Genomic DNA, 61,375 nt, shown 5'->3' on the forward strand with positions numbered 1-61,375 from the left:
CCCAACTTTCTTGCAGTCGTATACAGCTGATAGCAGAGGGAAAATATGCCCAGATGAGGCAAACGGCCTCGTGAGCCCATTCATAAGAAGTTTTTATCTTCTTCGCTCGTATAGAGTATTTTAATTAATCTCCTTTAGAAGGAAAGTGTTATCTGAACAAGGAAGTAAATGTTTTACAGCCCATCCTAATAGCGCGCAAGTTTAGCGCATGCTTATGCAACCGCACTCAAGTGCATTCTTGTATCAGTGAGAGAAACGGAAACTGGCGTCGGCCTGCACGGATAACCACGATCCCAGCTTTGACTACCAAGCTGCATTTACGCGACCCATGAGTCAACCATTCTTTGCCATCCGCAAACCTGGTGGTTCCATAGATAACCAGAAAAAATGTACTTGCAGACTCGTTCGTTTCCTGCTATAGTGTATGTAGCGAGATAACCTTAAAATCAACAGTTTGGAGTTGCAAAGGGGTTTACGTTACAGATGAATAAAATCAAGGGAAGAACGAGTTGAAAACGAACACTCCATCGGAGGCGTTCCGGCATTAGCGTTTGCTTTCATCTTTATGACTTTGACCCTTGCTTTCTGAATATAGTTAAGTAAAAATGCAGCGAGCTCTTTCAAGCGTTCGCCGCAGCAGCTCTGTCCTTTTACAGTGCCATAGGGACACACTACCCTACACTCGAAAGGAACGCACCGCTTTAACCACACCGAAAAAAAAAAACTGTGAAAACGCCCCGCCGGGGTGGTGCAGTGGTAAGACGCCCGACTACTGTGCCGGAGTTCCCGGGATCGAATCCCGGCCTCGGCGGCTGCGTTTCGATGGAGGCGAAACGAAGTGGCGTCCGTGTGCTGTGCGATGTCAGCGCACGTTAAAGATCCCCAGGTGGTCGAAATTACTCCGTAGCCCTCCACTACGGCTCCTCTTTCTCTCTTTCCACTTTCATTCCCACCTTCCTCCCTTCCCTTCGGCGCGGTTCGGGTGTCCGCAGAGCAAGTGTGACAGTTACTGCGCCTTTCCCTTCCTGTGAACCAATTTAACTTATACTGTGAAAACAGGCAGTAAACAGAACTAGCTGAGTGGGGATGCGAGCAAAAGATCGGAAATCGTGGAAACACGCCGGAGGCTCAGAGAAGCGATTCAGTCCAGCTTATTGACGCGTAATACGGCGAAAATTCGACACTGTATACAATGTTCTGTATCCGTGAAGCATTTAAACCCAGCAGCGAGCCACTGACGACGGCAACCAATTGGACGTAACTAGCCGCCTTTACCACACGGCTGACCAGAAACGCACGAATCTGGGGCTACTATTCTGCCGATATGCCCTTTTGCGACATTTCTAAGACTTCGGCTACGTTGATGACTCCCAGAATTAATATCAACCTGGGTATCACCAATGCAACAAAAGTGGATCATCGCAAAAGACATCGAGAGAATACTAGGATTCTCGCGCGCTGCCACCTCGGATGTCCTAGCTGCCACTGCGGAAGGCTCGGAATGATGGTTGCTATCCCCATTATGTGAAAATCCAACAGGCGTTATTGCTGTCGACACTCGACGGTGCCTCATAATAATTAGAGGGTCTCTTAGATGTCTCTTAAGAGGAGAATGGCGAAAGCCTACCCTTCCTATACTATAATTGGCCTCCCATCATTAGCCTGTTGTCGGCATTCGTTGCAGTGCTACATATAATTATAATTGGTTTACAGGAAAGGAAAGGCGCAGTATCTATCACGCTTTCTCCGGCAAGTGTGAGTTTGGACGGTATACACCATCGCTCGTGTTGCGTGGCGTTCATTGGCGCGCGTTCAAGTGTGGCCTTGCAGATGGCAGGGACGCATCCCGCCTCGGCCAATCAGAACGACGCAAAAGCGGGACACACTTTGTCCACGGCAGCGTGAGCCATTAAAGGCTTTCACCTTAAAAATGGCAGCGAGCGCAGGAATCGCTAACGGACCGCCATGTGGAGCCACATTTCTCGTATTATCAAAATTGTGACGTGAGCATTCTTTGTGCAGCGCTTTACGTGGAGTCACCACCATTTCGCTTCCCATTTAGCGTGCCTCTGCTAGAGCGATTAGAGGCTAGTTAAGGATAGTCATGATTAATAAAGAGGGATGAAGATGAGGACGAAGAACAAGAAGCAGACAGGGAGGGTGCTGTACTGACGCTAAATGACGGGATAGTCATTCGAACCGATGACACGTTACCTAATCACCGCAGCCCACTACATCACCTAGCAATAATAATAATAATATAATAATAATAATAATAATAATAATAATAATAATAATAATAATAATAATAATAATAATAATAATAATAATAATAATTGATTCACAGGAAGGGAAAGGCGCAGTAACTGTCACACTTGCACTGTGGACACCCGAACCGCGCCGTAAGGGAAGGGAGGAAGGTGGCAATGAAAGTGGAAAGAGAGACAGAGGAGCCGTAGTGGAGGGCTACGGACTAATTTCGACCCCCTGGGGATCTTTAACGTGCGCTGACATCGCACAGCACACGGACGCCACTTCGTTTCGCCTCCCTCGAAACGCAGCCGCCGCGGTCGGGTTCAAACCCGGGAACTCCAGCACCGTAGTTGGGCATCTTACCACTGCACCACTCCGGCGGGGCACGACGGGCGCCTTCTGTAAGACACGCTTGCTACGGCAATTACTCTCACATGACGCCCCACAACGTGCAATTTCTCAGTTCTCGTCCCTGGGGAACCAGTCTTTGGGTGTGAAGGTTGATCTGGCGAGTCCTTCAATCTTCCTCTGCACACGGTGATAGCAGTGAGTATCATCAATAAAATATGATCGATGGTTTCATCTCCCTGTAGCCGCAAAGACCAGGACTGCCGATAACGAACGCGGCTGGACTGAAGAATGAGAGTGTGCTCTTTACTACCACACATAATCGCCTTTTGAGGAAAAAAATATATAGTGGAGTGCTCAAAGGGAAAAAGACTTTTTACCAACCTCACAAGCGTCACGAATACTTATGGACGAAACTGGGTGAAAAGACGTCTCATGCTTTCATCAACCTTCGAACAACCCTGTGCCGCTCCACTCTGCTTCTGTTGCTATTCTTCTTTGAAGTTGTCACGTAACTAGACCTTTGTTTCTTCGTATAGTCCTTATATCGGTTTCTTCTGCGCTGTGTCAGTTGTCGCCGCTCATGTGAATGTCTAATGTCTAATAAAACTTTTTCTAAACAGCATTTCAGGTTTTATGAGTTCTACAGCTGTGCCAAGAAACCAAGAAATTACTCTAAGGAAATAAAAAAAAAAGACTAAATAACCCAGTCTGGTAATTCCCCCTTTCAAAAGAACCTTTTCAATAAAAACGAATAAAACAGCTCTCATGTCACCTTTCCTTTTACTTCATTCATATTCTCACGACGTGATCCCTCTGTGCGGAGGAGATACATATACGAAGCTAGTGGCTTAGCTTCTACTTCATTTTGTGACGCCATTTTCGAGCCGGCATACCACTCCAAGTCAACATCGTATCGGCCGCTACGCGAGGCGGAATCTGAAGGCGAAACATTTACGATGCATTCGGAAAGTTTCCATGGAATGTTATCCAGGAGAGAAATACGGCTTCATCGCAATGCCACGAGCCAGCCTCGAGCCTACGCCGCCTAGAACAGGGCAGTTAGCTTTCCCAACACCTGAAATTATTCGACGATCACAACAGCCTCTCGCGCTGTATGTTGTAATTTTTCAAAGCCACCTTTATTGCTTCAGGTCATAAACGATAAATGGCTAAATGAACGAAAAAGTTGCCGAAAGATCAGACATCCGATGCGACAATTGTGCGAAACCAGTTAGATTAACCTCGATGAATTATTACTCTGATCAACCGTTTATTTAGTAATTCTTCAAAAATGCGGGAAATATTAATGGCTGGTGTAGGTAGTGGCAGGCGGGTGGAGGGTGATCTTTGTGTTTGGAGTGGGAGGCGAAGCTCGCCCACGCGAGTCTCTGAGCAGCGGGAGTGGAGGAGGTGGCTGACGGGCAGTGTTTCTAGAAGGCGGCTGGGTTTCGCACTTATACTTGAATTCAATTTCGCCTTCATGTTTAGAGCTTTAGCTACTTTCATTTGCGAGTTTCTCGTTATTCCGTGCTATTCCTGCACCTAGTGATCCATGCGTTCTACAGATGGCGCCATGTACTAGCGCTCAACATCGTATCAGGAGGGTTGAGAATTTGGTGGTTTGGAAGTGGACGGCACATCTTGTACTTGAAGGTGGGCGGGCCTGGAGTAGATTGCAAGAATTGAGCTTAACTAATGTTGATTTCAACATGCAAACACTTCCAGGTCACGGGCTTAGCTGAGCGTGTAGCGGTGGCTGCGTACAACACGCACTCGTGTGATGTAAATGAACGTTATTCGAGAACGCTTTGGTGTCGGCGCGCACGTGGCAAGTTCAGAAAATAATGGTGTTCTCCGGAATATACCCCTTATTATTACCTGATACTGGTCGCCCTCTGTGTGGGACGTCCAGGTGGGTCGTAAATGATTTTTCCTGTCGCTGGAGGCTATGAAATTGAAATTGACGCTGTTGCTTTAAGCTTGTGAAGAGCGAAGTATTTGGGGTTCTTCAAATGGTGCGACGTCTTTCACTTCTGGCAGCTCCTGGCAGGTCAGGCACCCATCTGCAAGTCGTCTGGCTTTTCTGAACGTTGAAACTTCGTGCGTGATGCAAAATGATTAAGACTATTGAGGAGGTGAATGGTAGTTTTATACAGATCGTAACGGTCATTCGTAAAACGAGCCGGAAGCATTATACTTGCCAAGGTGTAAGGATTGTTAAGTTACGAAGGCGAATTGCAAAGATGTCGCATTTCTCGTCTCTGATGGAGGTTTGATATTCAGCTAAAAATAGAATGATATCAATAATAAGATGCAATGTAATGTGACCTATATGTAATTTATCACGTGGACGAGTGGTCATTAAATATGGTACCAAGTGTTGCATCTTCCTAACCGCAAACTTCACCCACACGTGATGCTCACATGCGTGAAGCGTGGCTTTAGGGAAACTAGTCTCAGCTATTCAGGTGGAGGGCGGAGCAGGCAAGGAAAGGTAGTACAGCCGAGCTGCGCTATTTCTGAAATATTTCTGATTTCCTGTTAGCTCACCATAAAAAGTAATGAAACAATTTTCTCGCCACAACAAACCATTTATTTGGTGCTTTCCAGCTTCAACAAAATTTCTGCCAAGCGGAGCTTTGCTTAAAATTTATTTGACAATAAAATAGTCATGCCACCACTCTCTGCATTTCGGCAGGTCCGCGCTGCTTTGTTTAACTAAACCTTTTCGTAGGAATCGATATGTGCTCCTACTGACCCACTCTGTCTAGAATGCATGAAAATAGGTTGAGTGGCCTTGATCCCCCCCCCCCCCCCACACACACACACACGCACACTTCCACCCAGCCGTCGATGCTTTCGAGTGACGGTCCGAGAACGGAAACTTGGTCTGGGGCTCAGCGGTCGAAGTGGATTAGGGAGCGCACAGGTCGCACAGAGCTCCACATGGAGAAAAGGAGGTGACTGGGCGGCATTGTTTTCGACATTGAACGCTTACCGCTTGTGGTTAGTACCGTAAATGTGTAACATGCCGAGGTATCGGCCCCGTTATTGCTTTGCACTAGGCTTTCACACCGGTGCTCCGGTGTTAAGTCATTCAGAAACATTCCTATGTTCAACGCCCTCCGGGACCAAGGCCGCAGAAAGCTTTAGAAGAAAAAAATATTCGGGACGGTGATAAACCACTAGACGACAAGAGCGCTGTTTCTTAACCTCATTTTGAGGACCGCCATATTCTGCGGGTGCATGATGTGCATAGAAAAGAAGTGCGGATTCCGCCGACACGCGGCGCATGCTCCAGAACACATGAGCAAGCCTGTCGAACACGCAAATGGAAAGCGTCTGTACCGCTCCACAACGAAAGGGGGAGAAAAAAAAAGGCCCGCTCCAAAGAAACGCTTTGTAATACCAACTGAATAATGACCATTGCGTTGCGCCAAACATGGGCGTTGACAATTCGCAATGCTTGATGACCAGGTTATTATTTCTCTCAGTACATCGCTTTCAAAGCTTCCCTGCACTCTTGACAGGGCGTTCCTTTTTGGGTTCAGTGAAACTCAGCAGGTCTCCTTTCAGATATGTGCTCACGGTATGTTGAGAAATAAATTCATCTCGCTGGTGGCCGTTTACTGCTCTCCTTATATTCTGTGAAGTAACTGTTCTATTGAAATGAATAAATGTGTTTTGGTGACATTTTCACATAAATATTACGAAATGAGAAGCACACATTCAACCTTGGACCTTTCGAAAACGATACGGTAGGTTAAAGAGGAGGTTAAAAAAGTGGTTAGATTTAATTAGGTACGAATACTTCAATAGATTCGATGTGATCGCAGTGACGTAAGGGATGAACAATTGATTTGTTTGGTTTGGTTTGTGGAGTTTAACGTCCCAAAGCGACTCTGGCAATGCGAGACGCCGTAGTGGAGGACTCCGGAAATTTCGACCACCTGGGGTTCTTTAACGTGCACTGACATCGCACAGCACACGGGCACCTTGCTTTTCGCCTCCATCGAAAAGCTGAGTATTTACTTTATGCACGACACAAGATTTCAATTGAATTGACCTGAAAGTAGCGACAATGCATTCCATTCTGAAATCATAAATAAGACTGCCGTGTAGACTCCGCGTAGGTACTTCCACAATAGTAGCATAAAGCGCACTACGGTATCAATAAAAAAGAAATTGCCTGTTCTTCTACTTTCTGGGCCTGCACACTGTCAATACAAACCTGCATTATCGACAAGACACTAATTTCAATGTATACTAATTTAGATGGCAAGCATGGTTTAACCAATTAGAAATTACAACTGAGCGAGCGTGCACCTTTCGTGCCTTCGTCAGCAGTCCCTCCAACCAAGCAGCTGCCACTACAATAACTACCATTTTCCATTTCTAGCTCTCTAGGTGACAACCGGAAAAGAGTAAAAAATCAAAGCATAGAAAGCACTCATTTTGTATTTAAACGACGCCAATGTAAACTGGCCGCCGGAGTTCGAAAGGTAGCTTTGTGCTGCAGTACATTGTACATTCTTTTTCTAGTACTATCTACCCATTCACACACACACACACACACACACACACACACACACACACACACACACACACACACACACACACACACACACACACACACACACACACACACACACACACACACACACACACACACACACACACACACACACACACACACACACACACACACACACACACACACACACACAAAGAAGGCCCATAAAGGTCATCATTGTCTGATGGCGATGATAATTCGGTTGGCTGCCTTGACACAAGACAGGTGTAAGCTCCCGTTTTCATCGGAAACAGAGACACAATTTGCCTGCATCTTGTCGCAGCACCATGTGCACAAATGTAATCGGAAGCATGTGGTGTGATCCATATCTTTCCGGTAGCATAGGCGCATGACGGGAACTGTTTAGTGCTTCTACAATCGAAATACGCTATGAGCAAAATAGCTCAACTACCTAAAAATGAATGCCACTTGGGATAGATGGCTTAGTTTGGTTTGTCGGGTTTAGCGTCCCAAAGCTACTCGGGCTATGAGAGACGCCGTAGTGAAGAACTCCGGAAATTTCGACCACCTGGGATTCTTTAACGCGCACTGACATCGCACAGCACACGGGCGCCTTGCTTTTCACCTCCACGGAAAAGCGGCCGCCGAGGCCAGGATTCGATCCCGCATCCTTGGGTAGAGCGGTCGAGCTCCTAACCACTACGGCACAGCAGTGAAGTAGCCGCGCAAGATGCTTCTGTATTTCACGGCATAAAAAGTTCTTATCTATTGCGCCACCCTCTTAAACACAGGTTTCAACTGCAAAAATAACTAAGCAATTACCTAAACCTACGCAATCAAGAACACTGCTGCATAAACCTGCTCAGTGCCCACGTGAGCGCAGGAGTAACTGAAAAATAGCGAATCATAGAGACGTTGGCGCTAGGTTATTGAAAAAGGGTGAAGAGAATCCATACTGGCCGTGGACCGATATTTCCTTGGAGGATAAATAGAAACACATCCGTCTACGGAGATTTCAAATTTCTATAGATCCTTAGCGAGGATTTTCTTCCCTCCTCCTCTGCGACCTCTCCAGTGTCTAAGAGTGCCGCTTTTATACGTAAAGGTCAGCTGGAAACTAATCATTAGCCATGCATGTAAGCAGTCAAATAGCACTATGTTTGCTGCATGGCCTTTACCTGCCGTCAGCGACCTTACTCTGGGATGAAGTTACTGGCTGTCGGGGTAAGAAAAGAAAACCTGTCAGGATAACACATACTGGCGATGAGGAAAAACAAAGAAGGACATTTTGTTCGCGTAGTCGTTCCTTTGAGTCCCGCTCGCCGCAAAATCAGCTTGACTCGCGTGTGCGAGCAGAATGAATGAAGGAGTCAGACTCGGCTCGCATTTAAGCCACGGCGGCTTCGAAACGATCAAGCCATCTTTATTATTCCAACTTGAGGGGTGAAAGACACCGTGTGGAATGACGTCGAAGAACAGTGAGGACATGAGCGGCATCCCTTCTGCATCCTAGACATCTGCTGTTTTAGAATTAGGCTAGCAGGAAAACCCGTCTCAAAAGAAGGGGTTCCTGAACAGAAAGACAAAGCGGAACGGTGTTATATTTTGGCCCGTGGTTTCTATTGTGTTTGTCCATTCCGAGCAGGAGTCATTCTGCCGGAGCACGACATATCGCCGTAGCTTGCATATTCCTGTTGTTAGTCACCTCCAGGACACTTCGTTCTTTTTCTTCAATGGCTTGCAGCGAAGGAGATGTGATGTTTACATCAAATGCGGGACAGGGAGACTTACGCGTGCAATGCTTGAGGAGCATTTATCTTGCTATAGCGTTACATGAAGCATCACGCACGTGGCGCAAACCACGCCACCGGGAAGGGGGAGTAGGCTTAATTACCGTCTGCGCCATTTCTGTCCCAGTATTGTTGCACAGCTACCCATAGGCATGGCCATCTACAGCCCTGTCGCCAAGGTCGTGGAATCTGCCGCTTCATCTTGAAAGCCGGTGGCGAACTCATCGTCGCGTTGCATGGCAATGAAGGCGGCCACTTGCTCCGCGATGCAGATCACAGCCGCGAGTTGTCTTGCTCTTTCCTCTGCGCGACCACTGCAGCCATCCCGAAGCATGATGTAGACTCCTGCAGCCCTCGGTGTTGCTGGACGAGATACACCATCGGCCAGTCTCGGCTACAAACTTTCGAGAGAAAGGCGCCGCACACTGTACGGAGGGATGGCTGCTTCACAAAAAGACACTCGTAAGTCTGCGCACTACGTAGACGTACAACGGGAAATCCAAAAATAGCTTGTCGCGTATTTCACGCTTACTCCAGTGCCGGTCTCCCACTAAATTCTACTTAACTGCGTCTTCTGCGACGCAAAATTTTCAAAAGTGGCCTCAAATGGCTTCGGCTATGGCACGGCCTCGTGGAAGGCTCTGAAACCCCTGCCATCATATGCCTCTTGTCTGGTCGCCGTTGGAGTCACTACTCATTCTCAATGTGTGTAGTAAGTAACGAAAAATAAGGCTTAAGTCATCGCTTTTTCATGGACACCCTGTGAAGAAGACTGCCGTGTGGGCGTCTCAGACACTGATTGGAAACGTTTGAAAAAAAAAAAAAAAACTTAAGTGGCTAAAATTGGAAGCGTGCTTATTTTCAGGCTTCCGAGCTTTCGGTGATTCGACGGCTAAGCTTTCTCGCAAGATGTTGCGAAGTGCCATCCACAGTCTGGACAGGCAAAGCTCTGAACATATTAAAGCGCTCAGATGTGCTCAGCCGCTTGCCGCCGCATATACTAATGCCTCCGTGACCAAGTGTCAGGAATATTTGGCCACCAATAACTGAAGTGTTGCTGCTATCCTAATGTCACTGCAATAATTAATTGTTCAATAGAGTGGAGAGTTGGGCCAGTTGGTACATATTGGTGAAGATTGGTGAAGATTGAAACCATCATTTCATCATTTTTGATAAAATGATGGCTTCAATTTCAAACCATCATCATTTCATCGTTTGAGATCAGATGATTGTTCAATATCAACCCATCATCAGCGTCATAAATCTCAAAACATCATCGTTTTATCATATGATTGGAAGCATATCATATCAAAAATTATGAGAATTGTGTCAGTCACAAGTCTGTGGCCTTGTGCGATAAAGAATTTCAGTTCTTATAAGCTCCTTACAGAGCACATAGATAGCGTGCTGTGACAGGCATTTCATTTTCTTCGTGATTAGCATTATATATTTTTCTCTTGCAACGTGCGCATGCGTCGCTTCTTCGCTTAAGGGTATATATTAATGTGAATTTCTTAGAAATAAACTCAGTTGTTAGTCCAGTGCACCTCTCTCTGTCAGCGCGACCTTCAGCTGGTTTCCATCAAATTAATTGTTCACAGACAGCGCGTGCTCGGCAATGCCACACTGAAAACCTGCTTCTCGGTCTTGCTATTCAATCAAAGTCCAATCACTGCCTCGTGAAGGAGGCGTGCATCCTGTATATGCATCCTTAATTTTACCTTGTTCGAGCAAAGAATACGTCCCTCATTACTGCCTATCAAACATGCTTAAGTCGTGATCGAATGATGCAGTGATATCAGCTACTCCTGTGCACTTTGCTATACAACAATCAAGACAAAATTAAACCACAAATATGACGCACATGACAACACCAGACACAGAGCTAGAGCTGGATCATGCTTTTATTGTTTATTATAACTTTGCGAGAATTCCCGTCCGGAAACTGAATGTGAGTACCAACTAAGCGCACGCAAAAATGGTGGGCAAATTTCAACAAAGCGTGTATACAGCTAAATCGTACACGCTCTGTGCTTTTTTAGACACAGTAGCTGATATGCGTCCAGGAGCACGTGGAATAAGTGCTTTGCTGACGCGCTCCAATCTCTCAGCGTTTAGTGCACCATTTGCTGACCATGTTAACGAATTGAGCTGTGAACGGCGTATGCAGTTAAACGTTAACAAATGCAAATCATTGAGGATATCTGGCGCTAACTTATAACAAGCCCCACGTATGTGCTTAATAACTCCTCATTAGAATCTGTAACATCATACCGGTACTTCACTGCAATCACTATCAATAATCTATCTTGGAAATCACATGTCAACTGCATCATTCGTAAATCCAGCCGTACTTTTTGATACATTCGTCATTTCTTCATTGTACTATCATAATTAAAATTAATAATGTATACACCCCACATATGACCGCAACTCTAATATGCATCATCTGTTTCGAATCCCAGCCAAATAATCCTCATAGAGTTCTTTGAGACAATACAAAATTAATTTTAAAGAAGTATTAAAGGTCCGCCAGCGTTGGTGATATGAAAACTTACTTACATCCCCCGCTCTTATCGGCTTGAAAAAGCCATCTCGCTTGTCACTTTTGATAAAATATACTACCATAACTCAACGTTGCGCTCCTTGTGCGTTCAACCACCATCATACATTTCATTTCGCCGTAACCAGAGTAAACAGGTAAACCTTCCACACTCAAACACGGTTGCCTATTCTAACTCGTTTCTTCCTCAGGCCTCTAATGTTTAGAATAACTTGCCTTGCATCACCAACAAGTTTTGATGAAGGCAGTTTTAAACCCGCGTTACGAAGCCTCTTTTTTTTTTTTTTTTGCCTACTGCCCAAACTTCTTGTATTGTTATTTGTTTATCTCTATTGCATAATGTGTTCCTTGTTACATTTTATGTTATCTTTTGACACCAATGCCACATTCAAGAAATTAAATTTTGTACCTCGCTGCTCTGTTTTGTTTTCTTTTTTCTTGATGTGCTGACTTTCTCAGTGGCCTTCTCTTTCGGAGCTCCGTATACAGTTATTCTCCCAACCTTCTGTCTTTACATTGTATATATCCTTATCCGCTCCTCCCCTCTCTAACGTACCTCTAACCTGACCGTGAATGTATAAATAAATAAATAAATAAATAAATAAATAAATAAATAAATAAATAAATAAATAAATAAATAAATAAATAAATAAATAAATAAATAAATAAACAAATAAATAAATAAATGCTTAAAGAACAGTTTGCCCAAGCTGGGAAAGCATCTACGTTTCCTTTTATCCGCAGTCTGTATTTCTACAGTTAAGGTTAGATGATCAAATGTGTTTTCATCAGTATGATCTGACTTTTTACATATAGCCTTCCTTGCTTCTGTCCTTGGCAGCGCAAATATATCCTGCGTAAGCGTCACCTATATGTTTAAGGGCCACACCCGTACCACTGCTGTGAATTCCGATTGACTTTAAGCTGAAATCCCGTTTGTTCGCGAGTTAGGAGCTTATAGCCAGCCTCTTATATCTTGCTTGGCGTCTTTCAAAATTCACACTGGTTCTTTGCGCAACCTGACCCAAATGCCCCACTGCACACGCTCATCTATGGAGATAAACGACATCAGACGCTAAGGTTCATTTCAGCCTACATTCAGTCGATTCATTTGGCAAGGCTTGCTTGATTAGGCACGTCTGAAAGATGTCGTGTTCTTTCCTGTTTTATATCAATGCTGAATAAATCGAGACGGCATCAAAAGGCGCGATATCTGAAGGAAATCTGTACACTGCCTTTATCCGATTGCACATCTCAGATAGTTGTAGTGAAGGCCAGCATCACTATGGCAAATACGAGTTAAACGGGTATTTTTATTGCGTGACAAACATTGGTAGTAGCGAGAAAAACATGTAGAGACAACCCTATCCGTCGACGCAAAGGGATCGCAGCACAAAGTTCAGTATGCGATGAACTCACATAGCAAGGACTCATCAGATTAGCAAAGAACGGGTGATCAAAGGACCGATAAGCACACTGCCGAATATCTTTCGAAAGGGTGCAGCGCCTCTATTTATTACAACTTGTAAGAGTGGCAGCAGTAGTAGTGTTTTAGTTACGAAAAAGAGCAACAAGAAATGACCGCGGGCGTCATGACCACTTCACTGAATTGTGAATACCTGAACTATCCAGTGCCGAAAGAGAATTACTTACCATAGACTTCTACGCACATAATCTGAATTGTGGAAGCTACGGTGCTGCGTCCGCGCTCCACTTGGTGAATTACCAGACTGCATGAGCCATTAATTAACAGAACTGACCCTGGCCACACAGCTTCAGCTTTTTTTGTTTGTTTGTTTCTGAGCTTCGGCCTTAAATATACATCTTACGACGAGGCCAACCGTGCGCCTCCGCCTTCACGTAGCCGTTTACTTTGAATCCACTTATAACCCTGAAGCTCGCCTCGTGCGTGTCTTCACGGTACTCGGGAGAAATTAACTCACTGTTTAAAACGTGTTCTTTTGCTTGCGGACGCTGGCGTCTCGGTGCATCATCTCCGTTCGCTTCGCGCTTTATCGTGCGTAGTCAAGACACGTCCAGTTACTACTTTCACTAGGGACGGCACCCTGTCGCCTAAACCATCGTGATGTGGCCGCGTGCACTGTCTGCAGAACGTCGACGGTATACAGCATAGAGTTCCTTACACTAACTAGAGGGAAAGCTGAGGGCGCTGCACTTTAGCCACCATGGGCGCGCTAAGAATCATGGGCCGGTGTGCTACTTGTTGCGGGACAGTTGGTTTTTCTCGGGTACGTGGAGTGGCGTTACTGCGATGTTTCTTTGTCGTCATCATCATCATTTGAAGGTGCGTACATAGACCGTGAAAGCCATAGTAGCGAAGGCGCAAAAGCAGACGTCGCCAATAAATGGTTTTTGTTTCCCGAAATGCCTCTAAAAACTTCCTTCAGTGATTGTACAACCATAAATATTTTTGTAACGTTTTTTTATTTCAACTTTTGCCAATTAAGTGCGAAATATTGGTATTTTTGCTGCTCAAAACTAAGCCAATAGGAGAAAGAGCCATCGCGCTTATATTGGATAAATCTCACACTGACATGCTGTTTCTCTCTCTTTTTGCAATTTACAGTCGCAATATTCAATCTTAGGGCATTATTTATGGTGGAACAACGTTTATCTTTGCATTAGTTTTGGCCAAAAGTTGTAGTTCTGCACTCGGTAGCTCTCCGGCCCATGATGCTTTGAGCGCCCATGGTGGCTGAACTGGCCGTCTGAAAACTCCATGTAAACTCCCATAGACGGCAGCACAGCTTTCCCTCTAGGTAAGAGTAAGAAACTCTATGGTATACAGTATTCTTTTTCTGAACACTACTTTTTTAGGGCTATGGTTTCGTGCACTGGCCTCAAAATATTTTGCCAGAAAACTAACTTTATACAGTCGCTTTAGCACGGACACTTGCCTTCTATCAGGGCTCATCAATAAGTGTTATACCGCGCTCTTGCCTTAGGCTGTTTCCGCTGGTTGAATACAATCAAAAAGAGTAAAACACGCTTCGGCAGCCATTTATTTTTACGCGGTAGTGTTAAAGGGCACGCTACGCCGAAAATACGGCGCTGACGTTGTGGGCGAAAGAGCATGGCGCTGGCAGGCTGTAGCTGGCAGCCGACATGGCCGGGCACGGATTCTTCGATGGTTGGCCCAACTTAACGCGACCGCACGATATCGGAAAGTTTCAAGGAAATGCTAACTCAGGTTGCTGGAAAAACAATGTAGATCTACCGGGTTCATCTGATGCACCCGGAAAAACAATGTAAATGTACCGGGTTAATCCGATGTACCCGGAAAAACAATATAGGCGTAGCGAGTTCATTCGATGCACCCAGAGGAACAATATAGATGTACCGGATTCATCCGATGTACCCGGAAAAACAATGTAGCGCCCGACATAACATAAAAAAAAATGTGAGAGGCATTTAGTGCATTTAGACCTGAATTCCAGTCAGGTGCTCCAGCGCGTCGAGTTTCACTTCGGTTTCTGCTCCAAGCTCGGTTTTTAAGGTCAAGCAGGCTTCAGACAACGATCGATGAAACCGTTGACTGCGGACATTCGTGGTGGCATACATAAAATTTTCTGGCCCCCAAGACATAGCTGTTCTGGAATCATTGCGCACGGATGAAAGTTGAAGGTGGCGAGAAATGCACAGAGCGAGAGAGTGATGCGTGGAATGATCGGCTCCGGTATACGTGCAGAGGCCAATGAAGTTGTACCTGTTCGCGCCGCCACGGAATCAAAACCCACTTGCAGCCAGAAAGTGCTTTATTTTATTTCAAGGCCAAGGAAAGGCTTCGTTACATAAACACCGGCGAAATCCGAGATTAGGGTTTCGAGTGCACTATAAGAGCCAGCATGCTGGCGAAATCTATCCCTTGTGTTGCCTCAGACGCCGGGCATGAACAGAGGTCGTAAATAATCCTTTGGCAGTGTGTCGCCTTTGTGGCTTAGCATAGGCAGGCAAGGCAAACTAATTGATGACGTAATTTAATTAAATGCAAATTACAACCACACCAGCAACCGGGACGCAATGAATGACGCACGGAAAGTACGTTTTCCTCTCTCTACTTCTCTTCTTCCTATCTCTATTTCGTTTTGTTCCTGTTTCTTGCGGGGTTATATTACGCGTGGTCTCAGATCCCGTCCTGTCTTTTCAGCCGACCACTGAGCCTGTCGCACAGCTGTTTAGCGGGTCACCCTTCAAGAAATTGGTTGCATTGTTGTTGTTGTGGCTGTAGGAAAAAGGAAAAGAAAATGCACGGGCCTGCTACTGGCTCTGTAGCTGGGCCACCTCCGCTACCTTGTGCGGACACAAGAGAAAATAGAGAAGAAAAAGAAGAGGGATAGAAAGACGCGCGCCGCAACAGCCGTCGTCCACCATCTAAGCGGTGTCGGGTGCAATGACGGCCAACAACACAAAAATTTGGTGGCAGGCTAGCCCCACCGCAAGCGGCGGTGACCTACCTGTCCCAACCACGTTGGGCTAGGAGCAGCCACCCCAATTCCCTCGCATAGGTTGCATTGGTTCTCTAGACTGCACACAGCTATCTGAAACGCACATCCCCGGAGAAAAGCAAAAAATGAGAAATAGACATCTCGAGCTTCATGCTATCATCTTTTCTAGAGGGCCACAGAACTTTAGACGACGACCGGCCGCATGGACGCCCCCTGCTCCTCCTTCCCCTCAGGTTGTGCGGACAAGAGCTGCGACTGCCTGGGCATCGCTGGTGTGTATCCCCGTGTCCAGATTTCCGGGCTACAGCGCTGACCCTAAAGGAGCAAACCCGATGAGACTTGGCCTGCAGCGTTCGCTGCCTCTTCTAGACTCCGCCCTCTCTCCCACAGGTCACCTTACGTTCAAGGGAGGAGGCCGCGTTTCCGACAGGATGAGGTCGGCGACGACAAGGAGGACGACGGCGACGAGGAGGTGTCCGTAAGCGCATCGGCGGCGGTCGATGACGTCTGCAGCGCCGGCGTAAGGACAACGTGGCGAAGGGGTGCCCTCCTCGTCCGGCGGCGCTCTTGAAGCCCAGCGGCGTCGTCGTCGGCGAAGGCCAGGGTCAAGGCTGGGAGAGGCGCTGTGCATCCTCCGACTCGCCGCGCCAGTCTGCCCGCTGGCTGCCGCTGATCCACACCTCAACGCTCTCCGTCCCTGCGCTGCCATGAACAGGTGAGCGCCGGCTTCGGCTCTTGCATCCTCCGGCCACGGACGCGCCCCTCCCCCTTCTAGGGGCCCAGAACACAGTGCGCTGGACTTGGAATAACGGGATACTGTATTAAGCGCAAAAACTTTTAGTTCGCCACACGGATTCATCGGTGCCGGCTTTGGGAGTCAGTCCGAGTCGTGTCTACAAATAACGGTCTTACTAGTTACTACCGTGCGGGACTTCGGACGCACGATAGGCTCACCTCATGTCACTTCTCTTAAGGACTCGCATGCAGTTACAGTCATGACTGCTTGATAATGCTCCCGGCATTATTCTGGCGGAAAGGCTTCGCGCACCCATTTAGCGAGGCATTGGAACGTGATTTCATATGCTTTTCACCGTGGCTAAAGGTGGAATGTATGAAATATTGGGGCTGTCATTCCCCACCTTCATCAAGAGCAAGTAAGAGAAAGGAGTTATGAGAGACCCCGTGCCTAGGTTCCCTGTGTCAGGCTGTAAGAAAAAAAACTGGGGGTTATTCCGCAAGCACTTCCCACCGTTCACGTACTTTCATATACTTGATCTTCGTATTGCAAATTCCGTCTTGCTTTTATCCGTGTACTTAGAAAGGGATGAAGGGAAAAGTATATCTTCTGAACATGTCCAACTGCTGGATTCGTCACTTTCCTCAAAGGGGAAAAAGGCAGAACTTCGCATGTCACGTGATCAGTTTTCTTTACGGAAGCAGATTTGGTACGGTTTGATCCCTTGTTGTAGTTACAACAAAAAATTTCAAGTTTCTTGTTGCAGTTGAATCGGCAGGCCACGTTATGTGCGGAAGGTTGGATACAAGCATGGTCCGCACCACCTGCGGCGCTGTGCCAACGGTTTCTTTTTTCGATCCACAGCCGGCCGTTGCGAAGAATCTCCTTTTTCCTCTCGACTTTCTTCTTCGATTTATTGCGTTTTAACGCTGTATGCCGCAGTTACTCCTTATCTCGACACACGACTCAACTCTCGCATTTTATCGACAAACCATAGCATCAAGGAAATTAATGAAACCTGCCGTTGCGCCGGACGCCAAGAATCCTCAGCATATCTGGAAATTCACGCCACTAGTGCACGAATTTGGGCAGCGATCATCCTGCAGGAGACGACTGGGACAGCAGAGACAGTATATACGTGGACAGAAACCGGCGGACTCGTTGGGCACCGCTGTTGAATGGCGCATTCGACATCTCTATGGACGATCTGAGTGCAGGGTTACGGCAGACACATCGGCGAATAATCAATCGATGGCAGGTGCACAGTTGTCGATGCTGAAGGAAGCCGGACGAGCGCTCCATACTAAGGGGTGATGTTGACCGTTCGGCCGCGATCTTCAACAAGCGCTGGAGATGTCTTTCCGACGCGTTGGAGGTCATTGAAACTTAAATCAGCGCATTGCTCGGTGTCCTGTATCTGTTACGCAAGTGGAACAGTCCTCGTGCAGTCTCATCACACAATATCGCCCGCATTTTGGCCCTGCCCGGTGACTAAAGTAGTTAGGGCGAACGACTGCTGAAACCAAGGACGCGGGATGGAATTCTGGCGGCCACTTCGATTGAAGCGAAAAGCAAGGCACCCGTGTACTGTGCGATGTCAGTTCGCTGTAAAGAACCTCAGATAGTCGAAATTTCCGGAGTCCTCCACTATGGCGACTTTCATAGCCGGTTTGAGACGTCAAACCTCATAAACCTAACCAAACCATTTTGTCACTGTAGTATATTCTTCAGGTCAGACTTGTGACAGTATCGTTACTAAGGGAGTGACGCACGTTTTACAGTCTTCCTTTGCATATTTAAAGCCACATCCTCGTCGGAAAAAAAGTACAGAAAATGTTCTGTGAATTTCAGTGCTGTTTTTGAGAGCGAACTTGTTGTGACAACGCAAAATTCGCTAGTAACATCAGAGTTTTGTGTAGAGAACAACAGAAACGTACGACAAAACTAGAGCCTACAGGAAAACTGCAGAACTACAATAACGTCCTACAGAACTTCAGAAAATTTTGTCGTATTTTCGACACGGTTCTGTAGTTTACAGGGATGTGAGAGTATTCTCGAACATGGCCCACTACGTCACTGCAAGGGCAGAAATCCAGCGCATCATCGCATGGGGCATAACGTTGTATACCGCTCCGTCTTCCACGACGGCGGCGGGAATGCGTGCGCTCTCCGTTGCTTAAGACCCAAAGCAGCGTGCCCATCATCACTTGGCACGCACCGGATCTTCCGCCGGCCGGGAAGCCGAGTGATCTGCACGCGTATTTTCCTTTGCGTAACGCGAGAAGCGAGTGCTTTGCAGCGACACATTTTCTCCGCCGGGATAAGACAAGAAAAAAGAAGCTCTTTTTCCCTCTCCGCCATAAATCTCCACCCCTCCAGCGCTTACGCGGATCGTGACCATAAAACCTCCATTCTGCATACCTTCATCTCCGCGTTCCTCTCTTTTTCTTTACTTCTCGTTCCATTTTGTTTCGCTCTCTTTTTTTATTCTCTCTCGATTCCTCTTTAACTTTTCCTTCTCGTCGATCTGCTTCTTGAGGCGGCGGTTGATAACATACCAGATTCAGCGATGCCCACGTCTTTCCACTTTTATTTTCTTTCCAGAACATAGTAATTCCAATGATGGGCCGTGTAAGGAGGTGGGGGTGGAACGAGAGCTAAATGGTCCATGCAGTATTTCCTATCCCTGTGCATGAGCAGCATGGCGAGATGAAAAGAATTCCCATTAAGGAAATCCTTCTCGGCTTCTCATACCGTCACTCGAAAAAAAAAAAGATTAAAAGAGGAAAAAAAGAAAAAAGCCACTAATCCGTCTACAGTAGTGGTCATGCTTACTTTCTCTCGTCGTTTTTTTATTTATTTCTCGCTCTTCACGTTGTTCCGGCAGTCGTCGTTGGATTCGCGGTGCGCAAAATCACCCCTGAGCTCGGACAAGATGTCCACGTCAATTGCGCTGGGGTACAAGGTGATGAGCGTTACATATAACCGCAGGAAAGAACAAAGAAAAAAAAATCCGCCAATGCTAAGAAAGTTCGATCTCCCTGGTATATCGAGTGTACATGGCCGTCCCCGGGAAGAGTCATTGTTGTGCAGTAATTGCTTTTGCAAAATGGTGTGTTAAAGCAGAGCGATCTCGATTGCTATTTACCGCGAGCTGATGGTCCTGTGACTGGGAAAGAAAGCGTCGCTCTATGTCTGTAGCAGAAACTTTTTCTTTTTTTTTTTTTTTTTTTGTCCTTCGGAATGACGAAGTTGCAAAAAGAGGGGAAAAAAGCTTAAGCATCTCCGCTATTGCGCGGACGATAGCGGGTGTACTCAGTGTAGTACGTTCAGAAGAATGTGTTCCAAGAACGGTGAACCTATTAGTGCACAAGCCGCATTATAAGAGCAAACCTATAATAACCACTCTCGATGTTAGCGTAAAAATGCAACTTAGAAAGACGCATTTACAGCGAGGTTGTCTTTGGAGGATTGTACTAAAAAAGAACAATTAGCAGAGGGGTCGCCGATAAATACTGAGTAAATACCTGCAGCGGCTAATCTGTATCCGCTCGATTTTACGGAGCGTCCAGTGGTAGCGTACCTGCCGTGTTTTTTGATAACTACCCTGAGTGGGAAATAGCGCATCATGGATAGTCACAAAATTTAGTCATATAGTTATGGCTGTTACAACGACCTCACCTCTGTTTATGTTTAGGTTTAACGTAGTCACATATAGAAAGGCAGAGAGAGAGAAAAAAAAAAGAAACCTGCGCAAAATTTCCACTTACTCATATTCATACGGTTATGGACGAGGGGAAACGAGACTATTTAATTTAGGTGTTATACTTAGTACGTGCAAATTCTATAATTTGTCGGTTACAAGCTCTTGATTTCGCATTTCAGAGTAACAGCTGCAAAACGGAGTTCGGGTAGAAAAAGAGCCCCATTAGTTTTAACGTTAGGTACTTCCATCAAACTGGTGACCTTTCGCATGTGCAGCTTCCTGCGCACCACCAAGTGGTGCCATCTTTCGGGCACTAATAGCGAACATCGCGTTACTGAAAGGAATATTTTCATTTGCAATTGTGAGAAAACTTAGTCATTCGGTGAGGCCGTACGTTTACTGATTGTGCTCTTCGCTTTCGCCACAGAATCACGTATAAAATACTTCCTGAGTCGCAACAAATTATTTTCGCGGAAAATCGATGGAATACATTGCTTTGCAGCTTTCTATTTCACGAACATGCATTTCAATTGCGGTCGAACTCGCTAAATTTTCTAGTCAATTATTCACGAGTGCCTACGAACGGGATTTCCCAGAGAGCCAAAACTACAGTGTACTGTATTAGTCGGCTGCGCGTCACAGCTTAACAGATACCCAGCCAAGGGAACGCCACTTTTTCACGTCGCACAAATTTTTCTCTCTTTTTATTTCATTATCTGCGTTGCGACACGTAACCAGTTTCTTACGCCCAAGCAGTCTGTCTCCAGAAAGAACTATTGTCCCAGCGGCACTCAGTTAATTTCCAAGAGCAGTAGCGCGTCTCAGGGTGGCGACTGTGCGGCGGATTTCGTCGAGCGGCACCGCCAGCTCTGGCCACATCCACGTGTGCACTGAGTCTGTCGGCGCGGCCGGCATACTGATGGCGTACTTTTCTCTGCACCGGCAAAGCTATATCCGAGCCACACCGTAATCCACGCTCAAGGATAAAGAATAAAAATCTAAGCTAATGATAAAACCAGGAATGTGAAGAGAAAGTGGAGAACATACGAATACAGAACAGGTTACTCTTTCTGCGGTAGCTGCTTTTTTTTTTTTTTTCTCTCTGTTTTCCTCGAATTTGTCTCCGCATTTAGGGCTGTACGCGCGCCGGATTTGCGCAGCTTTTCATTTTCCTAACGTTTCATTTTTCTTTCTTTTTAATTCACACAATTTCTGTCAAAGCAAACAAAATTCCAGGAGCCCCAAATAGAATATTAGGAGCCCCTATTACACCGGCGAGTGCAGCGGGAGCGGAGAGGTAACGGAAAGTCTCCGGTATGTCAGCGAGCGCCCTGAAAGCGTGGAATTAACGTGGTCAGAATGATAGGAGAGAGGGAAAAAATCGAGCAGCAATCTGTCGGCGCTAGGCGATTGCGAGCCTTGCGCCCTGAACGGCCTTTGGCGTAGCACCCCCTTCATTCTCCCTGCCCTACTCTTAAAAGGTTGCAGTTTTTTAAAACGTATCATACAACATCGGAGTCCATACTTCTGATCTGTGTTATCTGTTTTGTTCCTGAGCACCACCCGGCACGCGATTTCGAAATTCGGAAAACTTGCGCATGCGCAGAAGCCGCAAATGTGTGGCCAGTCCATTCCGGAGTGAAATCCGCATTCACTTGTAAACATTTACTACTTTTCTAAAAATGTGTCGCAACCATTTAATGCTGGCGTCGTGTTTTCTAACTGTTACTTGCGCTAAGGCGAAGTCAGATCCTGCCGGATCACTTTATTCGCCTGAAGGACGACTGACCTAAAGCCGGAGAGATGCCATGTTGGACATGTTGACTCCCTACAGCGAGGGCATTTCTGTTTGTTTGTTTGTTTGTTTGTTTGCTTGTTTGTTTGTTTGTTTACGAAGTTATAATGTACACAATTTGCCAGAGATATTTAACACGGGCAGTTGCCAAACTCCCAAACACCCTCTTTCTGGCCTGTAATTCAAACTCTAACGCTTTGACTCCGCAGATCTTGCCACGGTTAGCAATTGCTTGCCGCACTAATTGTAGCAGTTGAAGAAATTAATGTGTGCGACGCGAAGCATTAATTAGGGAGTTATAGGAAGCCACTGACAGTCAGCAGCATCGCTCATAGGTGACGCTTCAGTCTGCCAGTTTTTCTTCGAGGTCGTCGTGCGCGCTCGTTAATAACCCGCATGTACACATAACGCTAAAGAGCTTACGTGCGCAAGTACTTCTTCCCGCGCAGAAACACTTGTTTGGGGAGAAACACTGGTTTCTCGAGTTTAACGCAACTTATCAGTAGTGCTGAAAAGATCTGCATCGACCTTGCAGTTACCGATTTCCTGGTCTCTCAACGCTGCGGCAATAGCTAATGTCGATTTTCTGATTGATCCATTGCGTGACACATGGAAACTGGCCGGAGAGGTTCAGAGTTTCTCCTGGATTGAGTAATATAACCAGTAGTCGTGCTTGAAAAAATACCGCTTAGCCCTGCCTGATTCTGCGCACCCGGCCATTCACTGAGCGAGTCAAGCCAGACTCATTACTTCACATAGACGTTGCTGGTGATCAAACCTTGTAAGCCTCCCCTGTTGCGTGCACATACCTTTCGCAAGTCTAGCTTTTTTGGACATCATTTCCAACCCTAAGGCAATTGAGGAATAATGATAGGTGCTGTTCGAACATATCGACTCAAGTGGTCTAATTCCCCTATGTATGACAAAATATCGCTTTTAAAGTTGGCCCTGCGTTCACACCGAGTAGTCAAGATGCCATATAAACGAATGGAGTGTTTTTGACAATGAATATCAGGAAGCAATAATCTCCAAAAGAACGATCTCCGCAAATATATTGGTTGTTACGGAGCAATCTTACGATACGTGAAAAACTGAGCAGGTCACAAAGTCATTAAGGGGACCAGCCTAGTCAGCGCAGCTTACAATATCAACGTGTTACGCCCAATCAGTCTACTTGTTTTCAATGTGAACTGGTTAAAGAATGTCCGTGCTCGTACGCTAACAGTATAGGAATGCACGGTGACGTGATACTGCAGCCGGATCTTGCTTCGTCCTGCTTTCCGGATGCCCGTTGCTACAGTCCCAGAATGAAAAGTCGAACGATGTCGTTCGACGGCCGTGCGCGCTCTTCTTGCTCCTGTTCGACAGCTGGTAGAGTAGAACAGCGGTGCGCAGCGTTGGGCGACGCAGTGCTCTGTCTTTGCTACTCGTGGCCGCCCGAGCGCTTCATCATGTCCCCGGTTTGAGAGCGCGGAGGAGTCCTCAGCGCGCTGCTTTCGACAGACGACAAGTGGGCCAGGTATTCTGTGCTCGTGCGTCTCCTGTCAAGTCATTGAATCTGGCTATCTACCACCTTGCGCATGCAATGATATACTGCATCTCCTTTCTCGCGCCCAGCGTACTCAGAAAAGAAAGAGAAAAGAAATCTCGTGCTCATGAGGGCGTGCGTTTAAACCATGTCCGCCTTGGGGATCAGTTTCGATGTCAATGTCCTGCGAGCTCTTTGTCACCAAAATACTGGCCATAGAAAGTGCCCCTTATAAGGTTGGTTTGAGTGAAAAGAAGACTACCTGATTATCCACTTTCCCTTCGGCCGAATAAGTCACTAGATATTTTTCCGTGTACATTCCCACCTACGCGTAGCTGGGACCGTACCCGCCTTCAGCCCTTCAAGACAGAAACCATGCCAGTGACATGTCCAGTGTGGCAGGAAGCAACGCTCACTTTGATCCTCCACGTCGTGAGATCGCCTACTCAGAGTCTATGCCCATCTAACCAAAATGGCCACGCAGGACACCCCACGCTCTATATCCTCCGATAACATATTCGCTAAGCCCAGGCCGATCACGCCGGCTTTCGATGACAGCGGGCAACACCTACGTCGTCAATCCCCGGGCATAACTCCCAAGCGGAAATCATTAAAAATCGTAACGCCGGGCACAGCTAGGGTATCGCGCCAACATCACATCGATTCACCGCGGTTGCCCTGGGGCATTGCGGTACCTCCTCACTCCATTGCAGTCACCTTCTGGAATAGCAATGCCAGTGCAGCCAATTCGGAGCCCGACCGAGAAAGCGGTTAGCCGTTAGAATGGCCGCTTTATCGCAGCTCACATCTGTCGCGCCAGGGTGCGGCCTGAAAGGAAAAAGAGAGCGCCAAGAATGGTGAGGCTCATCTCTCTCTCTCTCCCTTGCGTCTGCGAATGTATAATTGTTGCAGTATAAACGAGGCTCTCCTCGCTGCCGCAGTGGCGGAAATGCTCTTTATCTACAGCAGCGGGCAACGAGAAGAATTTAATAGCCTCGTCCACCAAAATTCATTGACATCCACTGTACGCCTCTGCTGCTCATAGACGGAGTGGGGAGAAAAAATATGAACAAAAATAAACAAGAAGCGTCTCAGGAACAGTGAGTCGAATAAACCTAATAATCAAGCTAAAAAAAGCCAAAGAAATCGCGAAATCAAAGATATGCATAGAGGGGTAACAAACATCTGAAACAAGTGACCGATGCAATCCAAATCGAATTGAATGTTAGTAAGTGGTTCTTTATTATAATAGAATAAAATAAAAATAACAAAGGAAGGAAAATATTTCTGCTGCACCGGTATCTGCTATCGAAATAAGCTGAAGCAACTGAACTGGGGCGGCGGAAATAAAAGGATAGTAAGGAGACAGGCAGGAGAAATCAGATGTCCAGTTACATAAACCGGAAATCCGGGTAGATCAATGCACGAAGAGAGCTGTCCCTCCCACACACGAAAGCACATATTAGATGTGGTCCGTAGGTAAAATGGCAACTGTTGGGGGTTAGCTTGTTCAGACAGGAGATTAATTACACCAGTGTGCACATATGGATATCCTGTGTACAGATCCCGCATTGAGCGCTGGCTCATTCTGCTTCAATGTGAAGTATGCAATGAAGGAGTAGAAATGCCAGATTTTTCGTGCGTGTTCTCCGTTTGCAATGATGCCCAACAATAAATTAGGATTCCGCATGCATGGAACTCGCCTGAACAAGGTAAATATGCTGGTAAAAGGTTGTTGCTTTTTTTCTTTCTCTAGTTAACATGAAAGACGGAGACGTAGGCGCTGCTTGTTCATTTGTTGTCGTTCCGGCAACCAAGGCAAGGTGTATGTTTGGAGGGAATTCAAGAGGCAAAGAGCAGTTTTATCTCGGTTTTGGTGGGCCTCAAAAAATACTAACATTTTTGGCAACTCGTTCGTTGCGTCAAAACATTTAAGAAAAAAAAAATGAATGTTTAATGAAGCAGGGGGCGAAGGAGACTTCATTTTCGTGTCATATTCATAGCGATGTATCGTGGACTATATCAAGGGGGGGGGGGGGGGGGGGGGGGGAACTAGCGCAATCGCTTTTACTTAATCGACAAAAATACTCTAGCAGATGACGTTGTGGCCTGCTGAGGTTCTTATTGACTCACACAAAAATGTTTTGGATATTCATTCTTTTTTCCTTTCTTCAGATGTGCCAGATAGCTCCTCTGGTGGTCTACACACGCCGTTTCAACCTGTAAAGCTCCCACACCGTTTTCTTTGGTGTCAGTCTCACTCAGGGCCGGAAATAAGATGCTGTCATCGGAAACGGGCCATACTTCCATCGCTGCATCTTCGCCTGGTTCCAAATATATTCCATTGTAGGCGACGCTTAGTGTTGCGACCCTGGATCCCACTTCCACATTAAGTGAAAGACCACCCGACATAGACACGACAGAACTACAGAACATTTTGTCGTATTTTCGACACGGTTGTGTACTTTTCTTCGACATGGGAACACCTCATTTCCATGCCCACGCCCAGTAAATTGATTTGCATTTGGTACAATGAAAAACCTCCAAAGCCATCGCTCTCCTAAAACAAAACTTGTAAACAGCAGTCAACTTTGCAGCAGTTGCGAATGCCGTTCAAGCGCAAAAAGAAAGAAGAAAAAACGCGCACAACGAATTCCACTCTGCAGAAGAAAAATAAAGTCTAATGAATCGAGAGTCCGTCAGTTGAACCAAGTTGCTATCACCACTTGTCGTTCGGCTCGTTGGTATACTACATTATTCGAGGAATATTTAACCGACGCACTCATAAGACGAAAGGACAAAGGCGCACAAATTTGCGGGCCCTCTCTTGGATATGCCTGCCCGCCGCACTCCGCTGTTAAAACTTAACCACGGCCCCGTCGGGGTGGCGCAGTGGTTAAGGTGCTCGGCTACTGTTCCCAAAAACGCGGGATCGAATCCCGGCCTTGGCAGCCGCTTTTCGATGGAGGCGAAAAGCAAGGCGCCCGTGTGCTGTGCGATGTCAGTGCACGTTAAAGAGCGCCAGGCGGTCGAAATTTCCGGACTCCTCCACTACGGCGTCTCTCATAGCCTGAGTCGCTTTGGGACGTTAAACCCCACAAAACTAAACCAAACCAAACCAAAACTTAACCACGAGCTTGCCTGCGCAGAGGGACTCATTTCCTCACTCAAATGAAAACACATCGCCCCGACTTACGCCACTCCAATACTAGCAGCGCGTAATTCAGTTTGCACAAAGATTGTTAACAACCTTCGATCCCGTCTCGGTTGATTTATTGTGCCCCCGCGCAGCAGCAGCGCCCGAGCACACACGCATTCGTGTACAATGAAGCTAGCGCAAAACGTGACCGCCGCGTCAGGCCGCGTTGTATTACGTCACCAGAAAGACCGGAACTCGCTTGCCTTGCGGCGGCTTCTATAGCAAGGGTTCAAGGAGAGGAGCGCTGTTACAGCCGACTACGCAGACGAGCATTGATGCCAGTGCTTCTAAACCAGGAAACGCTCGCGCGAGATCGAACAATTGGTTCGAGGCCATCATTACTGTAACGCCTCCCAAGAGATGACGACGACGTTGACGACCAGGAAGGAGCTGAACGCCGAGATGACCCTTTAACCCTCGCTCCCGCACCCTCCATTTCGTCCTTTTAACTCTTTGCGCAAATTCCCTCTCAACAAATACACGTACGCGTGGAATCTGCCGATCTGCGAAATCGTCGGTTGCTTAACGCCCGGACCCAATCAGCCGCGCTTCGATGAAAGGTTGACCCCGCAGATGCCAGCAGCAACCAGCGTACGCATCATCTTCAAGCTTTCTTTTTTCTTCCTACATCACATTCTTCGTTTCTTCTTCTCTGTGTCTTTTGTCTATTGCCAGGTGGTTGTGAGTATGCAGTTTTCGAAATGTTATTGCGGGTTCTCTTTGGAGCAACCACGTGGCATCATTACTGTCCTTCGTTTTGCCACTGGCTCACAACAGCTCTGGCCAAATACCTTCTTCTTTCTTCCACGTTACTTTTTTTCGTTATTTTTCTGGTGTCTTCTCAATTTCACCCTTAGTTCATTCCAAGGCTCGTCTTCGACCAAAGGATGCATCACGAAGTGCCCCGAACGGCATGCGTCTAACTCGCGTTCACGTGACACGGATCATGAGCTAAAAAGGAACAATGTGCTACAAGCGGCTTATATCGCGAATTATCCGCGTTATCTTTTTATTTATGATCATTCATGTAGCCATGACTCGTTTCATCACTTCGCTTGCATCCGGGGGGAGGAATGGAATTCTGAGGAGCTGCTGCTCTGTTCGAGAAAGTGCCCTCGGGACGGTGACGCAACGCCCCCTCGAGTCGTCTAACCCTTTAACGGCAAAAAGAACAAGAAAGTTCTACCGTGTCTGCAAGCTTCGGAAACCGGCCGTCTCGTCGAAAAACCATAAATCAAACGTGTACCTGAGAGGCAGCCGTCAATTTGGCGTCGAGCAAAAGCCCAGGCGGAGCAGCAATTATATTGCGGTCAGAAGAGGGTCTACAGCACTTTGTCTGCCCTGCCCGACTCGAAAAGGAAACCGTTGCGGCACGATAAATGCCTCCGAGCCGCTTTCAATCCTCTGTACCCTCAGGCAAGGCCTCCGGCACAAGCTCTGCTTACACGCTCGCCGTGGGAGGGCCGTACGACTACCTCCTAGTACGGTGCTTCGACGCCAGGCGGCGCGCTACAACGCGGCGCCTGGCATCCTACTTCTAAAGGAATCGTGTCAAGCGAAACACGACAGAGAAGGGGGGAAGAGGCAGAGAAGAAGGGGCTGTCATGGACATCTCGAACGAGGCTGCACTTTTCTGTTCTTATGCCGCCCCTCTCACTTGTGCTACTGATCGACCTTGTCTTGTCAGGGCGCCTGGAACGGCAACGCACTTGTCAGTGTCAGGAAACCATTACCGGAGATTTCCCGCGGACCAGAAAGAAGCGTTGAGAAAGCATGGGCGCAGACGGGGTTCTCCGAGTCGAATGAAAGGCATAGTGAGAAGTGGCGAGACGGTTTCGCGGTCTCTAACGTCTCGGGCTGTGTCCGATGACTCCAACGGTCCTGACACGGGGGCATCCTTAATGTCTGAAGGTTTTTGCCCTTCACTTAGAGATGTAATTCGATTCTATACAGTAGAAACAACTTTGCTTAGAAGGACCGTGTGTGTGTGTGTGTGTGTGTGTGTGTGTGTGTGTGTGTGTGTGTGTGTGTGTGTGTGTGTGTGTGTGTGTGTGTGTGTGTGTGTGTGTGTGTGTGTGTGTGTGTGTGTGTGTGTGTGTGTGTGTGTGTGTGTGTGTGTGTGTGTGTGTGTGTGTGTGTGTGTGTGTGTGTGTGTGTGTGTGTGTGTGTGTGTGTGTGTGTGTGTGTGTGTGTGTGTGTGTGTGTGTGTGTGTGTGTGTGTGTGTGTGTGTGTGTGTGTGTGTGTGTGTGTGTGTGTGTGTGTGTGTGTGTGTGTGTGTGTGTGTGTGTGTGTGTGTGTGTGTAGAGAGAGAGATAGAGAGAGAGAAAAGGGAAGGGGGATCTGCCGTAAGTCTTAGAAGTTTGGTGAAAAATGAGTCTCTTGATGAAAGAAGCCTTTCGAAATGCCATGTACCATATATCTTCAAGGATGTTTATACATCTTTGAGGACGATGAAAATATTTTTTTATATCGCCTTCCCTTTGCGTTGTACGTGCCTTTACTACCACTGAAACCCTGCAGCCAATAGCAACATGTCGTTTCACAGGTCACCCTCTTCTTTCTAAGCCATGGCCGTGCCCTCTACCGTACATGCAGGTGGCTGCTTCTGCTGTTCATCACAGAGGTCGTGGTCGTGCGGTGGGCCGGCACCGATCGCTCCTCGGACGCGCGCATGCTGCGTGAGATGGCGCAAGAGGCGGCCAAAAGAATCCACAAGAGGGCAGCCTCGACGCCGCCGCCGCGCCACCCGGGTACGTAAGGCACGCCGTTGAGCGCACGCGTGCACTGTTACTCAACTAGGGGGGTAAAAGCGCGTCCTAGTACTTTATAACGATACCTTTTTCTTTTCATTTGATTCATTTGCCCCCCTTCCCCCAACCAGTGTTCGTCGCACTAGATATCAGCTGGAAGGTAGCTGCTATAGCGTAACAGGCAATGGTCACTCCCCCCAACCAGCGTTCGTCGCACTAGAAATCAGCTGGAAGGTAGCTGCTAGCGTCACAGGCAATGATCACTGATAACGGGTGGCAAAAAATACTGAAAGATTTGTCATAAAAACATATCGATCAGGGTTTGAATATGTGTGCTCTCGCGCACTACCGATGTCGCAATAACATCATGCGCAAACATAGTTCGGATGTGTACGGACATCTTCCCGTGGTGACATTTGTGACAGTCTGCAACTGCCTCATCAGGAATTCTACAGCGTGTTACAAACCGTACCACATGTATTTACTCTCATTGGGAATTTTTATGCGTATTGGATCTCGCGCAGCAAGACGCTATATTTAACACATGATTTCTTGTTCCTGACGATGACTGTCTCGTTCTCGGTCATCCTACAGCACCAGGTTCTGTTTCCTCGCTGACAATTTTTCGGGCCTTTCTAACCTCATTCCTATACCTGGGATACCTGTAATTAAGTTGCATTACTGCACAGGCGTGAAGTGATATCCCTCTCTGTAACCGCAGTACAAATGAGGGGTGGCTCATACAAGGGCGCGCCTCCTGCCGGCTGTCCTGGAGCCCACATGCGTCACGTAACCAGCAGGGGACCGTCGGAGACCTCACGCCGCAAGGCCCGCGCAGCCACCCTCTTCGAAGAGACCACCCGGTTGCTGATACCCAGGCAAGCTGCCCTTTTCAAGCTGTCTTTATACTGGACCATGTCGTGCTCTCTGCCGTTGGCGCACAACTTTATAACGATCCAAGCGGTCTGAAAAAGAACACGAGCTAACAACGATAGGGGAGAGAAGATAAAACGTTCGGAAAAAAGGAACTCGACTATGTTCTAAATCCTCAGCATCGATCCACCTTTCTAAATTTACCTTAACGGGCAGAGCCATACAGCCACAAGGTTGCAACAGCAGCATTCCATCAGACTGATTCCACGCAACCAACTTACTGCGCATGCGCTGCAATGGGAAAATGCGCAGGCGCTCGATGGCTAGGAGGTCTATAGATGTACTCCCGGAAATGCACCTATTCAGCAAAGGCTGTAGGAGTGGCATTGGAAGATTCAAGGGAAAGGGCACCTGCTTTATATTGCCACTGAGCGTGTTCTCTCCCCTTTATTATTAGTATCAGCAACGTGCCTACGTTCTCCTCAATAGCTCTCTGCCCCTCCTCTCGCTATCGATTATATGCACTAGACATTGTATTAAACACATTACGTTGATTGCCTCCGTAAGATCTGGGGATAGATAATAATAAAACATGATGGCAGCTGATTTCACCGGGCGCAACTATATTCAGTTCAGTTCAGTTCAGTTCAGTCGTTCAGTCGTGTCCGACTCTTTGTGACCCTATGGACCATATCACGCCACGCTTTCCGGTCTCTCACTATATTCCGCAATAAACTGTAGCCATTTACATTTTATTTAGCTTTTACATTTGTATTTTGCTGGCAGACGCACACTACCCCCAGAATTTGCACCTACCCGTGAATGTCGGGTCCATGTGTTTTAGTATGGTGGGATTTAGAAAACATCTGGTTTGGAGCCGTCTATGGTGGTACTCCTCAGATCTGTCGAGACCTTTGGCGGGTCCCGGGAGTGCCCTCCTGCAGAGGAGTAAATGATTTGTAATCTCCGCATAAGTTACGAGCGGGATTGGTATGGTTGCCTCTGTAGAACCAGAGGATTGAGCGGAGTCTGCTCTCACACAGTGAAGCCGTGAAATACTACTGTTTCATTTCAATGCCGATGTAAGACAGCTATCCAGATATGGAAGCAGCCTGGGAAAGAAGCTAGTGACAAGACCTTTCGTTCAGGTTTGTAGATATCTGTGCGGCAATGTATGTCTGCAATCAGCTACCCGATATATTTCTAGAGGCCGCTGAAATCGCACGGTTGGATGACACTTGTGTTAGTAGTGCTTCGGTGGCATTAACAGCGAAGGAAATAAGGTTTTTGGACACAAGGCAATGACGTCGCTGTTGCTATAGATAGCATGTACCTATTTACGTGAATGCCATTGTTTTCTACTGGTAGTTTTGCCCGGTGTACATATTTTCACGGGACAATAAATAAAGTTTCAGTTGAACATCAGCGCTCGTTCGTGTCCTTCCTACGCCCCCGTCTTTTTTGCGCTGCTTTATTCGTGGATTACTAAAGCAACAAAGTGTCTGTTTTAACTCGCTAATCTGTAGTCAATCCCCTTGGGTCTATTGCGATGCCACGCCACCAGATGCAATGGGCTTAACTGCGGCGATGACTCCATTGGCTGGAGTACTTTCTTTGAAAGGAATTTTTCGCTTCGTCCTTGAGCTGTATCTGACTATAGGAGATTATACCTCACGTTTGTTCCTTTAGTACATTCTGGCCACTTCCTGTCCTTTAAAGCTACCCTAATCGTTTTCCTTTGAGCAGCTCACTGCGGTGTCCGCAATTTTATTTCAGCCCCTTCTGTTAGGCATTCGAGTCCCTGTCCACATAAGAAGCAACACATACAGGCGCAGTGGTGACGCATGCATCTGTCGTGCAGGGTTCCGGGTGGCCTGAACGGACTGCAGTCCCTCCAGCCCCTGGTTGGCAGTGACCCTCTGCTGGTTGCTGCGCAGCGGGACTGCTCCACTCCCTTGGTGGGCTCCTGCGACCCGAACACGCCATACCGGCGCTCGGACGGCGCCTGCAACAACCTGGCCAACCCGAGGTGGGGCATGGCCTTCTCCTGCATGACCCGACTCCTGCCTCCGGCCTACAACGACGGTAAGCGCGTTTCGGACACTGTCCTGCACTTCACTTTGTTTACATTTTCCTCGCGCTTCCTGACTTTTGCTTGATTTTGTGTTTATTAGCTATCACAGGATCCTCCTCATGGTCATCATGTAAAAGAGTGCGTTGTTGGGCGAGTCGGTCCGACATGTCTCCCCCCCCCCCCCCCCCCTTCAAGGTATACTGCGCACACAAAAACAAGAACCTTTCTCGTCCTTGTTTCTGTGTGCGCAGTATACCTTGGAGATCATGTAAGATGGGTTGCTTCTGTAGCACCAACTAATTCAACAACACGCATACAATCTCGGCCTAAAAGAACGTGTATTTTTCGTGACATGATGACCGCTTTGCCAGAAATACAGTGCCAGTGACTGAGGAATCCTCCCAGACCGAAGCGCATGTGTTGTATTGAGCCTTCTTGAGAATACAAAACGCGATATCAGTACACGTTAAAGAACCCCAGGTGGTCGAAATTTCCGGAGTCCTCCACTACGGCGTCTCTCATAGCCTCAGTCGCTTTGGGACGTTAAACCGCGCAAACCAAACCAAACCAAACCAAATCGCGTTCAGTTTAAATAATGCATGCCTGAAGAGATCCCCTACGAATAGCATCGTGTTTCATACCTATAAGCAGCAGACAGATGTTCAGGGGATGAAGACTGTGCAAAAAAAAAAAAAATAGGTTATTTTGGCAAAGCACTTGAAATAACAGCGATCAGCATTTCCATCCGGTGGCATCAACACCTGGCAAATTAGTCACAAGGCAGCGTCGCAACCAATTGCTTGTGGGAAGAGGCATCCCCTTAACTTTTGCTATCTGTTGCACACTCGTTCCACGATGCCGAGGACGAGAGTTTTACTAGCATGTCGGTTTGCAGCTCAAAATAGAACGCGTTAGAAAGGCTTCGAGGAAACAGCTTGAACGATGAGAGACAGGCCAAAGCTTGGAGATGGTGTCTTTACTTAAAAAATGAAAGTTCTTAACAGTGAGCATGGGTGAACACTGATCTAGTACAGCCGTGATATATCAGAAATTATTATATGGGATGGTAGCACAAAATATAAATAAAATAAGTCTTTCGAATGTAAAGTTTACCTTAGCAATCTTAGTTTATACCGCAGAATTGACATACCAAAATGCTTTGGGGCGTTGTACCCCATAGACCGAACAAATTCGATATAACAAGACATCACCGATATAACAAAGAACGTGATACAACAGAAGTGATATAAGTCGCTAGAAGACTGGTCACTTCTCTTATATAACGCGCGTTGCTATGTCACAGAAGTGACGAGTCTCCTAGCGGCGACGTCAATGATGGACACCACGTTCTTGCACAAAGTGTTTGTTCGGCTTCTTATCTGTGCTTCTGGCCTCTTCGAAGATGCCTAATTAAAATGAATTGAGATGAATGTCTTAAGCTATTTCTTCCCTCCTGGGGCTGGGCGCAGGCGTGAGCAGCCCCCGGCTGGCCAAGAGTGGCCAGGAGTTGCCCAACGCGCGGCTCATCTCGTCGCTGGTGCACCCGGACCGGCGACTGCCCAGCCCACACTTCTCCCACATGCTCATGCAGCTGGGACAATTCATCGACCACGACCTGGCGCTGGCGCCACTAGAAGCAGACCCCGTGGGAATCAAGAACCTGGGAAGTGAGTATACGGCTCTTGAAATACCCCTGGTCGATAACTGCTTTAATCGATCGATCGATAGGCCGGGTGTAATCAAGGAGTCTATAAGTCAGGCCATAGCTATGCTATTAGAATTCAAAATTCAATTTGCCTCGGCTTCCGCTGACGTTCTGCACACATTCACATAAACGAATACAAGAAGGATTGACGCGAAGGTTTACAAAACCTTCGCGTTCTGACACAGAAACTGTTGATCGGAACAGATCCTGTCAGCGAAAAGACAAATAATTCTGCTTTTATAGTGTACACAAAAGGGGCTTCTTTTTTTTCTTTCTTTCTTTTAGATTGAAGGACACGACTACAAGCCATTCCTCTATCGTTCTACATTGTCTCGGAAAGAAGCATATGAAAAGCTATCCGTTGATATTTGTTCGTGTTCTAAAATGTTCACTAAGATTGGTAGCACACATGATTACGCAACAGATGGCTTCAACGCAAAACTGTGAGCCTTAGAGACAAATGAACGCCTATCGCGATTGGAGGAACTTCTTGAGCATGTGCATCTTCGCAAAATGACTCCGTCGTACGCGGCCAAGCTGACTAGATGGACAGCCGGCGACGACCGTATTGCGCGCGCACGCACCCGATCAGCCAGCTTTATTCACGCGGCATCCCAGTGTTCTAGGAAGCAAACCATTCCAGAATTACGCCTCTTTTGGAAGCAAGGGAAAAGCATAAGGGTGGAACCAGAGCCAAGCCATAATTTAATTGAGACCCCCGACGTTTCGAAGCCGGTCCCGACTTTTCATTGCCTCGGCTTTCCCCATAGAGCTGCGATAGCCGAGAGAGAAGCCCTGCGCGGTCGTATGAATGGCGGCATCTTTGAAGATATAGCCCCCCTGGGAGCTCCCCCAGAGAGCATGCTGCCATATATTCAATTAGGGCACACTGAGTGCATCGCCATTCTTGTTTCGCCCCCGAAGACTTCACGGAAGCGTGTAGCTGAGAATCACTGTGGGCTTGCGGGCGTTACGAAGGCATAACTCGATACCGCGTGCAAATATAAGAGTTGTATTTATGTCCCTTTGTGAAGGTTATCAGGCCACGCCGTACATCAAATTTTTGTTCGTATAGATAAAAAAGGGCTTGGGACCGTTGTGCATTGATTAGATATGCTGTATGCAGGGCATGCTTGTTCACCACAGCGTCGTGATATGATAACACTCAAGATGAACAATTGCGATACCTTTCACAATGTCACATGGCGCACATGGAATCAGTATGCTCGAAGGCTACCGAATAACTCCATAACTGGTCTTAACTCTGTCGCACAGGAAGTTAACAGAAGGATGGTGGAAGTAAGTTTCCTAGAAACGGTAGCTATTATTTCAGAATGAGCTTTCCAGGTAGAACGTTTTTTTTTTTATTTCTCTTACCTGTATAGCTCTGTAAAAGCGCAGCTTTCATATGCGGCATTTCTGTCCAGTTAACCAAAACAAAGGTCGGAAAATACCGAACTGATTCAGACAGTGGTATTTAGGACAAAATGAAATGCTCCCCAGTACACAAGTTGAAACCGGGTCCTGCTTGCTTCGATCAAAAGGGCTGCGCTGCCACACGGCTCTCCTAAATAATTTTTTGGAAGCGCGGTAACCATTAAATCACAAAGAAGCTTCTCAGTTTCTTCCAAAATTCATTCAAGACACTAAACTATTATTCATAACGGTGTCGGTAGCAGCTGGATACACATATGGGTGCAGAGAACTGCTAGAGAAACATCAATCACTAACAGTTGTCTTAAATTATTATTCTGGCACCCCTTCGATGCCACCAGTCTCCATTATTCCCACTTGCAGCACGTAACCGCGTCAAGCTCGACCTGACTATCATCAAATACTGTTCCGCTGTCAGAAATTTTCGATGCCACCAGGATGCATGTGAGGGCTCTTAAAAATATGTGTGCACACCAGGCTTCTGTATTTTCCCGCAGATCCGAACAACCCAATCGACTGCTGCAGTCCCGAGCGCTATGTGCTTCCCGAGTGCTACTCGATCCCCGTGCCCGAGGGAGACACCTTCTTCGGCCGCCTGGGACAGACCTGCCTCAACTTGCCTCGCTCGGCTCCCTGCTCCTGTCAGCTGGGTAAGCTCCGCCAGCATTCGGATCAGCCGATGACTGGGCAAGGATACAGCACAGTCTGGTAACCGCATAAAGAATGAGAAAAGGGTATACCAAAGTACGAGGCAATGCACACGTTGCACTGGACGGTTAACGCAATACTGGACCGTACGCGCGGTCGACAACCTCGTTATCAGTTGATACTCCACCAAATCTATTTGGGAAAAAAATAAAGCAATGCGTTCGTGTGGACAAGAAAGACTTCAATACCTCGTAAATAAAACTCAACGTGAACGAATTGAGAGGTGGCCCTGTCCAGCTCCGATCTTGCGGCAAGAAGGACCTTGCTTGCGAGAGCTCGAGCAGCGGCATCAGCCAATGGAGTCCTGAACGGAGGACCCGACCAACCCCGCCCTTACCCATACTCAATTTCCAAAATAAAGGTTTTATATTACTACTAAGCACGTATCGTAAAAAAAGTGCCTTACAAAAACAGGTATTCTGAAAAAAAAAATACATTTGGCCCAATTACTCTGTATGAAATCTATCACTGAATTCGCATTGGGTACAAATGAAATTAATATTTGATTCCTACGCGGAAACCTCGATGTTCCTTCACCTCTTTTTCTTTTCGCTTTGGCGGGAGTCGAGACTGCCGCTCTTTGAAATCTCTCTGTATCTTTCAAACAGCCATTTTGCACCTGGCAGGAAAGACGCACCTCGCTGCGCATTCATTTCAGTGCCCTCTACCGATGCTGCGCAGTTCTCACCCCATCTTTTAGCGAGCGAAAGTCTTGAAGGCCTTTTCAGTGGGTTCTCTTTTGGATGTACCGTATTCCTCTTTGGACTCTTGCGTACACATGGTGTAATCAAAATGCGAAATCAACCCTCTGTATAAGATTTTCAACAGTTCACACTCTGCGACTATATTTCATTCAAACCCATTATCTGTAACGAATCCTTGGGTCCCCTGGCATTGGTCACTATGCTGTTCTGTGACGTAGATGCCGCTTCCAAGCATCCGTAGGAAGCGACCGGACAACTGACGTTTTGACAATCAGACCTCGCTACTGGCTGCATATCGCAACCAGAGGTTAACCTGCGCGTGCAGCGAATAGCGAAGTCCATCGTCGACGGGGGCTCGCTACATTGTGATTTCCGGGATTCAGCCCGTTGCTGCTCTCGTATAATGCTGTCATCACACTTGCGTCACCCATAATGAAAACTAAAATGAATATCCATGTCAGATGGATACTTATATATATAATAAAGCTTCTGTTCTCTATAGGTCTTCTAGTAAAATACATGTGCATGCAGTTGTACAAAGGTATATGCTGTTTAAAACTCCGTCAACCACCGACATGATGCCTCTCTCTTCCGGCAGGGCCAAGGGAACAGCAGGACTCGCTGACGTCGTACCTAGACGGGTCCCACATCTACGGAAGCAGCGATGAAGATACCGCCCGCCTCAGGCTTTTCCAGTATGGTCAGTGCTCATATCTATACCTGTCTGCTCCTATTCATGACGGCGTATTCGTGGCCGTCGAGACGTGTATATAGGAACTCCCCAAACGAACTTCCCTTTCGTACGCCTTCCCACCTGTAGTGGAATAACTGATACTGAAAGCTATGCCACCGATTCTTCTCTTATACATGCAATGAAATGAAATGGATATTATCACAAGGTCTCGTGGGTCACGTAACTAATCAATCATTTCTGTACAGCCATGACGTCCTAGTCTAGGGAAGTTATGCAGAGCGCACACATAGGCTAGCCTGTACAGCATTGTCACGTGGTGAGTACAAGAATTTTTAGTCACGAGATACGACAGCATTGATGAACCAGCCCGTATGCGAGAGAAGGGCTACGGAAAAAGTTTCTGCAGTACATCTGTAGCCGTAATGCGCTGAAGACCACACAACGTGGCACCATCTTAAGGCAAGCAAGACAACATAGGTCAGTTGTCTTTCTTGTTGACATACCCGCCGCGGTGGCTCAGTGTTTAGCCGCTGATCTACCGAGCCGGAGTACCCAACTTCGAAAGCAGCCGCGGCGTCCGCGTTTCGACGGAGGAGAAAGAAAAGAAAAATATGCCTATGTATTGTAAGATTTTGGTGCAATTTAAAGATCCCCAGCGGGTCCAAATCATTCCGGAGCTCTCCATTACGGCATCCTTCATACCCTGCGTCGCTTATTGGCACCAACATGCGTACATACCGTACCTGCATGGTTCGCTGTAGCTCTTGTCACTGTGTTAAACTCTGTGCTGCCCCCTTCTCTTCTTAGGGCTTCTGCGTACACAGTCTCTGGAAGGCGAAGAATTGCTGCCGCAGAGTTTCTTCCCAGCCGAGGATCGCTGCAGTAACTTGGAGACCGGAGAGATCTGCTTCCGAGGCGGTGAGCAAAGTTCACTTTGCCTTTTTTCTTCGGTATATACATAGTCGCTGAATACTGTTGACTTTCACCACTCCATGGTAACGCAATCCAAGCTCCGTCCGGGCCTTCACATGTCCGGAAACAAAAGAAACGGAAGAAGCTGCCTTGATAAGACTCAACAAAACTAGATGGACGACACATTTGGAGACTCGGCACAGATTCCTGATTACCTAAGAGCTCGATAAGACCAATTACTTGTGGTAGCCGTCACAGTGTGTTTGAATATCGTGAAGAAGAAAAGTTGTGCAGCATATGCATTTTTGTTGCTTATGTTGTTTAGTGGTATACAGACCACGCAGTGACTAATAAGTGGCTGACTTGGGGCGTGCAGGTGACGAGCGAGTCAACGAGCATCCCGCCCTGACCAGCATGCACACTGTGTGGCTGCGGCAGCACAACCGCGTTGCCCGCCGGCTGCAGCAGCTCAACACGCACTGGGACGACGAGAGGCTCTTCCAGGAGACACGGTACGGAAGCCTACACCTCCCCTCCAAAAAGCAATTAGTTCAATACTGCTATTTATCTATAAAATGAGCTATGTTCAAACTGAAGATAGGCTATAAGAGGTCACAGTATCTCTGATCTTGCCTTAGTGCTCTGATTCTGCCTTAGGATCAGACATCAGCAAAACGAAAAACAAAAATGTTAGCTGTAGCGACTAAAGACCATGAAAAGAGCTTGGTGAGTCCAGCAAATTGCGCTCGCATACATGGCCAGATGGTCTTGCATGCACAGGTGGTCTTGCATGCACAGGTGGTCTTGCATGCACAAATTTAAAAACAAGCGAAAGACACTGCAGGGGTATGGGTAATTACGTATTAGAAAAATATATAATGTTCCATCATTACGTATAATCCTTGCCAGAAGTAACCTCCTTACCGGAAGTAAAGCGATGCTGCCTGCCGCTAAGAAATATTCTGAAGCATTTATTGCAACGCCGACACTCTAAGAAGCGATACAGCGATCGAAGGATTTGAAAAATGCGACAAGAATCTCGTAAAAAAAGCTAGGCCTCAGCGCTAAAAGGTCTCTCTCTGTGACTCGCACATTCTCTGCTTCGTACAGCCATGGAGCCTGCGAAAGTTTAATGTAGCGTTGCATTCTTTGAAATCGCGTTACACACAGCACTCCTCAAAGAGCCAGGAAGTTAGGGAACTCTGCTACTGACTTACGGCCAGACAGGTCGATCGCAAAATGACAGCACACAGTTTAGTCCATCGCCCGCAGAATATTCGTTCTTTATGCACCTAAAGAGTGCCCTACCATTGATTGTACACGTGCGAGCCATCCTTGTCACATTCATGTCTTCTGACGTAAGAGACAAAATTGTCAAGTATTCGCTCCGTGACTGTTATTAGGTCAGCCATTCGTCGCCTGGTCATCTTTGAAAAACTTAGCAGGCATCAGTCTGGCAGCACTATAGACGTACGAAGCATAACCGCCATTCTGTTTTCTTTACTTTCCCGGCTAATATGACTGCCGCCAGAGTGAACAGGCGTCAGAGGTCTAAGTGTGCAATAGACATTCCTCGCTGCACCTGCACCTCATGGACGCTCTTAATCGCTACGTAAATTAGAAGAGGACCAGTCCCTGGCGGCCCGTTATTTGTCTGAAAATCACAGCTAACAAACCAGTATGAGAAGTGTAAAACATAAATTAAGCTGGGAACCTCTTTAATTAACAGAGAAAGTTATGACTTCAACTATCCCATAATATTGTTACGGACGACAAGGAAGAAGAAGCGGGCAGTGGCGCGGGCAGGAGCGCTTGCGCTAGGCTCGCGAACATTCATTAAACGTCATCTACCATCGCCATCGGTCATGTTCTGTCTCCTGTCTTCATCGGCTTGCCGCTTCGTAACATTTGGTGGAGGTGCGGGGTACGACATCCCCATCCTCGCCTTGGAGCATCGAGGCCATCTTCAAGCCGGGACCATCACCGAGGGCCCAGGGACATCGCCGAGCAGCTTCGCCCCAGCCCTTCAAGCCCAGACCTGAACAACTACCACCGCCCAGCCCCCAGCCCGGACCTGAAGACAAGGAGAAGAGACATACCGATCAGAACCGAGATGAAGGACCCGAAAGACCCGAATGACCCGAAGGAACCAATGGACACGAACACGCAACCCCCGCCCAAGCTGCCAGACGTGACCTCGAGCCATCGGTCCCATGGACTCTGGTGACGGATGGTTGACAGCTCCAAGGGAGGCGGATCACCCACGCATCAGAATTCGTACCGGCAAGCCGTTCTATTCTTCCTTCTTCTTCTTCTTCAAGCATCCAGACACGCCCATCATCATGCCATAAAATCATTAACATCGCTAAACTTCCTCGTCCACGATCGGGACGATCGCTCGGTGGCCCCGAGTCATGTTACGGACGACAAGGAAGAAGAAGCGGGCAGTGGCGCGGGCAGGAGCGCTTGCGCTAGGCTCGCGAACATTCATTAAACGTCATCTACCATCGCCATCGGTCATGTTCTGTCTCCTGTCTTCATCGGCTTGCCGCTTCATATCATATCTTCAATATCATATACAACAAAGCCTGTTACCCAAAGAGAAAAATGCATTTTTAACCGACACGTCAGATCTGAACGTAATAGCGTAGTCTCATGGGCGAGTTGGTACGACATTCTAGGGAAAAGCAGCGCACCATCACAAACACGATGGAGGAAGGGAGAAGACACAGGGCTGTCAGAAGTGGCCTCATGTACTTGCTCTGAATAAAACAATCAGTTGTTAGTCAGTGCTGTGCCTTGTCCCTCCTTCCCTCGTGTTTGTGCTGGTGAGCTGCTTTTTGCTAGAATATCTGAACGTGCTGATCCCAATCAACAAGTATGCGAATTCAGAGCTCGAACGAATTCGTTCAAATCGTTGATTTTCCTCCCACTGTACACGAATGGTATTCATTATCTTCATCTGTCATTGATATTATATTACTGACGATGAAGTATTTGCACTGTTGTTGTGATTTATTTTGTGCATATTTAGTTGTTTGCATTACCAACCCCCCTCCCCCCCCTTTACTGTAATGCAACATGTGGCGCTGTGGGTAATGTAATAAATAAATAAATAAATAAATAAATAAATAAATAAATAAATAAATAAATAAATAAATAAATAAATAAATAAATAAATATGATTTCTTCGTCTCCCTTATGGCAGGCGCATCGTGAACGCCCAGTGGCAGCACATCGTATACGCCGAGTGGCTGCCACCCATCTTGGGTCCCGACGCAATGGTGCGCTACCAGCTGGTGCCGACGGGCCGCAGCCGCTACGCGCCTGACGTGGACGCCACCATCCTCAACGAGTTCGCCGCGGCCGCCTTCCGCCTTGGACACACACTCATCGACGGCGTCTTCCAGAGGTACATAAAACGTCCAATCACCGTGCGTCTCATTGTGCTCCTATTGACTTTCATTGCCCTTCAGTGTTTTCTGAGAGACATGATGTCACACGGTTTTTATTTCTTCAAATCATTTGTCTCTCTCATGTTTACCGTCTTGCATGTTTACTCTGCGGTGTGCTAAAAATGTCCCTGAGTAAGGTTGACACTTTTTCTGTTCACGCTTTTTGGTAGTGCTAAGGCCTCAGCTTATCGCATAGAAGACGTCGATGTGATGCGTGCAAAGAGTCCCACGGGAGCGCATTTAAAAAATGTCTGAGTCAACAACCGCGCGCACAATCGTGGTGGTGTTTTTGGCTCGTAGTTATGCTGACCTCCATGTAGTGCCTGCAAACTGCATAATATTCTTTATTGGCTATGTGCTGTATATTGTCATGTAATATTTAGTTATTTTGTTCATTTATATCAAGTTATATAATTAAATAATTACTGTATACTCGATAAAGTAACACGTGTTTATATTATTTGTACTTCTCTGTGAAGCAATGATACGATGGCCGTACCTGTTCAAAAGCCAACTTGTAAGGAGCCTGGACCAAAGTCAAGCCGGCTTTTAGTCATGTCTCCTCCTTTCGAAGGAAATAAAGAATTGAACTGAATTGAATTGAATTGAACTGACAGCCGCCCTTTTTCCGCGCCCATCCAGAATCGACATCGATGGCCAACGCAGTCCGTTCGAGCTTCAGGACTTCTACTTCTTCCCCTTCTACCTCTACCACGGGGACATGGACAACGTCATTCGGGGTCTGCTGCAGCAACCGGGACAGCATTATGACAGGTAGGACTTTGTAAGCTTTATATCACTCGCGTGTGCCAACCTCGGTGTTTGTAGACTTATTTTCCCGGACGTTCCATAGCCGAAAAAAGAAGCCAATCGAATGTGACGGTCACTTGCCACTTCATCATTTCCGTATTATTTATCGCGCTCCATTCTTCCAAGGCCTTTAACGACAGTAACTGCTGAATGCGTATTGTGGCTATCTCACTTACGTGCATTCATACTTTTGACGAAGGGACTTCAAGTGGGACAGGCGCATCCCTCTGAGTTGAAGACACCTCGTGAAATGAAGCGATCGCCCTTTTCTTTTCTTTTTTTTTATGCGGAAGCTTGAAATCGACGCGCGACAATTAGGTCTGCTTCACCGCTGTAATGTGACGTATCTCTAAATGGTGCCCGGAGCTTTCAAGGGGGTTAACATACTTGCGCGAACACGACGAAAACCATAACGCAAACGCGCAGGCACTAACTATACAGAGAAACTCTTTTTTCATTCCTTTCCTTCGTATAGCCTCGCACATTTGGATGAACATGGAATGTCACTTAGCTGACAGCCACAAATCGCGTGGTTGCACCTCCCGCATAAAGCATGACAGGAACTGCTGATTACTTACGCGAATAGTGCGGCTTCTAGAGGCATTTTCGTTATTATGCTCTGTATAAAGTTGGGAACTTGCTCTCTCGTAGTCGTACCCACAATGCCGTTCAGCGTGCCCATTTCGTGCTCGCAGCTTCATCACGGAGGGCGTGACCCACCACCTGTACCGCCTGCGTAACGACTCGTACGGCCTGGACCTGATCGCGCTCAACCTTCAGCGGGGCCGAGAGCACGGTCTGCGTCCCTACGTGGACTACCTGCAGTACTGCACGGGCTATCAGGCGACCACCTTCGAAGACCTGCTGCAGTACACGCCCGCCCACGTGGTGCAGCTCTACAGCACGCTCTACGAGTGAGTGGCTCGCCTCTCCTTCACTGCACACTTCATTTTAGCGCGAGTTGCCCCTCAACCGCGAGTTCGATCGCCAGAGGACTAGGAGAGAGAGAGAGAGAGAGAGAGAGAGAGAGAGAGAGAGAGAGAGAGAGAGAGAGAGCTTTTATTCGTCCAACAGAGTGATTATCCCGCTCTTCGGGGGTTAGACCCGGAAGGTGGGACAGTCGCCTTAGTTGCAGGCCGGTAGTTCTTGGACTCCGGCGGCATCTTCGGCCAGTCGAACAATTTCTCTTTGGGCTCTTGGGTCTGAGCTTCGCAGAAGGGTCTCCCAGGCGTCTTTAGTTATATTTCTAGCCCTGCCTGGTGACTTTGCTCATTCCCATATTGGGTGGTCTAGAGATCCCCTTTCCTTACATAGTGAACATAGGTCTGATCGTATTTCTGGCCATATATGGTTGACAAGAACTGGGTTCGGGTATGTATTTGTCTGTAGCTTTCTCCATGCTAGTGCTTCCTTTTTGCCTAAAGTGGACTAGCAGAAACCTATTTTTGGCGGCAGTCTGGCCTTCCTTGCTGTTGCCACCAGGAGTTAAGGAATGCATACCGAAGGGAAAATGTTTGGGCGTGTTGGTTCATCGTCAATACAGAGAAGCGCTCAAAATCACAAAGGACGAGGAGGGAACAGGACAGTAACGCACTTTCAACAAATGTTTATTGCGGTTGCGGAGCATATATATGTATACACTTCAGGATCACAAAGAAAGAAGGAAAACATCTGCACGTGCCGCCTGAGCTAAGAAATCCAGCTGTTTTTGATAGAGCCACCGACGGTTTGCTGACGCAATCATCCCCTGAACGTGCTATCTTCGATGCTTCCACAATCTCCCTAGTTAGGCTGGTACGGTGGCGATACAAAGCAATAGTTTTGTCGAACAAAGGCTGGCAAGGTGTCTCGCTGTCACACTTTTTGCAATGGGCAGCTAGCTGTCCGTCTATGGCAATATTGCGGACCTTTTTACAGTGCTCTTGCAGCCGAACGTTCAGACATCTTCCAGTTTGGCCGATGTAGTGTCTACCACACGAAAGCGGGATCTTATACACAACATCCTTCTGGCAAGATACCAAGGGATCCCTATGTTTGACATTGCATGCTGGTTTTTGCGTTCGTGTGGGACAACTTAACCTACAAAGGCTCATCAGCTTCTTTGGTGCCGAAAACAAAACTTTTACTCCGGATCGCTGCCCAACTTTCTTCAGATTGTGCGAAAAACCATGCACGTACGGAATGACAGCTACCTTCTCTTTATCCTGTCTTTCTTTTATATTTCCTGCTGTCTGCACGTTACGCAGGCTCGCCTCTGATTTCCGTTTGCGATTCAGGGCCTCCGCTACAGAAACTATCACGTGCCTGGGGTAACCTGCCGCCTCCAATCGAGCCACCTGTGAGCTAAGACTCTCATCAACGGTGTGATGGCATGACTTTCTAATAGCACTGTAAAAAGGTCCGCAATATTGCCATAGACGGACAGCTACCTGCCCATTGCAAAAAGTGTGACAGCGAGACACCTTGCCAGCCTTTGTTCGACAAAACTATTGCTTTGTATCGCCACCGTACCAGCCTAACTAGGGAGATTGTGGAAGCATCGCAGATAGCACGTTCAGGGGATGATTGCGTCAGCAAACCGTCGGTGGCTCTATCAAAAACTGAGCTGGATTTCTTAGCTTAGGCGGCACGTGCAGATGTTTTTCCTTCTTTCTTTGTGATTCTGAAGTGTATATATATATATATATATATATATATATATATATATATATATATATATATATATATATATATATATATATATATATATATATATATATATATATATATATATATATATGCTCCGCAACCGCAATAAATATTTGTTGAAAGTGCGTTATTGTCCTGTTCCCTCCTCGTCCTTTGTGATTTTGAGCGCTTCGCTGCATTGATGCATACCGAGCTCTGTACGGATGTAAGCGTAAACAAGAACTCGGGCCCATCATCATGTAGGCGCGCTGAACTTTAACTCCAGACAATTCACTAACACAAGGCAAGACTGGTACGTGAATTGTCTCGAGTTAAAGTTCAGCGCGCCTACATGATGATGGAAAACCAACTAACCGCCATTACAGCATTGCTAACTCGGGCCCCTCTTTCCCTCACCAATTGCATTACCCCTGATGTCCCCTCTTGTTCCGTGCTCGCACGCAAGTTTGTTTACGCGCACCAAACTTGCAAAGAAAAGGAGAAACGTTGCTTTTCGGTAATATCAATGAATATATCCAATATCACTACATGATGGCGGAATTTTTATTTAGGTCTTGAGACTTTTGAGTAAAATATCTGGCTAAATGTACAATGTTCTGTAGTTTTAAAGTACGACGTTTTATTGGCACTGATTGGTGATAGACACTGATGACAAATTTTGGAAAACTATATACTTGTTGCAGAAAATTGACAAGACTGTCCGCTAGTGTTTTTGCTTTGTTATAGTGTAAATCGATACCATATTAACAAAATTCCATGCGCTTTGTTTTGTTTTGTTTTTTACATGGCGCGCAACTATAAATAAAGCAAAGGTATTTATAAATTAGTAGTCTACTTCCACGCTTCATTTTAGAAGCCAGAGGTAGCTAAATCTGCAATAACACGCTAAAGCAACTTCTGCGCTATTTCCATGACTGGGATAAATTGCCCCCTATTTAGGGTTGAACACACGGAATTTTCAAACAGCAAAACCTGACTTCACGCCGAAACTGGCATGTTTTATAATTATAGCTTCAAACATTTCCAGACCATTTCTAACGTTTTATTATGCGTATGAAATTCTTGACCCTACTACCTAGTGAATTCACGTTGAGGGATCTACCGAAAGCAATCGTGTTTAGACCACTGATTGCGTTGCAGTAGTATTCAGCGTCTCACTTGTATTTGAAGAAAGACATTCGAATCGGGCAAAACGTTAGTCTCGTACTGCAGGGAAGCAGAGCCCATATTACATCGTCGCCAACTAGTTTCTGCCTACGCTCCCTACGATTGTCAACTATGGTAATTCAATAAACACAGACGTTGTCAACTGGTTATGGCCCACACCGTGCTGCTACCCAATAACTGCCGTAGAGAAAGCAATGTTTTCATGCTTCGCACTGTTAAACACATCAGATAGCCCAACCATTTTTTAGCTTACAATTTTATCTTTTGATGAAATTAGCGCCTGCATAAGAAGGAAAGCTGGGAAATTTGTATTTCCGGGTCACGGGATTAGCAGTGTGTGGCAATAATGAATGTGGGTGAGCTTCACCGCAAGCTGTGTCCGTAGTTGTATCTAACTATAGACGTACCTCCTGCGCTCAGAAGACTTAGTTGATTGCAGTCGGCAAGTCTTCTTTCAACCCATTCACCGTGTCTGTGAGGCGCGTGCGCTGTTCTGAGGCAGAATACAAGCAGTTCAACGAAATCCGAAACGCCTCTGTAAGCTTACCACTTTAAACCGCCAGAATTCGTGCTTGTGACGTGAAGTGCTGCCATAAAGACGGAAAACAACGGGTTAGGCATCGATCTATTTTAAAAGCATCGAGAAGAACAGTTGACAAAGCTTATTGTGCTTCTTTTCGCACCATCCCTTCTCACAACGACATGCGAGCTTTAAGCGGTCAATGAACCCCCGTGTGTGTATTGTGGCGGCCGCAGTGACGTGACGGACATCGACCTCTTCACGGGAGGCATCACCGAGACGAATGTCCAGGGCGGCCTGGTGGGACCCACGTTCGCCTGCATCCTTGGGACGACCTTCCGGAGGCTCAAGTTCGGCGACCGCTTCTACTACGAACACGAGGGGCAGGCCGGATCCTTCGCGCCAGGTAATTACGTGGCCGTGGCGGCGTTTCCAGCGGTGAACGGGCAGCTGCGATAACGTTCCGCTATTCAGGATGTCTGGTGCGCGTGTTGGCATCAGTGTTGTGAGCGAGAAAATTATGGGAGTCACTTAAGTTCTCCCTTTAATGGGGAGCTTAAGTGACGATAGCGTAGGCTACCAGCCCCCATATAAAATCCCGCTTTAAAACCAAGTCATGAACGTGCCTGAGGGGTCTTGGGGTAACGTGAATGCAGGAGTCCTGCAGCAGACCGATTTTGATATCACCCTCCTGTCAAAGTTAACGTCAGACAACCCTATGTCCAGTCAGTACACGGCCATGTCAGCTGCCAGCGCCAACCACATGATATGTTTCGCTCACAACGCCGGCGCTGGCAGCTGACACAGAAACTTCGATGGTTTGTACGAATTAACAAGATATCGAAAAGGTGGGAGTAGCTGCCAACTCAGGTTGCTCATTTTTGGTGAGATAAGAATCAGTCTTCCAGTGCTCTTGGATGCCGATGCAGGCACGCTACACCTATGCCACGCAGACAGGTTCATACGGCTTGGTTAAAGCGGGGCTTTATATCTCGGCTCATTTCCTGCGCCGTCGCCTCATAAGGGCGGAGCTTAAGCGACCTCCATAGTTTTCTCGATCGCCCTCTGTCTAGCAAAAGCACACAGTGCATGCTGAGGAATTTTTACCACATTCTATAAAATAGACGCAAGTATGAGAGACTTGTACGTAAATGGCTTTGTATTTGCAGCCTGCCTGCTTATAATTGTGTTTATTTCTTCCTTTATCATGTGCGCGCTGGCGGGGAATAAATCTAGGGACATTTAAACTCCGCCTTCCACTCTGGACACGACAGAGTTAATGGCTCATGTCGGCGTCTCGCTTTGCACATCCTCATTTACGTACAGTCTTATTCAAAAGTCCCGAAGTCAAGGGACTTGCGTCTCAGCCACAAAATGAACCCTTACCGCATCATTAAAGGCCGAAGGACCTTTACAATGATAGGAAGTAGTTTCTCGTCATAGCAAAACGCTGTCGCATAGCATATTTCATGGCCCTTTAGACTTATACATTGTCGTGACGGCTGCATTTTCCGGCTGAGGCGAAAATCCTTTGGCTTCAGGACGTTTGACCAAGACTGTACATGCATGCACTCATGCCAGTCTACAAATGTGTGCCTCAGCTGTCTCACGCATACTTATTAGCATGTAGTGGTAAGGTACCGCATTGTGTGCTAGACCTCCCGACATAAAAAAGTCCCGCTTTAACGAACCTGCCTGCGTGGTCTAGGAGTGGTGTTTCACTCTGGACTCAAGGAACTCGGGTTCGATTCGCACCTCACTCTGCCACCGCGAACACGCCAACCGAGATGTCAGCCCCTGTCTCAGCTCCTGCCAAGTCGGCCATGTCATGCGGTCTCGTGATGTCACACAAGACTGCAATCAGTCGGCGCCTGGCCGTTTAACCTGTCAATCACCCTCTGCCGGACCGTATACTGGTGATATATTTCACCGACGCCGCCTAATACGACAAGGCCTCATTTCTTCCTCATTTGTTCTTTCTTGCTGACAGAAGCATTGATAAAGCTGAACATGTTTATATGCGTGAGAGTTTACTGTCTAACACCGTTTTTGGTCGTTCCGTTTGCAGAGCAACTTCAGGAGATTCGCAAGTCAACGCTGGCGCACATTTTGTGCGACAACTGCTACTCCCTGACCTCCGTCCAGACGAGGACCATGTTCCGCCCAGACCTCTCAGAGTGAGTGCGCGAACTGCAACGGCGCACTTTTTTTTTTCATATTTTATTCTTTGCCCAAGGGACCGAAAAGTTGGAAAGGGAGAAAGACGCCATATTATTTGCTAGCGTGTTCGCCTTTGCATTGACATTTAAATATTTGCTAAATATGATCAGCAACGTGCGTAGAATACGTAAAACAGAAATTCTAATGCAAAGGCACCTTCATTTTCCTTCACATACTTGTGTTTGTTTTTTTTTTACCCTCGAACGCCCGAATTGTTTTCCTGTAAAGCGCACTGTAGCGACGCGAACCCGTACGGGCACAAGCCTGTGGGGTCTTTTGAACTTTGTGGAGCGCAGATATCCCGCACTCCAGATATCCCGCAGATATCCCGCAACCATGATGCTGATATGTGATCTTGAAACTTTCCACCTCGCTGAAGAACGACGTCGGCGTTGATAAAACCCTAGCAGCGTTGCTCAACAACCGGCCGAAATGTGTGCGATGTGGCTCGAATACACGGCGGCAATGAGCGCTGCAGATACTTCGCTGTTTTAAGGCGAAAACCTTTAATGGTTCATGCTGTCGTGGACAAAATGTGTCCCGCTTTTGCGGCGTTCTGATTGGCCGAGGCGGAATGACGTCATAGAGGTCTCTACCAATCACAGAGCATCAGCACAGTAATGCGCGAATGCGTGCCTTCTATGGCCATATGTCAATAAATGATGAATCACTAATTAATAAAGTAATAATTTAGTGCCAATTGACGGCTAATTAAGCAATTTGTTAATTAACTAATTATATATTACTTATTGCTAAAGTAATTCAATAGTTACATTCTTAATTACTAATTATTTACTAATTATTGCCAGTTGCGTAGCAGAATGCGGCACTCAGGCTATCGTCTTTTACTAATTTTTTGACTACCAGTCATAGTAAGTCACCGCCACGTTTGAAAACTTACTTTCCAACCGAATAGCACGCCCCGTTGCCATTCAATCGGTTGGCAACGCGGAGGTTGTAGGTACCCGATTCGCAGTTGTCCAAAAAAAAAAAAAAAAAAAAGAATTGATCGGATAAGGTCACAAACTTGGACTCTTCAGTTCATGATTGACTATATACGTTTCGCTAAGTATACAACCATTTAAAGATGTGCTTTTTTACACGTCTTACGAGGAAGCCAAGGAAGATGTTCTGCGTGCAAGTAAGCATTGCAAAAAAAAAAAACATTCACAAAATGGTTCGTAGGTTAGCTTTTTCTGTGAGAAATATCCAAGGGGTCGCGCTCGCTAATATCTAGAATTATGCGATGCAGAATACGTCGTAACATTCGGGCCCTTACAATGCTGCATAAATAAATCAAGCCAAAGTTACTTGATGGCGTTGAGGAATGATCCAGAATATCGGTGCGCGGGAACATCGTGTTGAGGGAGTTGTAGTGGAGCGTTTGGTGATCCAAAGTAAACACCAACTACTAAAACACGATTGACGAGAATAGTGTATTTGTATCCTATGGCCACAAATGCTATGTCAAGACTGAACGTGCGCATTATCAATCGGCGCGTCAACTCCTGTTCAGTGCGCCAAACGTTGGAGTTAAATGTTTTGACATCGTATGGGCCGACACGTTTCCCCACAAATAATAAGTGCAACCTTGATTCTCCAGCTCTAACCGCTTTTCATACATCCTGTTATTTGTCTAGGAAACCAAAAACTGGCGAAGACAGTGTACAGCTATCAAAATTAAAACAATCCTTATTTTTGCTTTCCATGCGTTCATTTCTTTTTTGTATTTTCGAGACAGCTGAGATCGACTGGAGCTGGTACCAAGCAGAGGACATTATTAATAAAGGACAGGGGCTAGACAGACGTTAATTAAATTTGGTGTTACCAAGCTAACGATTCCAATTGAAGAAAGCTGAATAGAATTGGGTTTAATGGCACATAGGCTACTCCGTCATGCGCCAAGTGAGAACGTTGACCATTTGTCGTTCAAAGGTCGAAGAAAGTGTTGTGTTACTTTTGCTTATTTACCAATTTCTTAATTTAGAATACGTGGAATACACGCCGCAAGGTTGCCAATCCCTCCCCCACCTAACTATTTCCCTTTCCGATTTCCAAATTGCTCTCGAAAAGGGAAGACGAGGTGTGTTGCCAATTAATGGCGCGTGTTTTCTCTCCTGCCCTCTTCCCTTGCGCAGCAACCCGGAGGTCCCGTGCACCAGCCTACCTCGACCAGACCTATCCTACTGGCAGTACCCCTGACATCCTTCGCCACAGCCGCGTTTCACAAGCACCCGTCTAGTCATCCGGGCCATCGGTGTCTCGCGATTTTCCGGTCTTGCCGACCCTGCTGCACACTGGGACACGCCACCTCGCGAGGTGCGGAGTCGAACATTCACAGACCAAGTAGCCCTGTTCTGAGGACTAAACTCCCGGCACTGCGGTCGCTCCAAGAAAGAAGTCCGCACTCCAGTCCTGCGGCAGCCCGCTTCCGAGCCCCTCATGTTGTTTAGAGGACACTCTTGTCACAGCTCGTCTGCATCCGTGTAGCGCTGTACTTGTTCTTTCAGTGTCATATATGTGTAATGGGAGCGCATGCACACCTAACGATTGAAATGGGTGAGCACAAGTGGTTATTTTCATGTCATTAATGCCTAAACGCAGAGCTCAAAGGGAGACAACTCCTAACCGAGACCACATAAATTTTTTTACGGCATGCAGATGTGAACACTGACGCTTGGGTCACAGAGTTCTTTTCACAATCAGAGAATGATTTTCGAGATTGCCCAGACTTGTTTAGTTTTACTGGCATTGTTCATCACCCACATTTATTCACATCGAAAACGGATGTCGTTAGAAAATAAGATTTGCAGCTAATAAGCAATAATAATGCACCTGGTGCTCAAAAGGTGTATAATAAGGCCACATTGACATTTTCGCGTGCAGGCTTCATTCCTCATTTTTGTCAGGATAATCCTAGTAAACATCGTAGCCAGAATACGAAAGAAGAGAATTTTCAGCCTCTTGAAACACATGGCTAACGCCCAGGTGGCGTCGTCTTTTTACTTATCACCCCATTTCAAAGGGGGGCGCACTTCCACTCATCCATCATTCACGCTCCGGAAGCCTTATTGATACGAAATAAAGGACGAGTACGGTCAAGCATCAGATCAGACTGACGCGTCCCTTTACGACGAGAACGATTCAGAAACATAAGCGTATCGATTATCGCAGGCTATTATATACCGCCTCGGCAAGACCGGAAACCTACGCAAACCCTCGCGAGGCAGCTCGATTGCCGGAAGTTCGTTCAGGGAAAGCGGGATGACGAGCGCGTTCAGTGCGGAATTCATCTCATGCATGTTCTTTTTTTTTTTTTTTTTATAAGTCGCGCCCGGCTGTTCGGTAAGGCTAAACATTTCCATGTGCGCGGGGTGCCATACAATCCTTGATGCACGGCAAGTCAGCCGCACGACGTCAGGGTTGCTTGCAGCTATCACTACTTCGAAGACAAGCCTCGGGCTTCTTCATGTCAAAAAACGCATCGAAATTAATGGAATGATTTTACTGTATTCATTATCTAGCAGTTTGTTCACTAAAGTGTACTGACGGCACCCATTATGAAAAAACACATCGCTCTATTACGCTTCGCCCAGAGCACAGAAATCCTTTGTATATAGATGGAGTTCATCTACGTCATGGCGACCGCCGTAATGGAGACGAGAATCGCGGCGAAAGCGTTTTTTTTTTTTTTTTTTTTCATCTCGTTGGCCACCGCTTTCTCTGCCGTGTACTTCGGAAACTATACCCGAATCTCCTTCGCAACGCCCCTCACATCTATACGAAAAGAAAAAGCCCAAACGTCCCTGAAAAACCTTAACACATCATTACGCATTCTACTCCCTAACGCCATCGCAATCATGTGCTGTGGTTGGTTCTTGCCAACATCTCCGTTAAGGAAACACTGATGGCGCCACTAGTTAGAGCAGGGAATCAACTATTGTGCAACCAAAATCGCGAGCTCTGGCAACACAATTTTTGGTGAACAGTTATCGTTCTTTAAAAGAAACGAAATATAAATTGGCATCAACCATCTCAGGGGTGTGGCGCGTTTTTTATGGCATCATATATTCTCATGGAAACCGCTGGCTTAGCGTATATATGTATTCTTGTTTCTTTAAACACATGCTAGTAGCTATGTTTACAATGCTTTTCAAATGGGCATCAATTCCAAGTATATTATGCTTCATCTCGAAGCCTCTACGTGAGCATTGGTTTTAAACTTTAAACTTGAGTATGTCTAAAGCCACCACTCGGAGCCCGGCTTCTGTACTGCGCAGCTTCATATATTTTTACATATAGCATAGGAGTCCAGGACTGAGGAGAACTTTTTTAGCAATAACTTCACATGACCGAACTCTGCTCAGCTACAGCATCTGCTTGGCCCGTTCACTTTGGCAGACACACAAACTGTCAATGTCAGTGCATCCAGAATGCGTGTTAGGCTTAGAAGTATGCGGTCAATAAAACGGCACCTGCCTATCGAAAATATATCTGATATATGGCACAAATTGACGCAAGCGCAGCCAGTCCGATCATGTAATCATTCCTTTACTACTTCCTTCAATGAGCGATTGGGTGAAATCGATAGTTTTTAATAGTTCCATATAGAGCTCCCCATGCGAAAATGGAAATGATCCTGCGAATACTGCAGTGGCTGTTACAGTTCTGGCCACGAAATAATTTTGTACAAGGAGCTAATGGGGTGAGGATAGCTACTATACATCTCAATAAAAAAATATATATTTATTGACCACAATGTACACCATATGAGAGTTAGTTGCCACGGATGAGCAGTGTGTTCGCATGCACCAAAAGCAGAATTTGTGTCTTTTTTGCGGAAGCACATTTCTCTCTCTGCCACTGGACGCAGTGTACGCGATGGAAGTGAGGTCATGCAGATAATGGCAGGGGGGAGTGAAGCAGCATTGAACGACGAGATGAAAAAAAAAAAGTGGGGGGGGGGGGGTGTTGTCAACTGAATGTATCATGATCATCATAGAAGCTTGAATAAAGCAAATTTTAAAAACCACAAGCGTTTATTTCTCACACTACTCGAAGTGTTCTTTCTTTTTTTTTTTTTCAACTGTGTTACATATCAGTGTGCTAAGGTGAGGCTTCAACGGCATCTGCAGGCCCGATCAGGATCGCTGGGCCGATACATGGTTCTCTTAATACTCAATGTCCTCTTTCCCTCTGAACTGCGATAGTATATAGGCGGCGATTGCTTACCGCCTTTAGAGATTTAACTTATCTCGTTTCTCTCTTGAGCCTGCTTGTCTAGCCGCTCTTACGAGATGCAAAATAAATACCTCCCTCTTATTAGACAACGCCTAGTCTTTTTCCGCGACCTTCAGGTGATTTCCGTTGGTTAGGCCACCAGGCCAAAGCTACCCTGGCAGCTTGCGAGATTATTATTCCGGCCTGTATATAAATTCGCGTTAGCTGGTAGAAGCCCATACGCACGGTCAACTACAACGCATTTCTTCCCCTCCGCCCACCCGCCATATATTCATTTATGACAGCCAAATTTCGCCCCTCGGTCAGTCGCGACTATCTGCAGAGCGGCCCCTACACCTCACCTTGTCCGCCGCTCCTTCTGCATGGGCAAACTATATCCGGCCATCACTGTGACTCTTCGTCGGCCTCTATTTGCCTGAACTCAGCAAAATCTATCAAATGGACGACATTCACGTTGAAGTCTTGGCGGAGCTTCGTCTTGACTTGACTGGTTGGTCGTCACAGGATTGCGTTTCGCAGTCGCCTTGCCGAGCCGCAGCTTCTCCATGTGAGGGGTGGGGCGCTGCAATCGTACGTCGGTTACCGTACACAACGCGAAGTAGGCATGGACTATGTGTAGCCCTTTGACTTAATCGCACACAAACTTGTGCTGATCCGAGGGTGTGAAGTTCCTCTCCCGACCGAGCGCGAAAGCCAAGAGGTTCCTTCGAATTAGTTTTCGGGTGGTCATTGGCCATGTTTCGCGGTACGTAGCCTCGCTTATTAGTTTGTAAATTTAACCCGATAAAAGCCGAATTTCATAGTGTTTCCGCGAAAAACCCGATTTCTCCCCTATTATCAAGACAAACAATAACGCCTGATTTTTACCCCCCGAATTTAAAAACAATATATAACCCGAAAACGAATAACCCTATGTATATTAAAGGCAGCGAGAACGTGGAAACAGATTACTAAGCCGGCTAGAATGGTTGTTCAGCTAGCACTACTGCCTAGGTGCATTGTGTTTTGATCGCATGGTGTAATGAAATCGTACATATAGTATGCCTGTATATTTGTGCTTGCTTGATTGCTATCGATGATCAGTGACTTGTGACATGCGCTCAGGACATGACTGACGAACTAGAGTGTTGTGGTGCTATGCGGGTTCTGATTGGTGTGTATGTGGCGCGCGTCATGAACCGTGGTGAGTGACGAACGATCTTCAGTGCATTGGACGGACCCAATCCACTGCACCCTTCTGCGGGGCGCAATAAGGTCGTTCACCAAGATTCGGCGCTTACGGATGTCTAGAATATTCCGAGACAATATTCTTCAGTGGGGGTAGTGCCACAAGCTATCTCCCAGCTCCTTCGAGTATGCTTCGACATAACTCTTCGGAACATCGACCGGCCAGCGCGCGTCCTTGAAGATGGGCAGCAGCACAACCAGCTGAGGGGATAAAAAGGCAGACCGCAGCAAGCCCGCGGCAGTGCGCTCTGGAGAGACGCAGTCTCTCGGTCCACTCTCACGGACGCTCGCTCTGGGAGTTATTTTCCACCGAGCCTGCGATCAACTCATCGTTTCTTCCCCATCTTGTGCGGCCACCGTTAGCGATCAACCCTGCGACTACGCCGAATCATCGAACAAGAAAGCCGCGAGAATTCCTTTTTGCCACAGAATATTGTTTTCACCTTTAAACCTTGAACTGGCTTAGTATTTTAAGCTGTGTTTTCTATGTAACTCTTTCCCCTAATTACTACATCTGGAATATTTACTTTGTTATCTTTATAGTCTTCTTTTATCGCAGTGTTTGTTCATTGTCGATTTTTCCTTTTGTCATTTACCAAGTCGTCTTTTATTACTATCGTGTCGTGGCGTTTTTTTTTTTTTTTTTTGTCTGTGTGTGTTCGATTATTATACAATGTAATTTGGACTACTAGCTATAAATATCCCATTGTTGTAAACGATAAATATCCCATTGTTGTTATTGCCATCTACGTCCCACCAACATTTCGGTTTTCTTTTTTGGCCTCTCCACTAGTCTTTCTTCAGCACAGAATCTATTTCCGTCTGAATTATACTTCCACCAGACGGAAATAGATTTGGTGCTGAAGAAAAACCAGTGGAGAGGTCAAAAGAAACCAAAAGGTTGGTGGGACGTAGATGGCAATTAGAAGCCGCCAAACAGCTTCCAGGGCCCATCGAAAAGCAAAAAGAAAATAGACCCTTGCCTGAACTTCAGCAGAAATGGGACGAATGCAAAAAATAAGAAAAAAGAACAATGCCCATTTTTGGTACAAAAGACAATTATTGCTACAACCAACCGGTGGATGGCAGATATTCGGAAAATCAATAAGCAGGCACCTAGAAAGTTTTGGAACCATGTGAGGCTACCTGGCGAGAAATCAGAAGAGACGCGCCGCCATATAAAGGACGAGGACGATAATATACTGGAAAATTAAGAGGTCGTCCAATTCATTTGCGAACAGATATAGAAGAAGCTTTTAATGAGTGTGACGACGGCAGTGGTGTTAACCTTAATGCGGGTCATTACAAAGAGGAAGTCTTTAACATCGACATTGACAGATTGGACGAATGCCTCTATCATATTCCTATAATTAACCCGGTCATGTGTTCGCTGCATTCACTCGACTCCTGCGAACTTCCCAACCACATCCGCCCACCTAGTTTTCTGCCATCCACTGCTACGCTTTCCTTCCCTTGGAATCTTGTTTGTTACACTAAGTGATCATCAGTTATCCTCTCTTCGCACTAGATGTCCTACCCATGCTCATTTCTTATTCTTGATTTCCACTAGAATGACAGTAACTTGAGTTATTTCTCTCGCCCACTCTGCATGCTTCCTATCTCTTAACGGTATACACCTACCATTTTTCGTTCCATAGCCCTCTGCGTTGGCCTCAAATTAAGTGGAACACTATTAGCCATATTTTAGCCCCATTTTAGAACACAATAAGAAATCAATTTCATTTTTAGTCTCCCGGGGCGTTAGGACATTCCGATGTCCACTTCCGGTTCTTCTGTCTGCTGAAGAAGGTATTCATTATACTTAGGTTATTGCGCTCTGCAAGCTCAACTAGTAACTCTCCCTGGTATTCCTGGAACCAATGCCAAATAGTTACCCACTGCCTGACCTCCTGCCTGCCTTTTTTTCTACCTTGACATTGAAGTCCCCCATTAGTACAATATACGGCGTCTTTCCTTTCCGCATTGCCGATTCTTCATCTTCGTAGAAGCTTTCAACTGCCTGGTCATCAAGACTACATGTAGGCGCGTAGGCCATTACAACCTTCAGCTTACACCGCTTATTAAGTTTAATTACGATGCGTGCCACCCTCTCATTAACGCTATAGAATTCATCTATATTACTGTTGCGTATTATAACTAGCAGGGGGCCACGGTCAACTGTACCTCAGCGCCACCACAATAGTATAAATAGCCTGCCCAGGTAGGGAGACGCGCTCTTGGGTGTTCCATGTGTGTACCAACAAGCCGTCGATAATAAACCCGTTCCCACCGGCGTCTCGACTCTAAAAATGGCGACGAGGATTGGATACCGTTGTGCTTGCGCCAACAAACGGTAAACTCGTGAAGCGAAAAAGGCCGAGATGTGTGTTTATCGTTGCAACTCTTGCGAAGGGCTATCCATTTCAAGTTACAAGAACGCCTTCGATAGATCCAGTACACTGAAGCGAGTTCCCCTTGCCAATGATGCAACACATCTTCCGGCAACGGCAGCGGGTAATGAGCTACGGTTATACACTGGTTTAGGGACACATATAGTAGTCGCCACATAGCCTGACGAATTCTCGAAATAGCACGGGCAGCGACTTTTACCAACGGTGTCCCGGACTAGGGACCCGATCAGCCTTCCCTTAATCTAAGCTGGCTTTCAATAAACGTTTTCATCATCATCATCATCCGTCACTCCTCAGAACTGCTACAACAGGCGTTGCCCATTGGCTTTCGCGTACCGAGTACAACACACCTGCCACTTCTAATTCCTGCAACTCTTTTTCAACTTTGTCTTTCAGGGCGTACGGCACTGCCCCGGCTTTACAGAATACAGGTTGTGTTCCCTGCTTTAAAACAATAGAGCCCACGAATCCTTGTATAGTTCCAGTTGGGCCCGTGATTACGTCCTTGTACTTGTCTAGCAGCCCTTCCTGTTTAGTGATTGCGTTCACTCGGAAGACCTGTGACCAGTTTAGGTGAATGTGATTCAACCAGTGTCGACCAAGCAATGCCGGTACCGTACGTGCGGCGTTCGTTTGCAGCTACCACTAGAGGCAGTCTAAAAGAAGTGCCCACAAGAGTTATAGTTACAGTGACCCTGCCCTTCAAAGGCACACTTGAGCCGTTGTTTGTCTGTAATCGAAATGGCACACGCTGATATGGCAGATGTCCAAAATGTTTCACAAATTCTTCTTCAGGAATAATTTAAACCGCTCAGCCTGTATCTATTTCCATAGCAATGGTTTTCCCGTTTACATTAATGTCAATTTTGTGCGGATGAATTCTTTCTCCTAGTCCATACAATTCCAAACTGGATACCTCCTCCCCCGTTAAATCGCTTTGCCCTGTAGCACGCGTGCTAGCTACATGTCCTGTCTGAGAGCAATTGTAGCAGCTTGCCTTGATGCGCCGACAGTCCTGCGGGTGGTGGTGACTCCCACTCCCTTGTCAGTGGATACTTTCTATGCGCCCGGCGTCCCACGTCGCCGATTATGGTTGGTCGACTGCATAGTCCCTGCACTGCCACCACGTTGCTACCTGACCTCCTCCTCCGGTTCCCGTGTCACGCTGGGTCCTGGTATCATCTCCCTCGCGTGACTCTCAGCGGCTTTCATAGACACAGCGATAACACACGCTTTATCCCACGTTAAGCCCTCGTCGTCTTCAGCGGCCAGAAGCTTGCACCGAATAACCTCGCTGCGCACACCCACGACAAGCTGGTCCCTGAGTGCCCCAGACAAAAACGTTCCAAACGAGCAGTTTATCGCCAACCGCTTCAGTTCTACGATGATGTCATCAACTGTCTCCCGGAGTCCCTGCGTGCGTTTATGGAAGTTATGCCGCTCTGTGACTACCGAACGCTTCGGGGCGCGTAATGGTTCAGAAGAGCCTGCTTTATCTTTTGATAAGATTCTTTTCGGGAGCGTCCGGGAACATCAAGGTCCGCAAAGTTGTATATGCGCCGTCACCCAGTATAGTGATAAGCACGTCCGTCTTGCTTTGCTCGTCCAGCTTATTCACTCTTGCGAAGGCCTCGAATCGCTCAAGGTAGATAGGCATGTTGTCGTAGTGCAGGACGCCCGATTAACGGTGCTGATTCTTGGACGGCGTTCGTGACGGCTGCTGCGTTTCGCTGCTTGAGTCAGGGCCGACAGGTTCTTGGTATCCTCCTCGTCGCCATTGTTGTTGGCAATAGATCGAATATTGGTTGGCTTGATGGGCACAGTGTGCTATCATGATGGTGTTTTCATAACAGGAAAGACCGAACACGAGTGCCTGAGACGTACTGAACAGGTGCTACAGAGACTACGAACGCGTGGGATACGTGCCAACGCCGATAAATGTCAATTCATGAAACACCGCGTCCGCTACCTAGGTCACGAAATCGATGCAGCCGACATTCATCCCACGAAAGATAAAGTAGAAGCCATATTGAAGGCCCCAACCCCGAATAGCGTCTCCGAGCTAAAGGCTTTCCTGGAACTGGTGAATGTTTACGCTAGGTTCCTTTCTCAAACATCCATGATCTTAGAACCACTCTACAAGCTGCTCAGAAAAGATTGTTCGTGGGAGTGGACAAAAGCGGGTGAGAGCAGCTTTCAGAAATGCAAGTTACTTCCAAGCGAGGAGTCAGTGCGAGCTTTGTACAGTGGAAACAAACCGTTCCGCCTGACGTGTGACGCATCTGCCTATGGCCTCGGAACGGTGCTCGCACATACTGAGGGTCAAGACGAGAGACGGATCGCTATCGCGTCCCGCGCGCTTACAGCGACAGGAACTATGCACAAATTGAGCGCGAAGCTTTAGCCATAATCTTTGGAATTAAATAGTTTCACGTACTCGCTCGGTAGACAGTTCGAAATAGTGACTGATCATCAGCCGCTGACGCAGTTGTTTGATCCGAGAAGACACGGCAGTCAAGTAGCGATTGCAAAAGTGCAGCGATGGAAAAATTTCTTGGTCTCTTATCAGTATATGTGATCAAGTACAAGAAGAGTCAACAAGTAGGCCACGCAGACGGTTTATCAAGGCTTTGGAAACAACTGCTGGCGACGAACAAGAAATAAAATTTTTCTCGCCACTATCGGAGGTTCCCTTCACCGCCGAGGAAGTAGCCGAAGAAATAAGCAGGGATTAGGCTTTGAGAGCAGTAGTCGACACGACGTGGCGGGGTTGGTCACAAGAAACAGAACAGCAATACTGCCCTTATTTTAATCGTCGACATGAGCGGTCGATAGAGCAGGGTAGTTTGTTGTTATCCCG

The 61,375-nt window shown here is 46.9% G+C and overlaps 1 protein-coding gene across 1 annotated transcript; it reads left to right on the forward strand.

Moving 5' to 3' along the window:
- Positions 1-28,300: 28,300 nt before the first annotated feature.
- On the forward strand, positions 28,301-52,810 carry LOC146178365 (salivary peroxidase/catechol oxidase-like). The gene is made up of 15 exons (XM_084579683.1): positions 28,301-28,386; positions 29,518-29,672; positions 30,394-30,550; positions 32,407-32,630; positions 34,089-34,286; positions 36,256-36,408; positions 37,769-37,870; positions 38,672-38,782; positions 39,153-39,288; positions 41,985-42,188; positions 42,874-43,005; positions 43,737-43,955; positions 47,653-47,822; positions 49,485-49,593; positions 51,775-52,810. The coding sequence occupies exons 1-15, from the start codon at positions 28,301-28,303 to the stop codon at positions 51,836-51,838; spliced, it is 2,220 nt and encodes a 739-aa protein (XP_084435809.1). The 3' UTR covers positions 51,839-52,810.
- Positions 52,811-61,375: the final 8,565 nt, after the last annotated feature.

The sequence above is a fragment of the Amblyomma maculatum genome, chromosome 9, assembly GCF_055883805.1.
Source record: "Amblyomma maculatum isolate TAMU_Amacu chromosome 9, ASM5588380v1, whole genome shotgun sequence".
Classification (NCBI taxonomy): Eukaryota; Metazoa; Arthropoda; class Arachnida; order Ixodida; family Ixodidae; genus Amblyomma; species Amblyomma maculatum.

Coding starts and splice junctions, on each gene's coding strand:
- LOC146178365 (XM_084579683.1), top strand. CDS start 28,301: ATGCCTCCGAGCCGCTTTCAATCCTCTGTACCCTCAGGCAAGGCCTCC. Junction 29,673..30,393: donor GCCGCCGCCGCGCCACCCGG/GTACGTAAGGCA, acceptor CTGTAACCGCAG/TACAAATGAGGGGTGGCTCA. Junction 43,006..43,736: donor CCGGGACAGCATTATGACAG/GTAGGACTTTGT, acceptor TCGTGCTCGCAG/CTTCATCACGGAGGGCGTGA.